Here is a 72,089-nt window from a genome sequence, read left to right as displayed (position 1 = left end):
CACACACACACTCACACACACACACTCACACACACACACACACACACACACACACACACACACACACACACACACACACACGCACGCACACACACACAATACAAAGACCAACCTCTGGAGATGTGGTTTCACCATGGCAATCCCCACAACAAAGTACATGAGGATGGAGAAGGTCATCATGGTGAAGCCCAGAAGGACAGCTTTTTCGTCCCCCACGCTGGACATCAGGGCCTGGGGCTTGGTCCTCTCACTGCAGCGCCCACTGCTGGCATGGCTCCTGTGGCCCTCCTGAATCGGGCTATGATACAACGCAGCACTGCATGACGCAGAGACAGTTAACAGTTATACAGAAACATTGCATCAGGTTGTAAGATACAATTTGAATGGTAAGTTTGTTTGTGTGTAATGTAACAGGGATATTGAAGTGCACATGGTAGGCTTTTGCCCTCCCACAAATTATTGTGATTGTGCACAGTTGAATACACACGCAACTGACAATGACTAAAATGTGAGAAAAATCCAATACTCAATCATCTTAGTCACCGCAGTCTGGCTGGTGAAACGAATGAGACACCATCCCAAAACGCTCATGTTTACAACCAGGAACCTCAAAAAGAGATAAAACCTAAAAACCTTCACCTTTCATGTTGACCAGTCACCAAGATGAAGAGCTTTCACATATCCCAATTTTGAGCTCCTCTGCTTAACACTTTCAGAGAGAGCATTTCTTTTTTTCGTTCTGCCAACACATATTCCACTAATGGATACATAAATGGGGACAGGCTGACACCAAAGAGAGAACAATTAGCATTCCATTCTTACCGCGTCTGGCGTCTCCGAGCCTGCAAGTTGATGTTAACAGGTACGTTGAACGAGCCCCTCTGGGAGGGAGGGGTCACAAACATCCCTACACTGACCCCTAAAAGCAGTAGGATGGGGAGTGCTGGAAGACTCCAGATCTCTGGACCCTCAGGCAAATAGTCAAGTGCCTCGGCATACTATGAAGCTCAGCATTTGACTCTGATATGGTGGACGTGTTTGTGGCATCACTGAGAATACTTGTGGGGATTGCCTGTATGCCCTGGCTGGAAAATTCTGTATAAACAATCTGCCTCACTTGAGTTTCTATAGAAACCCCTGAACACAGCAAGGCAAGTTCATAATTACATCCCACTGGACTATGTGCATAGCCTGCCATTGAAGTCATTGTGCATCAGTGCATTGCGTTCTGTGACATGACAGTCAACCTGTTTCTTAAATACTGATGAGGGCTTCTAGATGTTTGAGAAAAAAAACTGTGGGCAGAAATTCTATAGGCTAAGTTTGTTAAATAAACAATTTAACACTTCGCATAACGGTTTGTATGGTGGGTAGCTTTGTGAAAAGAAATTAAACACATTACATCATGGATTAACCAGATGTATAACATCTATTTTCATGCTATTTTCATGAATGTTATTTCTAATCATAATGAATTACTCATTACACACTGAACATAGAGGTACCTTACCTTAACAAATGTGTTCCCCTGTGTCTCCCACCCATTTTGGCCCGATTAAACTGCCCATGTGTTTTCATCATGTATGGGAGAAAATCAACACACCTTTGGGTTATAACTGCCCAGTCCTTTCATAATTAATAGGTTGCACATCATTATGACATTTATTATTAATGAAATGTTACTGGTAAAGAATAACATGATTAAAACAGTCTGTATTTGGCATCTGCCGAGTTTTGTTCACTGCAATCACCTGCAATAGCCTATATCAGTGTATATGAGCCCTGTGGAGAGTAAAATATCAAACAATTTAAGAAAAACTCAAGGCAATATTAGTTATTGCTCTAGCCTAGTGACATTTTTAAAGTTGTTCAACTTTTATTTATGTACTGTGTGTGCGTGTTTCTACGATGCTATCAATGAATCACAGTCCAAGACTTAAGGGACAGAATATTGTTTGAAAGGACTGTCTTGAAGTGAAGGCTAAACAGTGTGGTTGGTGTTCATTAAAGATCCATGCAAAATTAGGTAGTGTAGACATGGCATAGGCTACCTCTGCTAGCCTTTTACAGCACCATGAGCTTAGATCTGTTTCTGTCAATACCAAGGTTGCTGATCCCAAGCAACATTTCCCAACATCACACCCTTCAACAGTAATTACATTTTAACAGCATTGGTATTGACAAGAACCCTCTGTCTCCTATTTGCAACTGGGAGTGACTCAGAGTAGGCCTTGATCGTCATTCTCCTGAAACCATCAGTGAGATGAAATCCAGTCTTACCTGCATCATGAATAATTCACACATGTTACTCGAGATTTTAGACTCATGTATTTAGAATAGCCTTCACTTGTGAAAACTTCAGGCACTGAGGCTGTGCCTGTTTCGAGCGGTTTGCTTAACAACGTGAACGGTGGAGCTGTCATTTTCCAGATAATTCAGGAAAAACAATGGGCATGACATTCAACCTAAAAAAAGATCTAGCTGAACGAAATGGATTTGGCCTACACAAATAAGAGTAATCAATTTATGTAACAGCCCATCGCCGGCTCAACTAGTTAATTTGTACATTATCAACTTCGGGGAAGTAGTTTTTTAATATACATAACCGCCAATGCGCGAGTGCATGAAAATCGAATACATTTTCCGGTATAAAAAAAAGCTGGACAAAAAGCGGAGCTTGTAATTAGGAACGTTGTGTCTTCCATTCAACCAATTTGATCCTGAGATGTGGTGACCACAATGTAGTGGCAAATGTTAATGCGTCAATAAGGAAAACGTCCTAACAAACGGATGGATAACCAACAAAATAAAAAACTCTCATTTTTTACTATTGGACTGATATTTCTGATGAGTGGGATTGAATATGGTAAGTAACGTTATTCTATTGTGCTTTCAGTTATATAATCAGGCTATTTATAATAGCCTAACGTAGGCTATATATTATTTAGATTGTAACGTATATTCCTTGACTGCTTTGGTAGGCCTACTTAGGATATGTGTTTGGAGGACATTATAAGCCTGCTGTTATCTTAGTTTTGTAATAGGCTAGGCTAAAAACCTAATTAAAGCAAACCAAATAGCCTTATAAATAGCTAACTAGGGTCAGCGTTAGGTTTAAACCTGGTTGTTTACTATTAATCTAAATCCCTGTCTAGCTGTCATCCTCCCAACAATATGGAAGTATCTTCAGATACTTGACGCGCCGTCATACTTCCTGGGTTTGGGTCTCTCAGCTTTTAGTTTAAGTGGATTGTTGACAGGGCCATTATTTGGCCACTGGTCCGACCGGACTCATGCTACAAAGACCATCATCCTCCTCTCCAACGTCTTTGAGATAGCAGGTTGGTAAAATTGCACTTCACGGAAGTTAGGTTTGTGTCCCGATCACATAAGCATTCACACTGGATACCATTGTTTTACGTTTGTTGGCCTGAGGAGACGACTGAATGGTTTTGCCCATCTTAACGTAATGAAGGAATGGAATTAGGCTATGTGGGGTAGCAGAAGATATCGTCAACAGATGGATAGCCTATATAGTAAAATACTAACAATTGCTTTATTTCCAATAGGTAATTTCATGTATTTTATTGGTTATTCGAAGTGGCTGTTGTTGTCAAGCCGTCTTGTTGCAGGTGATGATTGAGTTTTTTTATAATCAGATTATTTGTTTATGAAGCCTCATTAAGTAGGCCAGACCTATCGTAAAATAATATTTCACAATGTCATTGTACTTTCCAAGTAAGCATCACCTTATCGTGCCACACTTAAAGCACAGATGCCAACACATATTTTGAACACTAACAGTAGCTACTAATGTTTGTATAGTTGGTCAGGCATACGCATGTGCTTTAGACTGCAATTTGCCTACATGTTTCCTTATAGGTATTGGTGCAGGGGCTGGTTCCTCCATCTTTGGGTACCTGACACGCAACACTGCCTCAGAAGACCGCGCTCGGGTCTTTGCTGCTATTATGGCATGCCGTCAGGCTGGGCTCCTTATTGGTCAGTTCTTTTTGTCTCACGCTGTTATGTGTTCAAGTTCAGGATGTGAAATGCGTGAGGATCATGACGTTGGGCTCTCTCCCCTGCAGTTGCATTCTGTCATACTACGACGTTTCACAGACTTTCTGACTTATATTTGATCAGTTAATAAGTAAATATTTACATTTTTTGTATTGCGGAAGTGACTGATAGTGCTCCTAGCCAATTAAACTAAACAGGCACTGCTTTTTTGTTTGGTACCAGTCAGAAGCAAACAATATGTTAAATGTGATTTGGTTTCTCCACGTCACATCTAGTCAGAATACCCATTTTCTCTTGAAGGATACTGTGAATTAATTAATTAAATGTATGAATTAGAAAGGACAAACTAAAGTTTTCTTCACTGTCCACTAAGTATCTAATGCTTTTCCACTCTTTCCCACTTAGGTCCAGCTTTCAACATCTTTCTGAGGCTATGTGATTTCAAAATTGGGCCCTTTGTAGTGAACAAGTACACATCCCCTGGGGTAACGACAAAATCAGATAAAGCCTCCCTTCCACTGTTAAGTTTTGATTGTGCTTTGTCGTGATTTGTGTCAACCTGAAACTGCTGATATGCAGCTCTTTAGTATAGAGTGAAGGACATCTATTCAAACTTTAACAATGGCAACGTTCACCTGGACTTCTCTTGGGCTTATTGTCCAAAAGAAATTAAGTGTTGGCTCTACTGTAATTTGCTGCGGTATGTGGTAGCACTGATAGGTAGTCTTTAAAGTTATTTACATGTGTAAAAAAATCAATTTATAGTCTGCATCTTGTTTTTGCACTCAGAGCGCATCACTCCTAAACCCTCAGGCTTTTCTCAAGACATGTATGATAGTTATATTTCTCAATGACTGAACTAATATTGTAAACTAGCTTGAAAGACTGTAGGTAAATCTTTATTTTTTTAAGCATTCCTGAAGATTCCTACTTCTTCTACTACTACTTTTAACTTTTAACAGAAAATAAAAGGGGAAAAAATATAATTTTGGAAATGACTACGGTTAAAAAACCCATTAAACCCCTTCCTGCATGGGCCAACTCATATGTGAACAATGTCCAGACATCCAATGTGCTGTCCAGGCAGTTTCAGCATGACAATAGACCGTTATAACTCTCATGTGTGTGTTTGTGGCCTTCTGTCGCCATTAGCTCTTCATGTGTGCGATGTGGCTGCTGCTGCAGCTGGTGGTGGCCCTTCTGTACTGGGACCTGCCCCCTGCGGAGAGCAGTGAGCTCCAGACAGTGGTCCGGCAGAAGCAGCGGGATGATGAGGAGGAAGAGGAGCCGCTCATGGGTGCCGATGAGCTGGAGGACACCTATGGGGCTGTCATCGTTGATCCCCAGCAGTTGGAGACGCAGCTCTCCTCCGAGCGCCTCTCCGCTTCCCCGCCCCCGCCTGCTTCCCCACCGGCTGAGATGCTGCACCCCACACCCGATCCCTTTGAAGACTTCAGCGCCAAGAAAGGTAAGCTTGAGGGAAGTTCCTCCTGTTTTTTTTCTCAGGAAATGAAAGAGTACTCTTTTATCTGTTCCATTGTTGGTTTTGAGAGATGTGAGTTGTCAGGAGTGTGAGTTTGATCGCTTTTCTTCCCTTGTCCTGCTGCCTCTTCAACTATTTTCTCTCTTTCTTTCTCTCTCTCTCTCTCTCGCTACCTCCCTCCCTCTCTCTCTTTCTTTCTCTCTCTCTCTCTCTCTCTCTCTCGCTCCCTCCCTCTCTCTCTCTCTCTCTCTCTCTCTCTGTCTCCAGAGTTCCTGAGAGAAGAGGTAATAGTGCTCCTCACAGCACAATTTATAACACTCTTCAACCAGACTGCATTGGAGGTGAGTACTATCAACTGGAAAATTGGTGGGGATCCCCCACTCAGTCAGTAAATGCTTCATCTTTGTCACACTTGCACAGGTTGCAGAAGTCATCTTGAAGCATCTCCCTTCTCTGTCTTCTCCGATAAATCTTCCTGTCTTGCTTTCTGTTCCTCTGTCTGTCTCTCTGTCTATCTTTCTCCCCCTTGGTCCTGGGCCCATGTAGTAGTCTTTCACCGTGAAGAATACAAAATGTACAGACCTCATTATCCACTGGCTTGTAATCTCTGCTTCTTCATTGTGCTCCAGACGATGGTGACCCCAATGACCCAGCGCTACTTTGGCTTTGGGGAGCTTGGCAACAGTGTGATGTACAGCCTGTGTGGGGTGGAGGTGATCCTGGGCTTCTTCTTTGTGCGTTGGCTGAGCCGTCGGGTGGCCGACCGCGTGGTACTGGCCGTGGGGCTGGTCATCTGTGCCGTGGCCTGCGTCTGGTGCCTCCTTTTCCTGGCCAAACCACGAGGTAGGTCCTCCATGGCCACCTCCTCCATTGGCATGCTGTAATTGAGAGCCACCCTCCCAGTGTCAAAACTGTGGGCTTGAGCCTGCAGGAACACCAGCCACCCACATTACTCTGATTATGCAGTCTTGGTCTAGTGTGGGGTTGTGGGGAGGGGAGAGACAAGTGTCACAAAGGCTACTGAGAATTGTGTGTGCCAGAGGATTTTTGGGTCCTGTTCTGTAATTAATCATAGTCAATTGCACTCAAAACAATCCCACACACACAGCCTAATTTTAAAGATGTTAATAGTGAACATGCTCTTGTGAAATATCAGAATCTTTTTTTTTACAAATAAATATACCACTGCCTATACCAAGACACGAATCTACCCACAACAAAAATCTACCCACAACTATACTGGGAAGACTGTAGACTTGGCAGCACTCGCCATGCTCTCCTCCTCCCTCCACTTGGCGCACACTCAAGCTGGTTGGCAAACACCTGCACCCTGGCACAGACACAACCCTCCTGAACTGCCTGGGGAGTGGCAGACGGGTATACCCCTCCTTTCATCTAATGAAGATATAACAGCTTTAATGAGTAAGAAAAAGAAAAAACAGCAGTTGTTGTGGTTTTAGCAGTTATTACTTGCGTCTGAATGTGCTGGCGTGGCTCTATAAGTGATGGCAGCAGTTTCCTGCGCAGGTAGGTTTTTTTTACATGGTGAAGGGATGGCAACTTCCTATCGTTGTGACCTTTTGAACCATTTCCCAGCGGCCTTTGGGGTTGCAACACGGAATGAGGGGGAAATGGATGAGTTGTCTCTGCCGATAATGATCTGTTAAATGTTCCATGGGGGATTATAGCAAGGAGAACTGTGTCTGATTGAGACTAATGGATGGTTCTGAATGCAGGAGGATATTCAGTGGAGATGGCCGAGTTCACTATCGGAGTGTTTCTGCAGCTGCTCGGCCTCCCATTTGTCGCTGTGTCCCAGGTGTCCCTCTTCTCTAAAGTCACGGCGGAGAAGACACAAGGTGAGAGACATATATTCATGCAGGAGTAAGCACTCCACTTCAAAGACACATGCAGATCCTCACACCGTTTACTTGATGCACACAATGAAATACACACACAGATCCACACATGTAGTCATTACCAAACACGTACACAAATACCAACTCACATTCATCCAGGAGCTTTTCTGTGTCTTTCTGCCTGTCTGCCTGTCTGCCTGTCTGTCTGAAGGCTTCAGTCAGGGTGTGAGGCGCTCCATAGGTGGTGTGGCCACCATCCTAGGCCCTTTGTGGGCTGGAGGGCTCACAGGGAACCTGTACCTGATGCTGGGGATGATGATGGCCCTCCTCCTGCTCATCCTGGTAAGTCTATGACATCTGAGTCTCAGTACAACAGACACTTAATGCACTATGCATAGGCACATGTTAGAGTTGGAAATTGTGTCAGTGTTGTACAGTACACCACAACATGTACCAAAAATATCAAAGGAATTATTTCTGTGATGAAGGTACACAAACATTAAACATGACACAGCTGAAAGTGTATCACTGTAGTGTTAAAATCAGTCATCGTCCTAACAATATCAGCACATTTCAAACATCAGTAAATACAAGTACAGTTTATGTCATATCAGATGAATGTTGCTGTATTTTGTTTCAACTACCACAACACAGTGTACTCTGTAATAAACTGATGAACTGTGTTCCCCTGGCTGTGAGGGTAACATTATCTGTCCTTGCTCAGGTGATGGTGGTGCTCTCCTACGAGCGCCTGGTGGCGCCCCCTGTGGTTCAGCATGCCTCAGACAGCAGTGAGAGTGAAGGCTAGAGCGCCAGGCTCATAGCAAGGCAGAGGGGAAGGTAAAGGAAACGCAGTCCTGCTGCACTCAAGCGGGCCAGGAGTGTCAAATTCACTCAGTTCTTCTTACTGCTCTTCCTGTCAGTTACAGTTCACTGCCAGACTAGCCGTCATGTTTGACCTGCCTTATTTAGAGAATAAAAACTTCAGTATTTCTAGACTAAACTCAGAAGTACTAGTAGAGATAACAAATACTAGTAGAGATTACAACAGCTCATTTAGCCTGCCTTAGACCTTAGCCATAAGACGTGAAGCACGATCATGGCTGAATGATGCCCATTTGTCTCTTCACAGTGCGCTGTCTGTGCATTCTGTCCCCACCCTGCTGGGGGGCTTCATGTGTCTGTGGCGGGCTGGAGGGTCTGGAGGGGCGCAGATGCCGGAACAGTGGGAGGTGAGCGTTGACACTAGAGGTACCCCGACTCTCAGGGTTACCCCAGCGCCCAGCGCAGCCCAGGCTGTGGTGAAGGTCCCCACAGCCACACACTCACAGCACTTTACTGATACTGGCATTTTATCGATTTATTTATTCTTTCCAGAGCAATTTATATTGATCATTTTATTATTTCATATTTCATAGTATCTGGTTTGTGATTAAATAGCCTTAGGTAAACCTGTTAAACTGTTGTGTTTAAATTTACATGTATAGATTTTAATTGTGTAGAGTGTATATGCATGTCTTCTATATTCTATGGGCAGGTAGCATTCTTCATTCTTCAACACAAAAAACTCCTTACTGGTGGCGGTAGCTGGATTATTTACCATGGACTACCACATGAGGGCGAACTTGCTTTGGGTTTTCACATCAGACTTTTCTGTATGTGAAATGTGTGTATGAGTATTTGTGGGTGTGGGTTTGTCTGTCTGTCTGTCTGTCTGTCTGTCTGTCTGTCTGTCTGTCTGTCTGTCTGTCTATATGTATGTATGTTTGTGTGTGAGAGTGAGATAGAGAAAAAGGAAGATAATAGCAGTCAGTGTTTCTATATTACACAATTTACATACATCCGATTGATATTGTGTGATGTGTACCACATACGTTGCACATTATATACGTAGACCAGAACTGATATTGTCATCCTTGTTATTGAAATTTAATAGATGCTTGATGTATTTGATGTATTTTCAAATGTGAATAGTATTTATGACCACACACTTACAATTGTACCTACAAAAGAATAATTTTGTGCGAAGCACCTCCAGTGTGAATAAATCTTTGCCTCATCAGACTCTTGTTGCTTTTAATCAGCGTTTGTTCCACTCACATGAGTGCCAGTAGCTGCCTAACCAAAGTCTTCATCTGCATCCGCTGTCAAAATGAAAATGGGATGACGGAGCTTGTCACGAATGTTGTTAGGACAGCAGCCCAGAAATTAGCCGTTAACCTCCTAACCTCACAATCCAGATTATCTGTTGGTCCTGACCCTCGTGCAACCCCACTGAAATGGAGTGAGATTATCTGTGTTTTATCCGACAGAGATATTTGTTCAGATTAAAATACTGTATGTTGTAGGTCAATCTGTGAGTTGAACATAATTTGATATACTGTGGTGTATAATGGTATGGAATGAGTGTACTAATGTGTCCATTATCACGAAATATTGTTTGATATTCATGTTGTTCATAATTTTACAGAATAATTTAAGACTTTTTGAGAGCCATTTTTAGATTTTTAATTGAAAAATAGGCGTTCACCAATACATTTGCACTACTTCATGTGCTCCATATACTTCAACCTTAGTAATGACTTGCTGGTAGGGGGTGTTTTATTGTTGCTTTTTCGCTAGGTGGGCATGAAGCTCCTCTGCGATGTGGCGGAACTCAATTGAGGATGTAATATGAAATCAGCAGGACCTGACTCTGCTTGCAATGGGGGTAGTAAACAACACAAATCTCCTTTTAGAGGAAAAAAACCTCCCAGACATCATAAGCTTTCAGGGAGGATTAAAGGCGTTGGCCAAGCAAATATAATGTCAAAAGTGCTGGCAGCTAGAGGGCAAATCAATTGACTCGAGTCCAGTGACATCAGAGAAAATGGGGCTGGCTAGCCCAGAAGGTTTAGCTAGGCTAGTCTCCCATATTCATGTTATCATTGAACCATGCTGATAAATATGTAATGGGCGTAAGACATTGTAGTGGAGGGGTGACTTTAACCAGGTACTTTGCATGTGTTGCATAAGACACGTGGCTCCTTGAAGACCTTGGCACCTCAAGGTTTACTTTCCGCCTTTGAAGTCAAAGGGGTGTCCCTACTGGCCAAAGAGCCCACTCCGGGGGTTTGGAAGGGCCTTCTTTTGTTGTGAGACGCTTACCTGATGAAAACTGAGTTAGAGTGATAGAAATAGAAAGGCGTCTTTGAAAGCAGCAGACGTTCAAAATTGAATTAAGGCTCAATTTATAACTCTGGGCAGATACAAAATCCCTACATTTTCAGATCAATTTACCTGTTTTTGCGTTTGATTTCATTGCTTTAAAAAAAAAAAAATTCAGAAAAAGCCTACACAGGGGTAGTCTCTGTGAAGTTCCATTCACCAGGAACGTCATTAACAGGGGGTGCATGGAAGTTATTGTAAAATGATAGGTGCTTTCTGTGGGGTAAAAAAAGGAGATTCATGGGTAATTCTGTTAAAGTTTCAGTGCAAAGGGCATGGTTCCACATGGCCAAAGAAAACAAACAAGCCTGTCTCTCAACCAAATGGCACCCTTAAAGCAGCATTAAGGACTTTTGGCCTTAAACTGGTGAGCTTACAACCTTAAAAAAAACTGCCAACTGGTGTCCTTTGGCGATGTCATGCTGTGAAAGCTTTTCTTCCATTATCTTAGGTTGGTATCGTACAACAGAACCAATTAGTATGTAGTATGTAGTGAGACAACAGTTGTGTTTATCTGTCGTTCACATGACTGTATACCATACAAATGGATTTGATGCAAAAATAGTTGCCTATGAAAACAAACCTCAAAAAGAGGTACATTCTGCATACTAGGAAAAACAACTTTTGTGAAGGTGAAAAAAGGTCAGAGTGTGTACACAGAGGCACAAGGAACTCGTGGCTACACACATACACATAACAACCCCCCCCCCCCCCCCCCCCCCCTCCATGTCTGGTAGTGGGCATGAGTAGTAAAAAAAAAAGTAGCCTTGAGGTGATTTAGCTCCATCCGTCTGTCTTCATTCAGTTTGACAGATAATCTATTAGTTTTTGAAGCTGCCAAACTGTGGCCTTGGATGTCTATTGTACAGATTTTCAACCTTAACAATAGTCACACCCAGTCAGCTACGAGCAGCTCAGACTCCACCCGGGGTGGACACATCCACATACACAGCTGATGACCAAGACTGGTGTGTCCAAGACTAGTGTGTCCAAGACTGGTGTGTCCAAGACTGGTGTGTCCATGACTGGTGTGTCTAAGACTGGTGTGTTCATGACTGGTGTGTCCATGACTGGTGTGTCCATGACTGGTGTGTCCATGACTGGTGTGTCCATGACTGGTGTGTTCATGACTGGTGTGTCCATGACTGGTGTGTCCATGACTGGTGTGTCCAAGACTGGGACTGTGACTGGAACTCATGCATCATGCAAATCTGGCTTGCCATCAAGCATTCTATCTGATTCGTCTGATACAGAGCTGCTTCTCATCAGACTTGCAAAGAAATAGCTTCATTTGAAACTCCAGATTTATGGTGTATTTATGAAGGAATGAATCAAAGGCTGTTACACTCTCCCTTCTCTCTCCACATAGCCTCAGAGCCACGGTATAGAACTTCAGCCTGCCCCTTAATTGAAAGTTAAATTACTCACCCAGGACACGGTATGAAAAGGGAGTATTACATTTTTATTCCATTAATTATCAGTTGGACTGTGGCCCAGATCTTTCCCATTCTGTGTTACAATTGCTGTACGGAAAGTAGTGTAATTAATTTCCATTTTAAAGGCACTACAACTACCGCTTCCAGTCATGTCCTCACCTTGTATGTGGCAGCTCGTGTTTTTTTTTAACAAGACATTTCTGTTTCTTTATTCTAGGCAACATTTTCTGTAAATGGCAATAGATTTTCTCCTCCCTTGCACTTGCATTCTGCTTGTATGTTCTTGCAATACATGTGGAGTGGATATCTTACTTAAGACCCTGGCGCTTCAGCTGGAGCTGTAGCTGTAGCGAGCCGCATAGGCTCTTTTGTCTGTAGGAGACAGACACAGATATGTTTGTCCAGGCTCTTCGCATGGCCCAGTTCGCCGCCTCGCCAGTGTTTCAGGGGGAGCGTATCATCCTCTGGCTGGGGGATAGAGATGGTTGATATACATATCACTTTGTGGGATTAGAGGATTAAGCGCCCTCCCGCTGATACGGAGAGGGTCCACGGCTCTGGCCCCATAGCCCCCACAATCCTCAGTGCTCCGCGACTCCCCCACCCTCCGTGGCCACAAAGCATCATACCATGAGCTTCTCTGACATGCAAAGGGGAAGACACACAAAACACACTTAGAAACTCATGCTTGGCGATGAAAAACGTATTCAACAAGGCATTCCTGCGTGTTTGTGTATGTGTGTTTGTAGAGGGGCTTTTATCGGCCTCTCCGCACATGGCCACGCAGTGCTGTGCCTGTCCCTGTGCTCACTCTTCACATCGCTGTGAGTCTCTCAGGATGTTTAATGTGGACGCTGGTAGACTCAGGGGCTCCGGCTTCCCAGAGCAAGACTCCAGTGTGTGTAATCCGGTCTAACATGCATGCAAATCCTATCGCCAACCCTGCACAATGCAAAGTCTGTATGAAGCCCCCCCACTGACCCGTCTCCACCATCGCAAGACAGTAGCAAACCAGCCGGCAGAGAGCACTTCTGTCAGGGAGGGTCCCCATAAAATGAATTTAGTGCTCTCCGTACCCCCACTAAAATCACACTAATCCACTGTGAGATTGCCTTTGTTCTCTTTCGAGTCATGCTGCACCAATGCATATCGGTAAAGGTAATCTAATGTCTCTTCATCTGCAAGGCTAGAGCGAATGGATGTGACTATGCATTGATGGATTGCATTACAGTCGAAATTGGCCCATCTGTGCTTTGATAAAATGTCCTCCATCTCTTTCAGACGTGTAGGGGAAGAGAGGAGACGCTTGTTTGAGCTCCAATATCAAATATACAGAATTGTCTGCTATTTTATATTTGCAGCTACATCATTCTGAGCCTCTTTCATATTTATTAGTGTTTGTGTGTGTGTGTGTGTGGATGTGTATGTGACCTTTTCTCAGGCACCTCTCACATTTTGATCGCTGTCGGGGACACAAAAGCTCAGCAGGGGGTCTTCAGTCCAATTTGCCATTGTGTATCACTGTTTCTCTCCCTTCAACAAACATGGCCGCCCTCCAGCTGTCCTCTTGGCAGTACAGTCAAGCGTGAGCGTCAGGGTTAGCCGTTTAAGCTACACGACGAGAACAAACTAGCACAACAATCTCTTTCAGTCTGTGTCGCGCCTGGGGTTTAGAAGACTCAGGCCCTCTCACCTCACTATCCACAAGTGACCCTCCAAACCCCCACCCCCTGCTCACCATTCCCTAATGGGTATGAATCACTGGTTGAACATGTCTTAGGTTTTAACATTTGTGAATTTATGAGCTCAATTTTGGCCCGGATGAAAACCTTGCACAGCACAAAGGAATCTCAAACACATCGTGTGATACCCTGCCATTTGCATACCACTGCAAGATTTACAGCCACGGCAAAAATAGTGAACATTTGACGCAAGCCCCCTCCGGTGAATGCCGCAATACCAAGCTTCAGCACCGCTCTCTCAGATTACTAATGCCAATTTAGCACTAAATGATCCACAAGAACACCGAGCTGGCAAAAAGCAAAGATTTCTCCAGATCACCTTCGACAATATAAAACTTCCATTAGTCTCCACTCTACTAGTCCCGAGGTTGTCTTGTCGGAGAAGGCTGGTTGGTAAGCAAATGAATAACTCTAACCACGTTGCCCCGTGAGATCAGCCAGACCCTCGCTCAGAAGCCCCACACAGGCCAAACGCAGGTCACCCTTGCTCAGATCCTGGATGTAATTCAATCTGCTGTTCCCTTAATTCTAACTTCATTTCCAAGGCCTCGTGTGATCCTCCACATGAATGCCTGACTTTGTGTGTGCGCAGCCACAGCACATAGGATCGGGACACATGGAGCGGTTGAAAAATAAGCATTCAATTGAGACTTCCTGAATTGGATTATAGGCGTACTTGACCAATACAGTCTTCATCAGCTGCTCAGTGTTTTAATGGAAAACATACTGTTCCTGTTTTGAACCGGCAAACGAAGTCTATTGGACAGAGGAAGACACAGTTTAGAGGTCACGGCCAGCATCACCCTGTTATTCCCACTCATAAGCTGTTTTCTTTGGATGACAGGCTGCAGGTTGGGAAAAACCTTTCAAAAGCTTCAAGCACTCGCCTGTAAACTGTAATGGATCAGCAATCACCTATATACTGTATGTCTTTCACTCTATACTTTTCTATCCTGGAGGGTTTGAGTTATGCCTTGGGATATACTGATTCAGCAGTGAGTGACACTGATGGCCCAGACATAACAGGACACACACTCAAACACACAAACACACACACACACACACACACACACACACACACACACACACACACACACATGCACGCGCACACACACACACACACACACACACACACACAGACACACACACACACACACAGACACACACACTCACACACACACACACACACACACACACACACACACATACACACACACATACACACACACACACACACACACACACACACACACACACACACACACACACACACACACACACACACACACACACACACACACACACACACTCCTACCTTGACATTATGTCATTTCTCTGTAAAAAAGGATTTCATTGTGATGTGTACTTCAATAATAATTCCTAATAATATTCAGTAATTGGCCTCTACAAGTAACTGTGCCCCCATCCTTCTCCTTCTCAATTTTACTCTCTTTCTCACCCACTCCCACTCCCACTCCCTATGTCCATTTCTAAATCCTCCTTCCCCTTTCAAGGTTTTCTTTTGTTGACACCAACTGTGTATCAATGGACTCTTTGTGTGTGAGAGGGTTTTCTCTCCACAAAATCTGATTAAAGGCAGACTTAAGTTCTGTATGGAGGCCAGACCTTTGATGACAGCCTCGCAGGAGAGGCAAAGGGAATTTTGCCTTCCTCAGTGTTTGAGCAAATCTTATAATCAATCCAATTATAATCTGTTGAATTGTCACTTTAAAGATCAGTTTTCCTACACAGGCGTGGAGGAGAACCCACTTCTTTCTTTTTGTTTTATTGGCAAGTGGTGTGTTTGTTGAGTTAAACTGGCATTTACAATCTAAATTTTGTTTCAACATGTTAAGGGTGTATTTGATTATACCAAATGCATTAGTTTGCAGATGTATAGGAGCTTGCCACATTTGAAACACCATTTGTTTCCATGAATTTTATAACTTCGTAGTCTCATTTGTCTCCACAGAGATGGATTTTTATAGCGCAATTGTACATGGCTGCAGCTACATTCAGGGTCACTGGTCTTTCACAATGCAATATTTCCATGTTGTTTTATTACAGTAAGCTGGCATTTCAAACAGACATACATTTCCCCATAAGGTTCCCTGCTGCCTGTAGCAGTTACAGCTATAGATCTGGCAGATTTCTCCTAAGATGAAGTGAAAACACCCATGACCTTGAGATGATTGACCACTTAGTTTTGTTGTTTTGCTATAGATGCTAAACCAAGCTGAACCAGCGCAATATGGGCTAACAGAGTATTCAACCAAGCCGCTTGCTTCAGACAGGCAAAGCTAACACAGCTGCTGTTTAGTTATCTTCGTCTAACAGTAGCTAATATTGATAAAACAGCTGACAAGATAAACATCTGATGAGTGCAATAGTAATTTTGCCATGAGAAATTTACTATTCTGTTTCAAGACAATAACAGATAAAGAAATAAATATGTACCAAATATGACAATAAATTTGATTAAAATTATTGAGTTGGAGGAATTTTATTCTGTAAAAAGTGTTGTGGAAGCTCTATTAAATAACTAAATAATTTTTAGGGGGGGAAAAAACAGCAAAAAATCTAGGATGCGTATGGCCATTAGGGAACCGAATGTGACAGTCCCAGTTTATTTTGTATCTGCAGAGGCCAACATGCCCTGCATTCCAATGCCACCAGCCCAGCATTTTACAAGTCTTTTAAAAACACATTCTACTGTGCTGCAGGGTGTACTACTCCTTGTGATGCTATCGGAAAATCAAAAGGCACAAAAACCTGGCGCTGTTAAGGTGTCTGCTGTTTGGACTCTTCCCCCCCAGGAAAGTGCAAGGAGACATCTTTAAATACCAGCCCGTGCTTCTAGAACACGTTGGGTCATTTGCGCACTGACTGCAGTGACTTCCCCATAGGGAGGTGTAAGGCACGGAGTCACGTTTGCTATGGAATCATAAGCAGTAATTATGATGCTAATTAGCCGAGAGTTTCACAGTGTTTAGACTCATGATCGACATCCTAATGAGACTCAATTCCTTCTCAGTTATCATATCGTGATGAAATGTCACTTTGCATCAATTAGGCTACCTGGTGATATACATACAGCCTCTGAATACCTAAAGAAGCTATACTGAGAGCCTTTGAACCATACACACCAAAACTAAAAATTCCAATTGAATTGTTGCATCAGTTGACAAGATTACTAACTTATAAAAGAAACCTAAATATTTAAGAATACACAGTATGAATTGCTGGCTTAATTAAATTAGGTTTATCCTTGCCTTACATAATGTTGCAAAAAATGCAAAAAAATTCCATGACATGAAAAATGTCTACCAAAAAACAAGTCTTTTTCAAGAAAGTCTATGATTCAACAAGCCCTGGACTAAATCAGTGTCCGCTGTCATATGGCAGCAATCAAATTGCTCCCTCAGAGAGTTTTTTGGGTCTGAAAATGGACTCTGCCTCTGCCAGCAGCACACGGCCTTGGACAAGGCTGGTTGGAGAGAGACAGTCCACTCCAAAACTGATCTGTCATCCTTTTGCTCTCCTGCAGTCCACCTCCTTCTGCCGTTGCCTTGGCAACTGCTCAGGCAAGGACAGTGGTATTGTAAAAATTGTAGCTCTGTCTAAAGGAAACATTACCCGTCTACCCTCATCTCTCAAAAGCCATCCTGCCGCCGTTATCAAAACAAAATACCCCTGCGCTTGCTCATCTTCCTGGATACCCAGGCCAGTGCTGACATTAATTGGTTATAATTCAGGCTGGCAACAGAGATCGATCGGCAGAGAATCTCCCACCCTTTATTAAGTCGTGTTTAACCTCTTCATTTCACCTCCATTTAAAATCAGGCCTCTACAATTCCCAATCTATTAACTCCTTTGATGGTGCATTCATGTCGTGATCTCAGTCTTTTCTCTTTCACAAGCTTCAACAAATACTATTCCATTGTATATTAAAAAACAACATTCTAAATTCACTTCTTTGTTTTATGTCTACATCCACAAACAGGAGCGTTTGTCAGTTGCTTAAATTAGCTCTGCTCTCGGCAAGTGCGGTGGTTTTCGGATTTTTTGGGCGAGATCATTTGCCTGACCTCACCATAAGGTAATATCAAGCCCTTCTTGGCTTGCATGACTAAACGAGCATTAAGTGGCAGATGTCACTTGTGGAGCATAGATCAAAGTGACAAGAGTCACGTACTCGGGGAGCGGAGCCATGGGGGAGGGGATCAGGGATAAGACCCTGCTGGATGAGGTGCTAGATATTCCACACACATTTTTCCGACCCTTTCCTCCAGACCACCTCTGAGAGGCTCTGATAGCAGACACATGCATTGTGAATTAGCACCACATTTGCATGATTCACCCTCTTCTCCACCCCCAGAAGTCCGACAATCCCCCTACCGCCCCCCTCTTTGGAATTGGGGGTGGGGGTGGGAGAGGGAATTAGGCAGCTGTGTGGGATTGTATGTGGTTAAAGCCTCTCCCACCTGTACGTTGGTTCAAAGGCTAATGCATCTAGCTCTTGCTGGGTCTTTTTCTTCCTGTGCCTCCTTCACTCCTTCCTCTCTCTGCCTTCCTGACTTGTAATGCAGCAGGAAGGCAAGTGGGGGGCCCCCACCCGACTCCTCAGTCCCATAAGCAAACAAGAGTGGGCTCATAGGCACCTAATCTGTTTTTTGTTTCCTCTCTTATTCTAATTGGCTTTGGGGTCAACTTCTGCAGCCAGCACACTTAAATCCGCCTCAAGACCCCACAGTTTGACGGGCAGAAAGAGAGCTTAAACAAGATAGCACGATTCAAATGCACACCTTTTCATTTTTTAAAGTGCAAAATGGCCTTAAATACAATACTGTGCCCACACACTGAGAAAGGAGAAAAGGTCAAAAAGATACTAACGGAGTAGTGCTTCGCATGGTAAAAAAAAAAGGTGTTTAAATTGAAGATCCACACAGACATAAAATCACAAGTGTTAAATGTGCTTTTAAATCTGGCCCAGAGGTCGCCTCATTTGAATCACGGAGTGGTTGAGTAGCACAGCACTGGCAGAGTGGTTAAAGTAATGGGCTGGAAACACACCAGAAGCTGGCTCAGGCCAAAGGTAGGGCAGGCATCCTTGTGGCTCCTCCGAGACAGTTTAATATTTTAGAGTAACATTTAAAAAGGCATTCACATCCCTGGTAAGCATCTAACACTGGCTCATTGTTTTTTGTTTTTTTCCTCAAGCAGCTTAACCACAACCAGGAGTCTAAAAGCAAAAGCTCTGCGGCTGCCATTTTGTTTCAGATCACAATGTCCTTTTCTTCAGGAAAAGGGCATTCATGTGGTAATCGATTCAACGCCCCATCCCACAAGGGTCCTAAGCATTTAGTCATAGAAGGGAGGACATCTCTACAGACCATCAGTGACTGTTTAACAATGTAACCTTCTGAGCACCAAAGGCATGATGGTTAAATAACAAACACACTTGTGATGCAGCAGAGAAGAAGATTCTCTCCCATCAGCACAGACTGTCGATGGGGAGAAAGATGCTATTATTATAGTGGTGTGCAAGGCCCTGGCATCTCATACATTTGTATAGATCGAAGTGTCATCTTGACAGAACAGAAAGCTCACACATGGTACTATTGAGGGACTTCATGGGGTCTACTGAGGCTGAAATGATACAATATTAAAGCATAACCCTGTGCACGACATTAGGAAAGCATTCTTGATCGTGCCCTTTTCTGTAGTTAATTATTAAAACAGTGCTGACATTAATCAGTCAATTCTCCCATTAGAGAGAACGTGTCTGATCCCATCTATTTCGCTATCTAATGCATCAAGAAAACGAGGACACTTTTAACTTTAACAAAACTCCTTATAAATAATGCCCTATGCATGCTTAATAAATGTAAACGGGGTAAAAACGGATAGAAAGAAAAGACGTCTGTGTTTATACAAGCGCATATCAAGGTCTGTTCATCCTTCTTGTTCTAACTCAGTGCATGCCCCCCCCCCCCCCATCCAATGTACCTCTGCTCGTGTCTCTGTGCCTCTCCCAGGTGCCCAATGCGCTGCTGCTCAGAAGGCAGCTCCTCCGAGGAATTATCGTCAGGCCGGCTAAGCGGGGACATGAATGCTCCAACCGGCATCATGATGGCGCTGTGTGAGACTTCTCCCGGCGCGGGTGGGTGGAAATCAATAGAACAGAACAACCTTTCAGCGTGGGGCCAGAGGATGACGCAGCAGTGTGGACACTGAAGCGAGAGACACGCGGGTCGTTTCATGCATATTTATGAGCATTAAGGGGGACGAGGGTGGAGGGGCAGAGGGGTTGTCTGTATTTACCTGCCGCTTTCAGAAACACGGTGAAACCTCAAGGATGCGTTTAAGGATGGGTGCCTTTCGTAGCTTGGTTTAAAAGACTCACCTTGTAGTGTTCATGTGCCATGGATAGATGTATCCAAGTAAGATTAAAAATTGCAGGTATATAGAAAGAGGGGGGATGAGAGAGAGAGAGAGAGAGAGAGAGAGAGAGAGAGAGAGAGAGAGAGAGAGAGAGAGAGAGATACAGTTACACAGTGGGAATGATCCCCGAAAGGTCTTTAATTTACATCTTAAGTGTCCGCATGGAAACATACTTTGATTGACATTCTTATCCTTTTGGTTGGGGGGGGGGGGGGGGACTTTTCAGGGGTAGCCCTCCTTTTCCCATGCTGATGGTAGCAGCGAGAGAGACAGCTCAACAACTTCTTAGTGAATCTCATGCAGCAGTAAAGAAGGACCCTGATGTGCAAGCTGCTCCTCCTGATTTGCTGGCTTGTGCAAGACCGATGTAATTGGAGGGATCAAACCTGCTTTTGTACAGCATTATGAACGAATGCTTTGAGCTTAGGGGCGAGCCAACTGGGGAAATCAGAGAGGAGAGGGGCGGTACACACAGGAGGGCCGACCGCCTGGCTCTGGCTGCGGTGGTAATTCTCCGGCAGTTCCACGTGCTAAAAAAATGAATTACCACCACGATTTTGGAGGGATTAGGTTCATAGCATCGCAACATCTTTTAAACATGTTGGACACCTATCTGACAGAAGTCATTCAAACAAGCCTGCTGGTGATTTGCAGTATTAGCAGCAATCCCTTTACCATTCACTCTTTCATGCAGTTAAAGAGAATATTTTTTGTTTATTTTCCAGAGGCCTTTTTATTGTTTTAATTATTTACTTTTACGAATGATGCATATTTTAATAGAATAAAATAAAATACTGAAATGTAATTTCATATTAAACAACAGCTATCAAAGCATTAACACGCTTCACAGATGGGATTCGATCACAAAACCTCCAGCCTGGCATGCATATGAACCTGTATCGCATACCCACAGAAATGCTCACTCACTCCACACATGCCCATACAAACACACAAAGACACAAACACACCCCCCCCCCCCCCCCCCCCCCCCACACACACACCCACACAAGCGCGCACATACACTCACCCACCCACCCACACACGCACACACACACACACAAACAATTCTAATTACACTTATTATCAGACCTTAGGATCATTTAGTCATAGGTCACAGTCCAATGCCATCCATGAAGAATAATCTCCAAGTAACATGGAAGACAAAGCAGAACACTAGCCGACAAAACAAAAAAGATTATCAGCAATTACGGCAGTCACTTCCAATCAGCTCTTCCTGTTAAAGGGTCCACCAGTTTAATTTACATGTTGCTAGAGCACATCTTTGAAGCTTCATTGATTCCAACTCTCAATTGCTTTTTATCTGTCTCTTCTTCAATATGAAGACCAGATTGAGAGGGGAAAAATCGTAATGTTGCAGGTTCTGGCTGCAACTCTCCGAATACCTCTATGTGATTGATCTTGTAAAATGTGTCAATTTTTCTTCCTTCTTCCTTCTTATTCATGTTTTCATTTATATGTTTTTCACAAAGTCTCTGGTCACCTCTCACTTCAGAGTTCCAGTCCGAGAGGAAGGCAGAGTCAGGGAAGAAGAGTGAAAGTCACATGAGCAAGTTAGTGGATGTTTTAGCCACGAGGGCAAATTAGAAAACCTTCATGCAGGCATGCAAACAGAACCTGAGAAAAATTTGAATTTTTTTTTTTTTTTTTTTTTTTTTTTTACATCTGCATCATGACAATTCAGTGCAAAAAGAGGATAAGGAGTGAAAAAGTAATGGTCTCTGGCCACTGCAAGACTGAAAGGAAAAACTGTCTGCCTTCCATAGGCTTTCCTTACAGTGTTACCGAAACGTCCAGCTCTCCACTGACTACAGATCCACTGTACACTTCTCCATGGAGAGTCAATCATGTCTTTCTGTACACTGCATTAGTTCTGTCTCTTTGTGTTTTTTTCTTCCTTTTCAAAAGGAAAGTCTCTCACAGGTGGTCTGGTAGATGGTCCTTCATGTGTTGGGTCTCCATGCCTGTTCCACGCGTGCTGCTCTGATCCAGCACTCCAAGGTGTGACACTCATCCAAAGAGTCCCAAAAAAGGGGATCTGAGGGAGGGTTGGGATGAGGGGTGGAGGTTGTGGTGGTGGTTGGGGAATCAATCCGGGGGATTCTGCTGGCAGGTAAGTGGTTCTCTCCTTTGACTTGGTTGCGTTTTTTTTTCTTTTCTGGGGGCACAACTGGAGGTATCCTCTCATCTGTGTATCAATAATCTCTCTCTATCTCTCTCTCTCTCTCTCGCTATGTCTCTTCTTCAGACGCGGATGGGAAGCGTTTGGCTCATCTGCTGCCTCAAGTCTTGTGTGTCGGCTAATGTTAGGCTCTTCCTCTGATGGCCAGGCAGTGTCCCACCCACCTGCAGGAGATCCCTGGGGACAGACAGACAGACACACACACACACACACACACACACACACAGACACACACACCGGAGATAGGTTCAGCATGGGGCATGATATATGCTTTTGCCATTTAAAGACCTGTAACAACAGCAAGCCAGCTAACAGGAAATGAGCAGAAATAGTGAAAGGTTTTCTAATCTTGTAGCACTTGCACATATAGACAAATATATGCACACACACACACACACCCTGCAAGAGAAGCAGCTGCCTCCTCATGAAGATTATCATGGCACGTCAACATTGGGTAGGACTGCTGTCGTCACTGGCGCATGCAGATGAAAACATAAATGAATCATATGCATGCTGAGCGCGTGTGACCACACACATGGAGCGTGACATGAATATACTATCCCTTTGCCCCGTTTTGCAGGGGCAGCAGTGACAAGCGCACACGTACACCGAATTCCCACTTCCAGCGTGTTTCTGCCGCCACATTAAAAACCTCATTAGCCAGCTAATTAAAGCCATTCCTCTCTTTTAGCTTCTCCTCCATCTCCCTCATTACGCGCTTCCCCCGTCACCTGAGCCACTGCAGCAGCACGGCACAGCTTAGCGCAGCGGCAGACGCTCACGCCCTATCACCTCCGTCCAGTGGGCAGCCAGGAGGAAAAGGCCATTCTGCTAGTTGCTTTTGTGTTAGTCAGCCATTAAAAAGCTCCCGCGGCAGTGTGACCCCCCCCCCCCCCCCCCCCACACACACACACCCACTCACACACACACATACCCACGCACACACACATACCCACACACGCACACCTGACTCAAGCTCAAACAGGGTCTTTTTGAGCAAACTCAGTAAAAACAGTAAGCAAGAGTAGGCTACTTCCCTCTGCATACTATGAAACTGAACAATGTAATGAAAAGCTGCACTGTATTCCTCCAGCGTAAAAGATTAATACTGTTAAAAGTATAACTGAGGAGAAAAAAAAGAAGGAAAAAATAGAATGCTTTCATGTGTTCACTGTAGTGACAAAGCACCAATGATGAGTTCTGAGCACTTGTCACATGCTACCACACACTGGGAGTTACAGAGATGTGGAATATATTATACAGGGGATTATGAAGACCTCAAATGGATCTTTCAAACACTGATGAATGTAGCGCTATGCCTCCTGTGCATTGTAAAAGGATTTGGATAAAAAAGCCTTCTAAATGAGTAAGTGAACAAGTAAATGGGCATTACACTTGGTGCAGGTCTTTCATTTGCACTCTCGTGCCACAATAGATAGAGAAATGCTCAACGTGTAATAGACAAACCTCACACAAAGAGTTAAAAAGACATGCATTATGCAGATTTAAGTCTGAATGCTGACAGTCCTACTTAAGCTGCAAGCAAAGTCACTCGCATTAAGATTTTGCTCCTTGTAGTTTGCCGCTTGTCTAAATGTGTATCTCTGTGGTTTGCGTGTCGTCTCTTCGCTCGCTCATAAGTTTGCTTTGAGTGTGTGCTATCTGTCTTTCTCATGCTATCTGGCCATACATCTGCTAGCTCTCTCTCCCTTCCGTCTGCATGCTATACATGTGTCTGTCACCTCACACTGCCTATTTCTCCCCCCACAGCTTTCCGTGCTGTCCCTCTGTCTAACAGCTTGAAGTCCATTTGCCTGACTGCTCACGGCTGGTGTGGCCCGAGTCTCTCTGCTTACCCTGAGTGCGAGTTGGTGACCACTTTGAGGCTGGCGGCGTTGCGGAGCAGCTTGTCCAGGGTGCTGACGATCTGGGCAAACTTGGGCCTCTGGTTCCTCTCCTTGAGCCAGCACTCCAGCATGAGCTGGTGGAGCACCGTGGGGCAGTCCATGGGCGGGGGCAGGCGGTAGTCCTGCTCCACTGCGTTCATCACCTGCGTGCCACAAGCCAAGAGGGAGCAGAGAGTTAAATATGGTAAATATATAAATGTATTATATATGAGTCCCTTTAATGTGCAGTAGTTGAGTAAATAGAAGGAAGGTTTAAAGTTTAGAGGCTGAAATTATGAGGATTTATACTCATGAAAAATTATCAAAGGTTGTAAATAGAAAAACACATAAGCATATTTTCATGAAATGCGGCAGTAGACGAAACTGCACCATGCACAATAGGCTAATGTTATAGAATTGAATGCAATCATAATATAATACCATAATATATTATTAATTGTTGCATCATGCAGCAAAAATTGTTGCAATACATAAATATATATATTTGATGTTAATTGATTGTGTCACCAAAGGCTGAGAATATGACTCACATCTTGGTTGCTCATGTCCCAGTAAGGCCTCTCTCCAAATGACATCACCTCCCACATCACTATGCCATAGCTCCACACATCACTGGCTGAGGTGAACTTCCGGAAAGCTATGGCCTCTGGGGCAGTCCAGCGTATCGGGATCTTTCCCCCCTAGAGGAGAGCGGAGAAGAGTAGGTCAGTTCAGATCATTAACAGACACAGAGCCAGTGCCAGGACACACAGAGCCAGGAGATTTTCCCAGGCAGGTCTGAAAGAGCTACATCATATCTGCAGTATGCTGGTCTGTGCATTGGAGGCCATAGAGCAGCAAATAGGGGCAAAGTAGGGCACCTCCTTACGGTAAGTGCCAGATATGTTTGTCCATTAATAATGCAAACGCAGTGTTCCAACCATATGAAGTAGAACAAGCCACAGCACCTTGGTGCATGCAACACATACCAGTGAGCTGGTGTAGGTGGGGTCGGCGGAGTTGTCGTCCAGGAAGCGGGACAGGCCAAAGTCGGACACCTTGCAGACCAGGTTGCTGTTGACCAGGACGTTGCGAGCAGCCAAGTCCCGGTGGACGTAGTTCATCTCGGAGAGGTACTTCATCCCCGAGGCGATGCCACGCAGCATCCCCACCAGCTGAGTCACGGTGAACCTCCCATCATTCATCTGGAACCAAGTGGGAGGGAAGCAGAAAGTCAATTCCGCAGGCGTTGTCATGACATAACACCAGCCGTAAATAACTGTTTACTGTAAGATGAGCACTACCACAATGACTGTGCACAGCTTCCTGTAAAGTCCTTTCAACAGACATCTCAGATCTCACTGGATTTTCCCATTTAATCTCAAAATGTTTTGTGTCTTTCTGAGAAAATAAAGTGAACTACGCTGGCATAAACACAACAATAACAACACCAGCTGTAACACTGTCTTTACTGGTTTCCATGGCTGTACCAGATGCCTTTGCAGGGTTTATAGTGGATTAAAATTTTAACTCAATCAGTATAAAGAAAAGCTTTTCTTATTGAGCATCCCCCTAGCTGTAATCTGTACTATGCGTGTAGAACAAGAAACCTATGTAAAGAAAGCATTTGTGCCAGCAGATGGATGCCTGTAGCTCTGCATCAGTTTACGTTATGAAATCAAGAGTCAAGTAAATTCAAAATGCTTATGGATTCTGTCCCCCCCTCCCCCCCCTCAACACCACATGATTCATGCTAAACCTCTCTGCAGCATCACAGGTAATCTGAGTCCATCTTTAGATCTCTTCAGCTCCTCATGGCTCTTCAGCGGTGTCCCTGGATAGCCTGTGAACGCAGGCTTGAGAAGACAGGCCCCTGCCTGCTCTGGGGGAAGATGTCGGAGGGAGTGAGAGCTTAAGTCTTGAGTCACTGCCCCGATGGCTCAGAGTCTCTGGGTTTCTCGCTCGCTGCCCCGAGTGTGAGGATAGCCGAGCGGATTGTTTATGGGGCGTGTCGATGACAGCACATGAGCTGTGTCCCTGCATGAGTCGGTGCGATCTGAATAGGAAAATTCCTCCCCCAAAAAAGCCATTTTGAACCTAGGCTGACTCAGATTTTATGCTCAATAAATCCGCATAAAATCTGATGAGAGTTCTTCCCTGAGAGGCAGTCATGTGATGTGTTGTTGGCCAACAGTACTCTGATGTAGGAAAATAGGTCACGGTAGGCTATCGCCTGCAAGTGTATCTCCTACATTCGTCGTAAACCACTTTGACTAATATCAGCATGTGTTTTGCTACAAAAGCTCTCTGAAAAGCTTCTGCTAGAAACTGCTGGTTAGCCTTAAGCATGTTTACATTGAAATATCTTTCAAGCATTTACATTTACATGCATGCATACCTTAATATTAGTGTTTGCTAACAAAAGGAATTTAACCAATTTTATTGGTTATGCTAGTCAGGAGTTTGTATTTAGTGCACAGTGCAATGGTTTGTGGTAGTACTCAATGAAATATAATGTCATAGTGACCTAAGACGACAAGTATACTATGCAGCATTGTACAGGTTTTTATGTATAGTCTGCAGAGTAAAATCACAAGGCTATAATTCGAAGTATTAAATTCCATAAACTCCTTAAGAGTTTATTGAATTCCTTTAAGTGTGAAATGACCACTAGTATAAGTGCTGATCTTTAGAGAACAATCCTCTTTGATCTTAAGAACGTAACAAGAGGTTGAAGCGACGCCTCTAGAAGAAATGGCCAATCTCTTAAAGAGTTCCATGACTTTATGGAATGGGACTATGTTTGCTCAAGATCTGTGCTAAGATCAACTCATAGAGAGTTGTCTGTTAACATTGTTGTTATTGAATGTGTAGAGTCTGGTGCAGAACCACCCATGCCCACCCTGAGGAAGGAGTCCAGCGCTCCGTTCTCCATGAACTCCGTGACGATGAGCACCGGGCAGCTGCGGGTCAGCACACCCTCCAGGTGGATGACGTTGGGGTGGTCGAACTGTCCCATGATGCTCGCCTCGCCCAGGAAGTCCCTCCGCTGGCGTTCGGTGTAGCCGGCCTTCAGAGTCTTGATGGCCACGGCTGCCTCCTTCCGGCCTGGCTGTTTCAGGCGGCCCCGGCACACCTCACCAAACTCCCCTGAAGCACAGTGGGGGAAAACGGGACTGGTGAAGGGAGGGAGCGTGAGGGAGGTCAAGGGGGGAGCACTGGTCTGAGTCCACTGGGGAGGTGGGGATGGGGGAGTGAGTGTGTACAAACAAGAGTTTTTGGCCCAGAACAGTTGGGGGTAGGGGGTGGGGTAAGGATGGAAAGAAATGATGACTGTAGCCTATTATGGTGGAACAACAGAAAGGGGAGAAGAAGGGAAATGAGGAGAGGGGACAGGAGTGGAGAGGCAGTAGATGCTAGTGGTCCAGGAAGCAGGGAACAGATGGAGAGAGGGGGTTGGCGTGGCGTTTGGGCGTGGTGGTAGTGGAGAGAGAGGGGCGACACAGAAGCTTAGGGACAGTAAGAGACTGACACCTTGGACCTGAAGAAGAGGGATGGACGGAGAGGAGGAGGAGGTGGAGGAGGCAGGGGTGGGAGAGTTTGAGGAGGAGTGAGTGAGGGAGGATGGAAGCTTGTTAAAGGTGGAAGAGGAAAGCAGCATGCTCATGGATATAGCAACATTAATGTTTTATGACTGGGAATTTTTTATTACGACGTTAATACTGAGTTGTGGCTGCAAGAAGGTTTCTATTTACTGCCGCACAAAGAAAGCGTCCTTCTCTTAAATGTCACAGTGAGTGCAGGTTTGTAGAGCACTAGACATGTTGTTGCACAAACATTAGTGGAGAATGAATGGGTTGATTAGCTTGCACAGCTGTGCTTGGTGGCGAGTTGTTGTTGTGTTAGCCGTGCTTATTTACCTGCCCCAATCACTTCCTCTATCTTCACGCAGGAGATGTCGATCTCTCTGGCAAACTCGTGGACTGCCTCATTAGGGTCCTCGTATGTGAAAGGGTCGATGTAGACTTTCACACCAGGGGTGACTGCAATGGAAGAAAACAAGTCGGCTCTTATTTGGGATTCATTATTTTTCGGCAAAATAAATTGAGTCTAACCCTAAACAGTAACAAGTGGATTTAGACTGTCTCCCTCCCAGTTCTTTCTGCACTCTTGGAACACTGATTTGATGCAGTTGTGACTGCAGGTGGCCGTACCGTACTGCTGCAGCTTCTCAGTGTACTCCAGTTCAGAGCCTGTGCGCTGTTTCCTAAAAAAACAAAACACACAAAACAGAAACCCATCTCTCAAAGTCAGTCACAAGATTTGGAAAATGAAAGACACAAACAAGTGTGTGTAATTGTCATTGACACAGAGAAGTTAACTTAATAGTATTCCAAAGCACTCCATGTTTGTAGACCAGGAGAGAGCTGCTACGAGACGTGCAAAATCAAGGGTCAGACATGAGCCACATTCTCAAGGGCATGGGTCAAACCCCCCAAATCATGGGTCACATTCCGCAAACCAGGTCCCATTCCTGACCGCTGATGACACAGCAGGTGTCCATCTCCAGAAAAAAAACAAAAGGCCGTCTCGAGGACCCTTTCTGCTTCCTCAGATGCTAACTTGCAGATGCTTGACAGCCATATGATTTTGTCAAACAGATTAGCGGCGTGAAAAAGTCCCTCTCCTCTCATTAATGTGCCATTGTTTTCCCTCCTCTGTCTAAGTGTTGGCACAGCGTGACAGAGCCCTGCAGAAGGCACCCTATTGGAATTCAGCGTCCGTGGGATTCCTTTTGTTTCCCCACAACCTGTGATAACAATGTTGCCAGCAGCTAATTAGCATCTCATCTCCAATTGAAATGCCGGCTTTAGGCGAGTGACGCCTCACACACACACACACGGGACACTGGGACAGAATGCATGAGTGAGAAAGAAGAAAGGCACAGGGGCAGGGGAGGGGTTAGTTGGGCATGACAAGGCTAAGCCTGTCAAGGGGGAACGGGGAAACATGGACACTGTGTCAGTCTGGGGACCCGGTCCTGTCCCTGTCCCTCTGTCCCTTTGGGGGGAGGGGGGGCATATGGGGGTTCATCTGTGACAAAGAAATGACAAAAATATCCTGCGAGCATCTCTCCAGACATTTGAACACATTTGAACACGGCTTCTTTCTGGAGCTCGAGAATCTCAATGCGGTGGAACGTGTGCATGTCATAGGGAAATAGAGAGCTTATTTAAAATCCAATAGACAGGTTTGGAATGGGAGGCGGCCGTGTGTGGGATTTTTTTTTACCTGAGGCAGACGACGGAGATGACAACCAGGGCGATAATGACAACAAACCCTGCTGTGGCAGAACCCACGATGAGTGGCAGCTGATCCTGCACAGACCTTTCTGGGTCGCCTAGCAAAACCAGTGACAAGCAATTAGTATAACACCCCCCATTAGAATGACAAAAAAACGAAATGACAGCTGTTAAAAATCCACCACAAACGTCAGCATTCTTCCACTGCATAGTGTGCAGTAGATTTCAGTAAAAACATGACACGGAGCATTAACATAACAAGGTCAAAAATACAACCGAGATGGTTGAAGAAGAGAGAGACAGAGAAAAAAAACGATGTTCTTACTGTGTTCGTTGGTACTGAACTCCGCCGGGAAGCTGTAGCGCCCATACCCGGCCACGGTGCGCGCCCGAACCTGCACCGTGTAAGCGGTGCCGGCCTTCAGGCCTTCCACCCTGGCAGAGCTGTGTTGGGCAGTCACCGTGTGGGAAAAGGCCTCGCCCTGTGGCAAACAGTTGGCACCCGTGAGAAATGCACTGATTTTGTCGAAATAAAGGGTTGGCAAATGTACCTCAAGAATATGTAAATAACATTAAGTATCATTTTCATTATGTATTTAGTATAATTAAAAATATAATATACTATAATATATACACACATACACACACACAAAGACATCGTTTTAAGCAACAACGCTCATGTGGAGCTTGGAGATTAAAGTTGTCTGTTATTAATGAAATGAATGATCTAAATTCACAGGCTGTAAATGTTGTATGTTTTCTGATTTTCTAATTAAGACCCATACCAAAAAAATCTGGGACATGCAGCATTTCATTGCAGACACAAACCTGTCCATCCCTACTTCAGAAATACATATCTGTCAGCTCTAAAGCTTCATGCTTCTGAGAAATGAAGGGTTTTTGAGGGGGGATACTGCTTCTAGGTATCTACAAATCGTTAGGCTCTGGAAAAAAATCAAATAATAAATACAAATTATAATAATTAAATAGTGTAGTGTTATATATCACGAAATATCAAAACGGAGCTAAGCAAATAGGGCTCGACAGTGGCAGGTCTCCAGTAACTCCCCTGGGGAGTGTGGTTATGTGAAAGAAATGAGCGTCCATGTACTGTGTATTTTCACATGTGTTGGAGCTCTGGGGAAAGCATGCCACCACAGGGTGAGTAATTCTACCCATTGACTGAACCGGGAAAGCTGATGCTAGCTGTCCTCAAATCCTCATGTAATAGTCATATAATTACTCTGAAGGACTCTGGATGCACACAGGCCATTTAGCTGAAGTGTTACCCATTTAACAGCCTCGGCGGTGGACATTTTAGTTAATATGTGCATGGACTGCCCCACACGCAAAGTGCTGTAAGCCTCTACATGCTGTGTAGGGGTAATATCTACCAGCAGGCTCTCATTCAGGGCTTTTGGCCAACACTTCTTTTCCCCGCTTGTGATGTGAAGAGATTCGCACCTTCTCGTGGTATTTAATCTCATAATCCAGGATGACTCCGTTGGGTTGTTCGGGCGGCAGCCAGGAAAGACTCATGGTTCCGGCCGTGGCTCTCATCAGAAGCACCGTGGGGACCGCTGAGGGAGCTGCACAAGAACAGAGAGACGGGGGCAGGGGGGTGGTCAGTCACATCCACATGACTAACCTCATCTGGCACCATGTCAGGGGGACTGAACCCATCAAACTGGACTGACATCACGGCGTGCAGAGATGATTTGAACAGCGCACTGGCCGACTAGTGCTTCTGCAGATCACTTGGCAGAGCACCGGCGTGAGCGATGCCAAGGTCAAGGGTCAAATTCCCCAAGAAGCACACATGCAGAGTAAATGGTGTAAGGAAGAAAAACGCTGAATTTTTAGTTCATTCAGGTTACAGATACAGCACTGGTAGAATAAGTGATACGTTGTTTGGAACTTTCCTCAGAGTGTTGCCCTGCTTCTTTGAGGAAATGAATAAATGTTAAATACCAGGATGTAGTGTAAGGATATAAATCTACTGATGTAGTCCTCACCTACTTCAGTGGCAGATTAAGCGCAGTGGAAAGTGGCCTAAACTGTCCTATTCTGCATACTCCCATGCAGCTGCAGTAATGAGGTGCTCACCTGCTTGGTTGGTGGTGATGTTGACGGTGGCATAGTTCGGTGTAGCCAGGCTCTTGGCCGAGACACCGTTGACGGCCTGGATCTCAAAGCTGTAGCGCGTGTGCGCCTGCAGGTTCCTCAGTGCCGTCCAGCGCTCAGCCAGACCCAGTCGCCGTGGAGACACGTCCACGTTGCTGTCGCAGCGCGAGCAGGCGCCACCGCTGTGCAGGCACTTCTTGCAGACGACGTTGTAGACCACGTCACGCCGCCCGCCTAGTTCCTTTGGCTCCGCCCACTCCAGGGACACGGACGTCTCATTCACGCTGGAGATGACATTTCGCGGGGCGGACGGCACAGCTACAGTGACACACACGCGCACACGCACGCACACACACACACACACACACACACACGCACACACACACACGCACACAACAATGGAAAGCAGGAAAGAGATCAGACCAAGACACATGTTTCTGAAGCATCATGAAAAATCTCAATATTACTTCACAGGCAGCCCACGTGTACATGGTTGTGTGTCAAACCTGATCCTAATCTGTCTTGAGAGTCTCACTGGTTTATGCAGTGATTATTCTACATTAATCAATGGACAATTCCTTCCACTTGTGGGTGTAGGGCATATTTTGTTTAAATGGTGCCTGAGGGTATAGACACACATTGATGAGGTCAAAGCACTACTGTCCTGGTTCATGTTTCTTTCATGAAGCAGATCCAATTTGAATCTTGTAGGTGCATAAACCAAGTCTCTGGTGGAACAGATCTGAATTGAAAGTGTGTGTCGAGTGGAGTGTAACTACTTGAATTTCAAATATTCAGATTTACTCCAGAAAGCTCGCTGGCACCCTGCTGGTACGGTGATGAGCTTCGGCAGAAAGGTGAGCCCCTGAGCCATTTTCATGCCTTTCAGGAATCCTCTTTGGTGTTCCTACTGAGCGTTTATGGTGGTCTGTCGACAGCAGACACATCATGTCGTTAATTGAAAGTATGAAGTATAAAATAATCTGTGTGCCACATTCAGATGTCTAATTAAGGGCCGATTACAGCTGCACAAATGGCGTAAACAAGTACAGAAATGAGCCCCAAAAGGATTACTGGACTCCACACTGTGAGGAAGGATCTTCACCTTTCTTCGCTTGAGATGTGAGAGGCGATGAAACAAAACAAACAGTAGATGCAATGCAGTCAATTTTGCTGAAATAGGCTGCTAATGTTGCCAGCTGTAAATCAGTGCAGTAACCAATCACACCCTTGCAAAATCCTCACAGAGCTTGGCTTTCTTCCTGCTTGTTTCCACAGACAGATTCAATTAGTTAGTCACACACAGAAACACATCAACACACACACACACAAACACACACACACACACACACACACACACACACACACACACACACACACACACACACACACACACACACACAAATTCACAAAGGAGCACACACATGCATACACATCACCTTAATCCACATAAATTCATGCACACACACACATACTCAAACACACACACACACACACACACACACACACACACACACACACACACACACACACACACACACACACACACACACACACACACACACACACACACACACAACACATATATACAGACACACAACCCCAGTACCCCATCCACACACGCACATAAATTTGTTCTCAAGCAGAGTTCTAAATGAGTAACAGATCACAGCATACCAGACATCCTCACGTCAGTTTGGATTTGAATCCGCTGAATCCACATAAGCATATTACGGTACCAACAAATTCAAACCAGAGACACGAACCAACTCGCGCCAAAATGGATGCCTTTGAACTTCTGACTGTCAATCATTGCTCAATCACTTACTGGTGCAAGCAGAGTCCGGGGAATCTGAGTCGGCCCGGTAGTAGCCATTTTGACACGGGCAGAGGTTGGAGGCCCTGGCACTGGTCCGGCTGTTGGGCGGACAGGGCGAGCAAAAGCCCTGACCCTGCTCCGACTTGAAGGTGCCAGGAGGACATGCTGTGAAAGCAAAGAGCAGGAAGAGACGGTTACATCTACTCTATGCAAATGTACAGATTGTGTCAGTAAGCGTTATTATAACGCTTTCCGTAGTGGAAAAAAAAAGGTCAGGTTTTTTTCTAACACGAGAAACCATCACTGCATTTTGCAGAGAGCCCCTGAGGAGAAAGCAGTTAGAGTAATGCTTTATTTTGCTAATGCAACATATGGTAAATAACCAGGGGAACTAATTATTTGTGTTAATGTAATATGCATTTCAGCGCTATTCAAAGGTAACTGCTCATCAGTATCAAGGAAAGTAGCAAGGAAAGAGCTTTTCGATTTATGTTCCATGCATATGATCAACCCTAACCCTTAAAAGTACAAAATCTTCCCACATTACTTTTCAAACCCCTTTGCAGCCTAAAGTCTATCACAGCCTAAAGATTATTTTATGACTTAAGGGGGAAGCATGAGGAGGTGGAAAATTCCATCTTCTCTCTCTCTCTCTCTCTCTCTCTCTCTCTCTCTCTCTCTCTCTTTCTCTCTCTCTGCCTTTGCCTCTGTCTCACTTCATGGTGTTCTGCATTCTCAAAGTGAAAACAATTAAGACTTGGTTGGTGATAAAATGCCAGCCCTGTCTCCCTTATAAATGTTAATAGAACCCCAGGTAGGTGTGTGTGTGTGTGTGTGTGTGTGTGTGCATGCGTTTGTGTGTGTGTGATTGTATGCAGGCATGAGTGTCCTTGAGTCTGTTTACCGTGAATACCTATGTGAGTCGTTGTCTGCATGATGTCTGTGTGTTTGTATGTGCATTCTTTATGTTTGTTTGCAAGTTTGTGTGTGTCTATGTGTTTATGTGTGTGTGTGTGTGTGTGTGTGTGTGTGTGTGTGTGTGTGTGTGTGTGTGTGTGTGTGTGTGTGTGTGTGTGTGTGTGTGTTTGTGTGTGTGTGTCTGTGTGTGTGTGTGTGTGTGTTTGTGTGTGTGTGTGTGTGTGGATGCATGAGTGTGCCAGTGAGTCCGTCAGCGAGCGGATTACAGGCAGAAAGGTGATAAAGGGAAATTATACTTTCTCCCATTGCTGTGCAGCTTTCTGGCGCCCTGGCGGTGCGGCAGCCCAAGAGAATCGTTTATCAGGCCTTAAAGGCAGGCTCTTAACCTTGAACAAGCAAGATGGAAACAAATGAGCTCCTCAGCGCACTCGCAGAGGAACTTATTTACCCCTTCTCCGCACCTTGGCGCAAGCAAGGGACACTTCAGCTCCTCGCTTAGCAGGGGGAGTCGTTTCCATTTCTTACAGTCCATTTGAGCTTATTTCTCTCTCTCTCTCTCTCTAGCCCCCCTCCTTTGCTCTGTCTCCTGTTTGCTGCCTAAACCCTCTTTTCTCCTCCCTCTCTTCTTCCTCCTTTACCCCTCTCTCTCCTCGGTGCTGTCGACTCTGCTGCCCCTCGTTTTCTATGCCTGCCCCATCTTCCTCCCTCCTCCTCCTTTCCCTCTCTCTCCCCCTCTCTGTGCTGCTCAGTCTTCTCCTGCACGTTTCCCCCTTTCCCTTTATCACTCACTCTCTCTCTCCTCTCTGCTTTCCTCTATGTATAGACTCCCTATCTATCTTTCCCTGTCTGCTCACCCTATTCCATCTCTCTCTCTCTCTCTCTCTCTCTCTCTCTATCTCTCTCTCTCTGTCTCTCTCACACACTCTCCGCAGCGTCATCCATCTTGGGCATATCGCTCTGTTATGGCCCCTATCAGATCTGTCAGGGAAGCAGCTCAGGCTGGCGCTGTTGGCCAGCTTTGTTCTCTGACACCACTGCAGTCCTGCTCCCCATTACCAACACCCCACTGTCACCGAGGCGAGAGGAAGCGCCAGGGGGGTGGGGGAATCACCTCTGGGTCATCACCGGCGACGGGCTGCACTTGGCCAAAAGGAGTTTGCATCAAAAACACCCTCTTCTCCCCTATATTTACACTACACAGACCAGGAAGTGAGTACACCCCTGAGCAATAGCACTTAAATGTCAAAATATTCAAAATTGTGCCATCTCTCAATTACTGCATTGTTTCTAAGTTGACAAGTAGAGTATTTCCTCTCATGAACATTCAAAACAATTACTTTAGAAAGACTATATTAAAAAAGACAGGCCTCAAAGTAGAAACTCAATGCAAAAAAAGTGAACACACCTGTGGTCACCTGTGAAAAAAAACCTGTAATCATTGAAACAAAACTGAGTACAACTGTGGTTTCCAATTAGCCTGCAGGAACACAATGGCCTGTGAACACCAGAACTTTCTCAATCTTGGACCCATGGGCTGTGACTGTGTCAAAATCGAGTTGCAGCAGTAATCAGGATGTGTGGAACAAGCAACAGTAACTCTTATCAGAACCGCAGTGGTTGTCCTCCTAAAATGATGCCACAGACAGTGCAGTACTTGCACAATCTAACTTTGAAAAACAGATGGGCTAGTGCTTCAGACTTGACACAATGGTTATCAATGAAAGTTTGAGTTTCTCTGGCACAAAACTTAAAGAATAAACTTTGCCAAAGAACATGAAAAGAAGCCTGTTGAATATAGGAAGCGCATTCTTTGGTCAGATAAGACCAAGAAACATTTGTTCGGCTCAGATGGGTCCAGCATGTTTGTTGTAAACCTGGCCAGGACTACCAAAATGAATGCGTAGTCCTAACAGTGAGGTGGGAGTGTGACGATATTGGGCTGCATGAGTGCAAGAAGTGTTGGGAAGATGATATTTATAGATGGCATCATGTATGCCTGTGGATATACCTAAATACTGGCTGACAAGATGACTCCCAATCTCCAGACGTTTGGTTGCAGAGGCATATTCCATAACAATATAATAACAATTCAAAGCACATTGCCCAAATCACAAGACTATGACCTGGAAAAGAGACTATGACCAAGTATGTCCCCTGACTTGAATTTCACAGAACACCTTCGGGGTATTCAAAGAGAAAAGGTTGAGAACACAACCCTTCCAGCTAAAAATGAAATTGTGCAACACTAGTGTCCTCCATGCAGAAGAAGACCAAGTCTGATGCTGTGTGCCTGTATTTTTCATATAGAAACTCAAACCTGTTAGTTTTCCATTTGACATAAGTATTTGCTACCCCAATGTTCAAATTTGAAGTAATGCAATTACTGTATGGTAATACGATTTTTAACCATTTGACATTTAAATGATATTGCATAGGGGTATACTCACTTCTCTACAAATTCATATATTATATATATATATATATATATATACACACTCACTTCTCTACATATTCAAACATGTACAGTATATATATACCCCTGTGCAATATCACTTTAAATGATTAAAATAAATCAACCATTGTTGAACGATTCACGTGCCGTGTCCATATGGCTCACCCCAGCTCTCGTGACATGCCTTTTGAACATGCTGACGTGCTCTTTGCCCTCCGCGTGGTGGTGTGGTGTTTGTAACTGGTTCACGGCTGAACATATGGCGCTCTCTGTTCTTTAGTTCGCTCTGATCACTGGAGCATTCTCTGAGCCAGCAAATCTGTGCTTTTGATTTTGTGACCCGAGCGTAACTCACAACACTTTCAGCAGCAAAGCCTTCATAACTCACGCCGCTGCGTCTACCAAACACATGAGGAGGGAGGGAGGGAGGGTGGGTGGGGTGGTGTTTTTGTTTATGTGTTTTGAGTAGAAAAAGATTTGGGTGGATTAGCCGCCACTTACCTTGGCACTGTGTGTCTTTCATGGCTGGTTCGAACCCCGCCATGCAGGTGCACGAGCCCACCGGAACCATCCACTCGCCGTCCCCATTGCAGTAGAGCTTCAGGGGGACGGACACCTCCGCAGCGTTGGGCACACATGCGCCCGAGGCGATGACCAGGGAGGTGGCCTCTGCACCTGTAGCCGTCTCGGGGAAGACGGCGAAGCTGGCGATGGTGGTGGAGCACTTCTTGAAGAAGACCCTGGCCGAGATGAGAGACATGCACGCGCCCAGGTCCTGAAAGGCCAGGTAGAAGCCCTCCTTGGAGAGCGGGCCGAAGCTGCGCACCTTGGTGTTGACCCGGCCCGACACGAGCAAGGAAAAGCTCTCGTCTGGCGCTATGGTGTCCACTTTCACGTAGGGGTTTTCCCTCCAGGGCGGACTGGACACTGTGGCGGTGTCCTTCTCCGCCTCGTAGTAGAACAGGTTGAATGTCTCCTTGCACGAGCCTGGGATGTTGGGGATGCTGGCGCAGTCGCGCACGGAGAACTTGAGCTCCACGTAGACACGGAGCACGCCTTTGCGCGGGATGAAGTCAGAGCGCAGCCAGTTGTTCTGGTTGGGCTCCTTCACATTGCAGACCTGGTACGTCCTGATGGGGTTCATGTTGTCGTCGTAGCCACTCACCTCCTCCCACTGTTCACAAAACAAAGCCAGAGAGTTTTAATCCACCCTTTAGCCTGTTTAGCCACTTACAGCGGGGCATGCCGCCCAGAAATGGTGCCATTCTTATCACCCTGCCAATTGTGAGCTGACCCAAGTGTTAGTAGAAAGAGAACATTAAGACTAAATGCAGCACTATGGAGCTCTTTAAAAACACCTTAAATGACCTGGCTCCCGGGGGGAATCAATCAAACACTGCAAGCCTGAGAATGGCGATATTTTCACAGTGCCACAGAACAAAGACTGAGCTGTCAACTAGGACAAGTGACACTCCCCACAACTCAGTAAACTGACTAAACAAACAGCGAATAACAAAAAGTCCTTTAATTAAAACACTCCCACACAACACTTTATGCAAATCCCACATACACATACAAACACACCATCACAAACACACACGCACACACACACACAATTTGTATTTATATGTGAACAGTAAAATCTCCTGCGATCGAACTTTAAGGCAGTAAGTCAAATCGTATTCTGAATGTCGTTAAGCTACCAAATCCCTTCAGCAACGAATGCCTCTTTTTTTTGTTTATACACCTAGCCCTAACCGCAACAAATCTGGCCACCGCCTTTCCTGGATTGTGGCTTTTATCAGGTGTGGAGGCACAACATTAATATTTTACGCTGGTGTCTAGTGTAAGCACATTTCAAATCACAGCCAACCTTTCTGACTTCTCACAACACAATTAGAAATCATCACCAAGAGGCGAAGCATGTGTTTATCTCGCAGCGTGCGAGACCACATTACTTATGATGATGTACGGCTTTTGAAATGCAAGACATTGAGCGGGAGCCCAGAGAAGCAGGCTCGAACTGCTTAAGATTGTTTCCATGGCAACCCATCGTTTTCCATTGACTGACTTTGCACGCTCATTCCCCACAAAGACAAATTGCTCCAGCCCCGGTAGTGGGGGAGGTCTGTCAAGCTTAAGGTCAAAATCACGGTGGTTAATTTTTTACTCTTCTTATGAGGGAAATCAACTGCCAGCTGCTGTTTGGAAAAGTCACTGTGCAAATGGAGTGGCCTCCAGGTAATTTTTTCTCATTTGTCATGGGGGGCATGTGTTCTGTCTCATTTGTTTCTCCTCTACGCCCGCACAAAAACACAGTGGCACACACACAGTACTGTGTACAGCACACGGGCAAACAGAGGAGTATGAGAGCTGGCAACTTCATACAAACACTCACAAACCCAAACATTATAGGGCATGCACACACACAAACGGCCCCCGACACACACACACATATACATATGCATGCATGCATACACAAGGTCATATCACACTGAATCACATCATACACATATCTATTCACACATACACATGTCCTCACACAAACAAAAAAACACACACACACAAAGCCACAGTAAACACTTGCTTACCCCGCTTTCTGGATAGGTGGTCCAGGCCAGCTCTGTGGTAGCCCATTTGCTGTCCATGAGAGTTTCTGTGTGCCCAAGAATATGAGACAGAAATCAGTCAGGGGCCTTTTCTCACTGATAGCAACTTACTTCCTCCTCCTTGATTACCACTGAATGTGGATCAGCATAATCACTAATAGACATCCCCCCTCCCCTGCATGTGGCATTTTTGGAGAACTGAACCTTAACGAACGATATCTTCAGCCTTTTTCGCCTAATTAATGGGAGGATCTCTTCTTCCCACAATGTCATATTCCCAATTCTGCATTTAACAAGTGGCTGTGTAACAGTCTGCCTCTCGCACAGGGCCTGCAGCTGAAGTAAGCTTAACACTAGTTAAAACGCTGCACTGATGGCCAAATCCTAACAAGGCAGCAGTGCTCAAAGGATCCTCTTGCCATCCTTGGGGATGTTGTCCACATCATATTTGCACCCGAGGCATTTATTGTTCTGGATCGGCTTTGATCAGTGAGGCAAAAAAACTGAAGGAAATTCCACAGCAGCTGGAGAATCTGCACGTATGCTAATGTTTTATTCACTTTGTAAGTTGGTATTTTGCGAGGGGCAGCACTCTCTTCAAATTAATGTGACACACACATCTGTAAGCTAACACATGAAATATTTAGAGCATAACATCAACTCAGCTGATTAGAGCACAAGCAAATACGTCTGTACAGTTTGCTCTCTCTCTTATCTCTCTTTCACTCCCTCTTTCCCTATCTCTCTTTTTCTCTTAAGCATATTCTTACAAAGCAGAGAGATAATTTCTCTCACACACACAAAATAATTTGCATGCACACACACACACACACACACACACACACACACACACAACACTGATACACTTTCTTGCTTTAACAAGGAGTCAAACATACACACACCACAGAAAATTCTCTTTCACATTCTCTCTCTCTCTCCCGCTTCCTCACTCACACACACACACAACACTGATACACTTCCTTGCTTGCACAAGGAATCACAAAACACACTCACACACACACAAACTCTCTGAAGCACACCAAACTCTCTATTACAGATTTACATACATGTTGGTTTTCTAACACACACACACACACACACACACACACACACAGACTCACACACACACATCAGCCATCTCAATTTGGCCATCCTTTAAATGTCACAGGCTGACATGAGGTCTGGGGTTTATCATGGCTAGGAGAAGCAGAGCATCCAGCTCCACAAAAACATGCATGCAATTAGGCAAAGAACTGTGATGTGCCGCAGAATGTAAGGCATACTGCTTTGATCAACTCGTAATGACCTCATTTGGTCTTTCCTTCAGGCTGTCGGCATCTGAACACTCGGCTGAGCCGAAATCTAGAGTGTCATAACTTCTCATTCTCCAGGAGAAAGTAATTCAGAAATGCTCCTCTCTTATTCATAGCCTGAGATGTTTCGTGAGCCACAGTAAGCAAAACATTTAGGTGATCTTAGTCATGCAAAAAAGCTTGTTATCCTGCCAAGGGCTTACAGTTACTTTCACTGAATTTGACCTTACCCAAACTAATTTGACTCTTGCTTTGATATAAAACACACAAAAACACACACACAAGGTAAACATTACAAAAGATGACACAGTAAACAATCAAGTGAAGACCGATTTATGATTTATAGACACTCCCATGACAGTTGTCTGAGAGGACAACATCTTTGAGTCCAAACGTCTAAAACATTATCTCATATATCGCACATACCTGACACTTCTAACCACCAACATACACTTGGAAAGGGGGAGGTGGGATATGAGAATGCTCCAACGACATGCCAGCAGACACCGTCTAGAACACACTCACCTCTGCCATCATAATAAGGAGGCAGGGCTGCAGACTGTGGCTTGTGACTTGATCCAAACAGTTGCACAGGCCACCTGTCTGCTGTTAATGTTGGGTTTTGACAGTCTCGCTTGGCGACTGAGTTTACCAATTCTCGGTCACATATGCATAGATGTATACTATGTCGCCCTACTTGTGTTTTTTTGTCTGGGCAGTATCTGTTCTCTTGCATGTCTTGTACAGTTCTGCTTATGATATAAACTCTCAAAACCTCATAAAAGATAGAAAGGGAAAAAATGACCATTTATTGCATGGCATCACTATAATATAGAAGAATAGTGATAGCATAAGTAGTAGTGCCTACTCCAGTTCAAAAGCACCCTACATGTGCTCTAAGTGTGGTGAGCTAGTCGTCCCCAGGAATTCTGATGCTGACCTGTTAGGTGGGAAACAGTTAACTGCTCTGTGCTAGGTGTGAGCTCACTGTGGCCTTGCCAGTGAGGCTGGAGTTGCATTGATTTACCTCTTGACACTGAAATTGATGCGAAATTGAGCTGGCTGTGTCACGGTAAGGTTGCATACGGCCTTGGTCTAACTGTGGTTTATTTGAATGCAATCATGTGGGCCGTTATTGCCGGCTATGGAAGTACTTTTTCGAGACACATTAGTCTTATAAACTTTAAAATCACTGTTGTGTGCTATGACTGCACCAAGTATTGACTATTCTCCCTCTCACAATTTCATTATTAGTCTACCATAAATTACCTAAACTAAAGGCAGACATCTGCACAACGAGGCTCTCATGGCCTGAAATAGGCTACCCAATGTTGTGAGACCAACATGATGTTGTAGTACTCACGTAAGTGTGTTTTTAAACACCATAAAGTCACCTGATGACCGTTCAGGTTTAATGTTCATTTGTCCGATTCTTCAAATATTCAGCCTCATACCCAGCCTTATCGTATTTTTTTGGACCAGGTTCTTCATTTAACGCGCTGTCTGCCATGCAGAGAACAGGGATGTAGCTGCCTCTCTCACATGCACTCATGTGTGGTGCCTGACGTGCTTAATTTGCGAGACTGCCAAACAAAAAGACAGCGACTGAGGCATCCTACGGAGTGTAACATGGAATATCTGTTGCCAAGCCGTTTGTGTAAGCTCTATGGTGAGAAAAGACCCACCCTGAATGTCATTTGAATAAGGAAAAAACATCAGTTTGCTCTCTTTTAATTTGCAGTGTGGCCAGTGTGAGGAATGCTTGCTGACATGCTCTCACTGCATTAAGTGCCAACCAGGCTCAGATACGACCAGCACAAATCAATACCAGAGCTGAACAAAAATGTTAGACAAGATTAACATGTATTACAATTACAGTGAAACAGATACATCCGTCCATCCATCTATACACACACAAACAAACAAATCAACCCCACAAAGAATTTGTCTTCAAGTCACAGTGAAATGCATGTAATTAATTGCATCCAATTAAAACAGAATTTCTAATTTTCAGACCTATGTAGTAACTAAGTCTTTGAAAATTCAACCCGATACATGAATGCTGCTCAAATGTCTTTACACACAAAACATCCTGACACGACTGACACATAAACCACAGTCAATTCAACAGACCCTCAGCAGATACGGGTGATCGCGTTCAAGGAAGCTTTGGGTATTGTGGCAGAAAACGCAAATGCCAAGTTAAAACGGTGCACTCAGTAAGTGTGACGTTGAAGATCCTTTCAAAAGTATTGTCTCCTACTGATATCTTATCCTTTTCTATGCAAGGATTTGTAGAATTCTGGACAACAAAGGGGTTCGAGAAATGTAGTTCACCCACAGGTAACAAAGACTCAGAAGACATTCTTTGCATTAAATATCAGGTTTATCAAGAGTAGTTTGGGCTACTCACCTTCAACGCCAAACACCACCGGGAGCAATAAGCTGCATATAGACAGCAAGCAATCCATTGTCATAAACCAAATTCTTGCAACATGAATGGGCTATAGGCTGCTTGACCGTCGGGATGAAACCTCGAAACAATGTGGACTCGCGGAGAAGCAATGCCCAAACCTCAATCGAAGACAACGATTGAAAACTCGTCTGTTTCCAATCTCTGTCGGTTTGAGCGACCCGTTCAATTCTCTTCAGATCCTAATCAGCAGCTCAGTGCTGTTTGTTATTTCATCCACAGAATCTAACAGAGAAAAAAGAAAATCCATCGGGAGTCTGTTTTGCCATATTTGTCGCAAATGCTGCCCAATCACACATTTAACAGTGTAGCCTACTTGAGAACTAAGAACTGAGTTAAGCGCACTCCGATTGATTCCACATACTCCGGATAGCTGTTGCTTCTCTGCGACTATGCGTAGGAGTGACAAATGAGGGAGAATGGGCGAGAAATGCGAGAGGGATGGAAGCGGGGAGTGGAGGGCGGGGGTAGATACCCCCCACCACCACCCCCCGGTGCTAGTATTCAGTGGCACACCCCTGCGGGAAAAAGTGTGAGGTGCTGGCCTCAAATCGCCGTGGAAAGTGGTATATGTTATTCTGCATTCTTGCCCGAAGGAATAAGGTTCTGGGTGAAAGGGTTAGGTTTGGTTTAATTTAATTTGATTAACTGTTTGATATTTAGCACACCCCGTATTAACTTTTGAAAATGTAGGTTTCTGTTACTTCTGTGGTAACATTTCAGTGTAATGGAGGCACAGCGCCCCTCGGTGTTTAGTTATTATGGAATAAGGCGGCTGTCGTGGAGGCAAAGCCTCAGGCGTTAACAGCCTGTCTGAGTGATAGCTGACTTCTTAATCAAATTATCTTCATGTGTTGGTCTGAGTCCAAGGAAAGCTGCTCTGTGTTACAAATGGACAGCTCCCTCAACTTCACCTGAGACAGTCAGATAAATTAGTGTACCCTCCTCTCCCTCCTCCTCATCACCATCACCACCACGAAGATGAAGAGAGCCATCATCTTCTTGATATTGTTTTCATCATTGCTGCTGTCAATGTTAATGTCAGTGAATTCGGTCCCATCTTCAACTGCATGACTGTGAGGAATATGCAATAGATTTTGAGAGTGAGTGAGAATGAGTCAGTTTATGAGTAGTGTGCGTTTGTGTGTATGTGTGTAGGGGGGGGCAACAGTTAAGGGATGGCTATGTATACAATAATTGTAATGCATGTAATAATAAATCCTTTATAATACATTTATAGCTAAACCAGTAACGGTCCACACAATACATCCTGAAGGACAAGTAAATCTCAGCAAAATGGAAACAATCAGATTAATCATAACCATGCCCTCTTCCATTATTGCCATTGCTATATTATTGAACTGCTCTTTGTGTCTGTGCCAAACGTTTTAAAACCCTTTGGCTCAAGCTCAGCATCTCGGGTGCATTGTCTCTACCAGGGCCATTCTGTCATCAGAATTAATTGGTTGTCTTCAAAGGTGGATGATGATAACCATGTTTAAACTGCCAGAACACAGAGAATATAATGTAGCCTACATATGAGTCGGAGAGCTTCAGCCCTCTCTCTGCAGTCCGGGTTGCACTCAGTTTACAGAGCCGACAGACACACTGCTGCCTGGGGCTGGCCAGGGAATAGAGAGCAGGAAGAGAGGGGTTGTGGGAAAGCAGTGAGCTAGTGCCCGAGGGGTAGGTGCTGTGTCAATACGCTGCGCTGACAGAGGCGCATGAAGTATTCTCTCTCTCAGCACTGCGTGCTTCCAAGACACCTTTGAATTATGAACTGATTCAGACTGTCAGTGCAGTATATATAGCAGAAGCAGCAGCATTAGTTCAATACTGAGGCCACATGCTAGGAAGGGGGGGGGGGGGGGGGTACTGTATTTCATGCTCTGATCTCACAAGAGGATTAACTTTATATTGGGCGACCGAGTCATACAGAGGGCATTGCCTGTAGGTTTTTTGTTCACATTGGCAGCTGATGTAAACCTGAAGGAGAGCCCATGGTTGGCTTGGTTTGCTAGCCATTTGTTAACTTAAATTGCTCTTTTGAGAGTTAAAAAGAAACAAGAGTCAGTAGACCATGCTGCTTGCTATCCTCTTGTTGCCAAACTCCCCTCAGTGTGGGCTTTCTATGATCCTCCCTCACAGAAACACATATAGCAGTCTAGATCTAGGTCAAGCACAACCAACAAATCTGCACTTAGAGCCACAGGCTGCCCATAGAGGTCCCTAACAGGAAGTTGGGCTATAGCTATGACAATGGACTAAACTGATTGATCACCAATGGCCAACATTTCCCAGAAATGCTTGTATGGGCAAAGTGTGGGAATGTGAGGTCACTTTGAGGATCCATGGAAACTCTGGAAAATTCCTCATGTTCTGTACAGTGTGCATTGATTTTGTCTTCACATAAATTGGAAGGATTACTGCACCCACAATCCAACCCAACATAAATTTAAATCTTGGCAGCTGTGTTACATTTCGGCTTCTGTTATCCAAAGACTAATTTACTGCATTATTATGATGTTACCATACATGGATGACTAAAAGCATACCTTACATTGCCATTTTGAAGAGAAAGCTCTGTCACAAAATCCAACTACCCAATTTTCTGCCTCACAAAACTTATTCTAGCTAATGAAAGAAAAACTGGAGGATAATTAGGAAACATTTCCAATATTATTTCATCTACAGTTTTTCTTCCAAGACCTTCCCAAAAATGGGATTATTGATGATTCTCCATTCTCCATTTGTTTCTGTGCTATTTTTCTGCCATGCTGTTCAGCCATTATTCATCTCCTTACTTTTTAATCTCCAGTGGGCTGACTCAGAATTCACTTTCCATTTGGAAAGCGTTCCCCTTCTTTGCACATGTCTATAGCATTGATTAAGTGTGCCCTGGTGGGAAGGAAATTATGTTTGGATTGTGTTTTAATGGTATTATAGAGTAGTTTTCATCAAAGCACCTTGTAGTGAATTCAGATAAGCATCTGAGTGGCTTTCACTAGACTGTGCCTCCTCGACTGTGTTGTAAAGCTAGTGTCCCTGCAACTGTGTATAGCCCAGGATTGTCCTTTGTTTCCTGTGTGATCAAAAAATGACATTAATGGAAACAGAAATAAACATGTTATTTAAAACTAAAAACAAACAAAACATGTACAGTAAGTCAATGTACTACCATGAGAGCAGGATATGCATACTGCTTGTCTTTGCCACTCAAGATCATCTAAAGCTTGAGTCCTCTGTTGCATTAAGCAGCCATCTGTATAGCATCAGCGCATGTTTGCACTTTTTTCCTCTTTTCCTTTTTTTCCAGATGTTCCCACTTTGGTCTTCCAGCTCGATCTACACAAACAGCGTCATGGTATTTCAACACATACCTCTCCACCATAGGTTTTCAACAACTTTGGTCTCTTACAATACTGTGCTGGCCTTTTTGTGTGTGTGTGTGCGCCTGGAGCAACGAAGGTGGGTAAAACTGTAAATCTAAACACTATGGAGCATCTGGCATTACTTGGTCGTCTGTGTGTATGTGTGTGTGTGTAGAGGGTGTATAAAAAAAGTGGTTGCATATGTGTGTATGTATGAAAAACATGGTTGCATGTATTTGTGTGAAGAACTGTAAGCATGTATGTTTGTTAGAGAGCCTGTATGTGCATGTGGATATTACAAGTAGAAAACAAAACGAGCTCAGAAAAGGGAGAAGAACCCAAACGTGACTGGTAATGCTGTGCTCTGGTACTTGTGTGCTTCAGACGAGGCCTTCGAGAATGTCATGGGAAATAAAACGGGTCTCACCATAACACAGACTCATGGAGACAAAAACTGACATGTGATATTTGAACATTCCCGCACAAAAACAAACCATGTAATTGCCTTCATGACTTCCATGTGCACACGTGAAATACTAAACTTTATAAAGAGGGGCATCTATTACTATAATTTGCCCCATGATTGTTTATGTGGACTATGTTTGGGATATTTCAGGGCCACTCTCTTTGTTCTTTTACTGTAGCAGACGCCTGTCTCCGTTTGGCCCGACTCCCAAATTCATCCCAAAATAAAACATGAAAAGAAGAGAAGGGATGGCTCCGTAATTTCTGCTCAGATCAGAGGTTGTCTGTGTGATCCTTTCCACATTGAAGTCCAACAGCAGCCTCTCGAAAGGTTTAATCCTTCTGTGCATTTACAGTGACTTATATGTACCATTAAACTGCAGGGACAACTCCCTTGAGATCAGTACAAAGTATGTGCTTCAGTAAAATATGTGCATAGGACTTGGCTGTGTAACACTATTCTAACACTAATACTAATGGTGATAGTGGCAGCCACCCAAAACGCAAACCTCAGTGTCCCTGTCAAGGGTGGCAGAAGGTTCCCCCATTAAAAAGTGCTGGTCACTTTATTTAAAAAAAAAAAAAAAAACTTACCCAGCCATTACTTCTTGAAGCATCCTATGCAAATTCAAGGACTATGATGAGATTGTCATAAAGCTCAATGTTGAGAGTGGCTTTCACAAACAGGGTAGGGGAGATTACACAAAGCTGTGTGCTTCTGAAGCTGGAATGAACAAGTCTCTTGATTAAATGTGGAGATCTCACTCGTCTGTGTTTGGCACATGTCCATATAGCAGGGATTGTGTTTACTAGACTTTACTTTAATAGCCCCTTAAATCCCATCTATTGGGAATTCAGTAAACAATAAACATACAGCCTGGCTTTTGAGAGGATCAAGCTATTCCCAGTGAACTTGCAAACGATTGGGGCCAATTAATTTGTTTTTGCCTCTTCTATCACAAAACAAAAACAAGGCAAAAAGTTACTTAAGAATGAACATCTGATCTACAATACTCTTGGTTTGTTTTCAATTGAGTGTGTGAGTGAATATGTATGTGTTTGAAAGTGTGTGTTTGTATCTTCCCACCACTACAACAGACTGGTCCTGCTGCCGCTACCCACCATGCCATCTGCTCGCTGAGGCTTTTCTTGCCATCCTATGCATAGGCTACATGTCACTAAGTCTAACTCTAAAAGGCTGCGCTTACTGATACCACCAGTTGTGTATAGTGAGAGTTAATTCTAACAACAAACAGCTAACGACAAGTTATATTTTGACACTTATTTGTATCTTTTACATCATAGGCCAAAAGTGAGTCATTATCAGCTGCAAACATAGGGCAATGTACAGTGCTCCAAAGTACCAGTCAGGATCGCAATAGTAAAACAGAACAGAACTGTCATGGCAAAGGAAGCCCGCGGACCAGTTATGCAAGATGTCATGCAGCGGTTGGTTTCTTTGTTCTATTTTGCTCTAGTCTACATGTCAAGATGAGATGACAATGTCAGGCCTAGGTCAAAATGTCAAGTGTGTCAATACGTGTCAAATGATCATAAAGGCTTTATGCCAGCATTTACAGAGAATGAATTAACTGTTGGAAAAGGTAGACATCTAGTGGACATAAAGTGAACAGTGAGGTCAGTATCCATGAGGAAGAATTATTATGACAGAAATCGAATCTGTTAAACCTTTACAATATGCTTCATATGGTCTAACGCCTTTGTTACCTTGAATTTATAATGAACCATCTTGTATACATTTTAGCAAAGATTATAATTTCAATCATGTCAATTGGGGATCTCAACTGGGAGTGAGATAAGGAGTGGTCCTAGATAAAGAGTGGCTCCTATTCCTACTATACCCAAATAGGAAAAGAAAGAAGAAAGGTTATTCACCCCAAAGAGCCGAAGAGGAGTTAACAGTAAATACCCAGCAATGTGTTTCCTTTTGCTTAATGATTTAATTTTAACATCAATGGTGCCTGAAATGTTATTTATCAAGAAGGTGAGGTGAAAAGAGCCTGAATGGGATTACAACTGCCTCTCAAGCATAATGATGCCACATGCTTAGGGTAACTGCTTCAGAAAACAGTCTACATATGGGCCTTTCCGGTCCGTGGAACAAACCCCACATTCATGTGAGTATGTGTGCTACCAGAGAAAATCCCTGGAGGACCTACCACACTCCCGTGGAGGCGGCGCAACAAACTGCACCGTACTGAATGTGACATTTATTTAAAACTGCAGACTACAATGAGGACTATCATTCTGAACTTCTTCGTAACGCTTTTCTTCACCACGATTCTGACGCAATCTCACCGGAGGTAAAATTATGCTCATGAGCCATGAGCTATCATAAACTTGCTCGCTTCACGATAAGAGTTGCGTTTCTGTGTAGTAGCCTATAGATAGTGTCGAGAATTAAATGCGTGTGCTGTATTTTCGTGACACGTGGTAAGATTCGACAAATATTATAAGAAGCTATTCGAGTTGCTGCTAAATGTGTATAACGTCCTTCAGGAGCTTGGATTACATACAGAGAGACATATGTTGCAATGTCAGCATGCTATTGCTTATGAATGTCAGTAGGCTACTAATGTCTAATAAATTGCCCATTTCTGTAGGCCTAAACCGGTTTTTACCTGTGGTGGAAATTGTACTGGGGACTCAGGCATCATTGGTAGTCAGGGGTACCCAGGTGTCTATCCACCAAATACCAAATGTGTGTGGAGAATAACGGTGAGACTACAACACCCGGCTGTATTAAGGATACGAGATAAATAGAGATTTGAACATGGATGGATTATCTTGAAAAAATGTCGTCAAGTTGTCCATGAAACCACTTAAGTCCCACTATTTCAAAACCGTAGGTGCCTCGCGGCAAGGTGGTGTCACTCTCTTTCCGCGTGCTTGACCTGGAAAGTGACCTGTGCAGGTATGACTTTGTGGACGTGTACGACGGGCACATCAACGGCCAGCGGCTGGGGCGCTTCTGTGGGACTTCCAGACCAGGTGCCCTCGTCACCAATGGCAACAAGATGCAGGTGACAATGGTGTCCGACGCCAACACTGCTGGTAGTGGATTTCTGGCGGTTTTCGCCGCTGTGCGGCCCAACGAGAAAGGTGAAAACACTCCACACTGCCAGCTTACACCTCAAATAAAAATTGACAGGTGCTGTTCGGAAATTATTTTGTATGAGTGGACTTTGCCGAATTTATTTTTAAACGTTGTTTTTTTTTTGTCATATAATAGTTTACCATCTATGATCAGAAGATTGTATTCTTAAAATATCTTCTTAAAACATTTGTGCACTGACCTTAAAATAGAAGTCACGGTTTGTTCTTTTAACCTCCCTAAATGTTCCCGACAGAAACGGCCTCTGTCTCTACTATGCATTTTTTTTGTGCCACAGATTTTAGAGGCTCTTCCTTTCCTTTCAATCAGCAGTAGTTTATGCCACAAAATATTTTACAGAATGTTTGAACGAGGCATTTGTGATAAATAGTTGGTTGCAGCACAAATCAAACATCTGACTTTCCTCTGAGTTCAAGAACAAAAGGAATTCTAAGTTCTAAGGCAGTCAGTTTGTCTAACAGTGTCTGACACTGCATCTAATAATAACTCTCACCTACCCAGGCAGTTAAATAGTTTTGTTTTACAACTCTGTGTTTGCTCAGTTGCCTAGGAGCTGCAATGGTATAAAGCAGTTTTCTGTGCTCTCTATTTGAGGTATGTCTATTCTATAGCAAGGGCTCTAATTGAAAAGACAAAGCACCAGCCAGGGCAGGCCGTCTGGACCTGAGAAGGCTCTAAAAATGACCGCACCCAGCTGAGCCATCCATCTCTTGTCAAAATACTCCTGGTAGGAGATCGATACTGCGGAGGCCTTCTGGACAGATCGTCAGGCTCCTTGAAGACTCCTAACTGGCCTGAGAAGGATTACCCTGCGGGTGTCACCTGCACCTGGCACATTGTAGCCCCCCGAAACCAGGTGAGATAATTTTATCAGGTGAGATATTTAAAGGTGCAGCCCACAATTCTAATCCAATACACTTTTTACAGAATTCAGTGAGCTGCACCTCACAGTCCTTCAGCAGCCCTTTCTGTATGTGCGATAAAAAAAACTTGTTTTTTTTCGTGTACAGTTCTGGCTCTGTAAATGGGAAACAAACTATTTGGCTCAGGCCAAGCTTCAGGAGCATGAAAGGGTGGGGTTAAATTTGATGGGCTGTTGAGCTCAACTGTCAACAATATTTCCCCAGAAATGTGGACTGCACCTTTAAGTGCCTTATGATTTTCCCCAGAAACTCTTTAGAACTCATCACCGGGCCATTCTTTCATCAGATCATCGAGCTGAGGTTCGAGAAGTTTGATGTCGAGAGGGATAACTACTGCCGCTATGACCACGTGGCCATCTTTAATGGGGAGGAGGCGAGTGAGGCCAGGAGAATCGGGAGGTTCTGCGGCGACAGCCCCCCTGCGTAAGACACACATATGTGCTGTAGTGTTACTATGGTCGGTTCCAGCCCTGCACATCCAACCCATGTTCCATATCATATGACATTGTTTCTCACAGAGCCCCACATTTGCATTGATGTACTTCAGTCTCTGATCTTAATGTAGTAAGGGCACATGTGATTCTGCTACTGCAAGATGTCTGTCTTTTCAATGAGCTCCATCTGTGTGCTTGGACAGGGAGAGGCCTTGCCATGCCATGTCCAGGTAGCCAGGTGTGAGATTGAGGAACAGATGCCAGATGTTGCACTCCATCTTTGCTCTCTTTGAAGATATTTATTTCGTGGCCATGCTGTGTGCCCTTAAACAAAAGATTAAGGCGCTTCACTCTTATCTTATGCCCTTGTAGCCCAATTTACTCTGATGGCAACCATCTCCTCATTCAGTTTCTTTCTGATCTGAGTCTAACCGCGGACGGTTTCATCGGCCACTACCAGTTCCGGCCGAAGAGCTCCGTCAGCACAAGGGTCCCACCCACCTTCACCACCCCCACTACACCTGCCATGACCACAGGGCCAGTGGGTAGGTTCATTGTGCTCTTCGTTATGCCTCATGCATCTCAGTCACACTGAAACACTGCTCAATTTGGCCATGTTGAGAGGAGGTCGGAGATTTACTGTGGTACTGATGATGAAATATTTGAGTCTGAAATGTGTGTGTGTGTGTTTGTGTGGCTCCTGAAAATGGAATGTCTAAAACCACTATAATATACTTTTTCATATGTTCGCTAAATTTATGTGGCTAGTCCAGCTTGGCAGCCATACTGAATTACTGTACCGTTGAGCAACGGATGCTAAGTGCTGTGAAAATGTGGTTAGTCAGCATGCTGCGAAATAAATATTTGATTGCTTCCATCTTCTCTTGCCTGTTGTCGGGGCCTGAAACAAATAGGTGGTACATTTAAATTTATGACATTTACTCAATTCAATCTTATTTAAATAAATCTTGTGGTAATTGTGCCCCTTTGAATTCCCACTTTCCCTCTCTCTATCCCTCCATCTAGCATTAACATATTCAGAGGCTCTGTGCCGGCAGAAATGCAGGAGGACCGGGGTGATTGACAGCCACTACTGCTCAAGCAACTTCGGTGAGATCTCTGCGTATGAATGAGTTTATTCACAGGCTGGCTTCTGCCGTCATTAATCTCGACAGTGCCCACCGAATCTCAAACGCCGCTCAGTGACAAATGGTGTGTGCAGTTGATATGGAGTCTGTTTCCGTAGAAACCAGCGAGCATGCCAGGCGTGAGCAGGTTTGCAGTAGGCTGCCGCTCCCATTTGTCACTCTAGCTTCTCCAGCTCGGATGGTAGAGCATTAAGATGCTGCGGTGGGTCCCGTGGGACAGAAATATACATGTGGTGCTTGAAAAGTAAAAAACAATCAGGGGGGTGAGACCTCCATAATAATCAAGCTGGAGTCTCAGCCAGAGTTTCTGTATTTGTGGAAATGTATTTGGGCTGCCTGCCCAAGCAACACCTGTGTATCTCATAAGCTGTTGCCACACACGGTTATGTATTTAAAGCCAAGCAAGCACAAGTGCCGTTGGAAACACACACATATTATGGATACATGGGGTTTTGGAGAGAAGCATCTGCTTATCAACTGTTCTTAAAATGCTTTGATGAAGCGATCATTTGATGTGGGTGTTCCCCTCCCTACCCTAGTGATCACGGGCACGCTGGTGTCTGCGGCTGTGCGCGAGGAGAGTGTGCACGCCGTCTTCGCCATCATCGGCGTCTACAAGCAGGGCAGCCTGGCCATCCAGCAGGCAGGGAAGAGCCTCAGTGCCCGGGTGGTGCTCCTCTGCCGAAAATGCCCCCTGGTCAGGAGAGGTGAGTTACAGAGATTCAACCAAAGCCTTGCTTTAAAACACTTTGAATTAGAGTATAAAGAGTTAGATGCACGTATGCTGTTGGCAGACCACATTATTAGTAGTTAGATGGAAAGCTGAGTTGAGAGCTGAGAAGGAAATTATAAAGATGCCATAACTTAAATGTCCTGTATCCTGGTAAAAGGTTTGATATTTGAGCTCAGCAGCCAATCAAAAACACCCTTCCCTTCTGTGCTTCTGGAGCAACATTGTTGATTGGCTGTAATATTGTATGGCTCGCTATGATCCACTGTGTTTTTTTTAAGTACACATGCTGGACAGACAGCTAGAGGAATGTGAGAAACATTTAGCTGAATTTAATAAAAAGTTGAATGGATTATAATTAAGGACTGCATCTTTCAGAGACAGGCATTCCATTTCCATTTAGTCAGACCCCCTTTAAATGTCCCCCTTAATTATCATTCAAGTTCACTGTGAAGCAGTTCATAATCAGCATGTACCCATTATATTCCATGCAGTGAATAACATTCTCTGCGGGAGGGTCCCATTAGAAAGAAAACAACAACAAACAAAACACATTAAGAACCAACTCAACCTTTCTCTTATTGTGTTTTTTACACACAGAAAGATTCTATACACTGCTGTTCAGATTTGAGGTTGCATATACGTTCTCTCCAGGGTGGACTGTATGGACTTCTGCACCATAAACATCTGCTGACTGCCACAAGCAGGAAAGATATCCCATAATATGCATATGCATTGTAGGACCATATCAGATTGGCATGGCATTTTCTCCATCCTTGGTGCTTTCTCAGATTTGGATTTCTTTGGTCTGCACTGCATCGTCAGACAGCCAAAATAACCCTTGTCTAAAACCACAGGGTCTGGTGTGTGTTGTACTTGCAGTATCATACCGCACATGCAATCATGGCTCAGTTAGCTCTGAAAAGTAGCCCTGCTCGTCCAATGGAAATTTTGACACTTGAGTGAAACTATTTTGTTTTGAGCCAACCGGTGGCTGTGCTAAAGGCTGCCCTGGAGGTTTCAGTCAAGACACGCGGGTGCAGACCACCAGGACTCACTCACAGCTGCACTGCAGCCAGAAGTCTTGTTGGTCTTTGGCAGAGGAGAATAGGAGAGCTATTTCTTCTAGCACTAAGCCATCAGAAGAGTGACAGAAATGACAGCTTCTGTTTCAGATTTTTTTCTGACTTTTTCATTCTCTTTCTACCTCTCTCTCTTTCTCTCTCTCTGTCTGACACACACACACACACACACACACACACACACACACACACACACACACACACACACACACACACACACAAATATCTTTTTTTTTGTATTTCTCTTTGATTTGACTGATGAGTTGTATTTTCTCTCTGTGCTTGCTCCTGCAGGCCTGAACTACATTGTTATGGGCCGTACGGATGAAGGAGGAAGGGGGGTGATCACACCCCACAACTTTGTGATGGCCTTCAAAGGCAAGAGGCACAGAGAGCTGAGTGTACTGAAGAATATTCACTGCTAAAACTCTTGCAGAGAGCGAGAGAGGGGGGGGGAGAGAGAGAGAGGGAGCAAGAGAGAGACATACACAAAGAGAGAGTAGTGCATCATCAGCTTCATCGAAACTTGAGTCGCCTAATTTCTTTGCAGCTCTTAACAGAGGAATGTTCCAAGGGTTGACAAGCTAATTTGCAGTGAGCTATGATTATATCTCACAAATGTTATGATAAAGCTTTTTGATGGTCGCAGTGTGAAGGAGAATACCAGGCAAATGTGAATCCCTAAATATGGGAGTGTTTATTGGGTATATATGCATGCAGGATGCCTCAGTTGTTGTCACATTGGGTCCCACATTTGTATATAGGCTAGCCACACTGAAATTAAACAACTACTGCATGTGAGCACAGGAAATGTCTGTATCCAGCTACAGATCTTTACTTTTAGGATATGTGATGAGTCTTTAGGACTGTGACAGTAGAAGGTACATGCCAGTAGAATGTCTCAAAATAACTTGTGGGGACAATCAGTAGTATTATTTATAACTTTTTTGTGGCCTTTTCTTTACAGTTTTCTGTATTCGTGTGCATGTCCAAGACTTTGACTTTGATGTATTAAACTATTTATTTATCACATCTCGGGATTGTGTTTTGTGGGTGTGTGTGGGTTTAGAGCCCTTAAAGTGTCTGACTGGTGTCAATGGTCAAATATATCTTTGGCTGGGTGGAACAGATTTCCTGTGAAAACACCACTATTATACTATAATATAACGACCTCTATTTTAGCTCTGGCGTTTGTTGCAGTTGCGAGATTTTAGGAAGGAACTCGATGGAATGCCGGTCTGATGGGTAGGGTGTCGGTTTATTCTCCGTAACAGACCTCGAGCACACACAACACGCTACGATGGAGAGAGTTTGTAGAGATTAGGACATATGGTCCATAGTGTAGTTCCTGTTATTTGTTGGCCTTGTCTTTAAAGGCTGCAATGTCTCCTCAATGCTCCTTGCTCCGTTCTCTCACTACACACACGGTTGGTGTCTCTACAATGTCCTGTCTTTAACACAACACACTCAGCATACAAGTAACATTTTAGTTATAGTCAATAGAATACACAACTTAGCATTATGTGTGTGTCTGTGGTCTGGTTCACGGTGTCGTGGGCATGCTGGGCATGGGATCTACCTATGAAAAGGTGTGAATGTCAGCAGGCAGAGAGGGTCTTGCTTACCATTTGTGTGTTAATGAAGGTGGCGAGAATGTGATACATTCTTGTGGGGGAGGAATATACAGTATATGAGTTGAAAGTATAAAAAAACAAATCTAACAATCAATTGGTTGGTCTGTGTTTCTCTTTGACTGTGCTCTGATCAGACCATAACACAATGAACATAAATGTCCAGATGGCCTCTACTCTCCGCTTGACCCCTCTTCCTCTTCCCATTCCACAACAGAGGGAAGCTTCTGTATGTGTCTGTTTATCTAATAAAGTTATGTGCATTTGATAATCATTGTTTTTCACACTGCATCATAGTGAAATATGATAAGGGGATTAACATACTGAATTTAGAGTAAAGAAAAAGGTTTATAAATCTATACATGTATCTGAAAGCAGTGTGTTGGCATACAAGAGAAAAGTAATCTTATACAAAGGAAAATCTACTCCACTGAAAGTTGTCTATTTAATGTCCAGGCATGGAGGAGCTGCTGGAAACTGGCACGCTCTCTGGAAAGTCTTGTCATGACCACGTTACTTGTTTTGTTTGGGAAAATCCCCCTACTTAATTGGATGAGTGGTTTCAAAACTATTAATGGAAAGACAGAGTAGCTACGGTGGTAGTGGTACATGAAACGGGGCCTCAAGGTGCAAGTGTTTGTATTTGAGGGAGCTGCGTCGTGTCCTCTAGATGGGGCTGGAGAGATCAAATGATCACACTGAAATTACCTCAGCAGTTGACATTTGAGCTTGCCTTAGGCCCAGACTGGCAGTTTGTGGAACAATTCAAAGTCAACTATATTTGTAATAAAAAAGCTATGAATGTCTGTGTAATTACAGTGGCATTTACATTCATTATGGTCTCTGGCCCCTCTGCCTGAGTTTCCTATAGCTCTGAATTCCTGAAATAAGAGGAATGCGTTATGTGTGTGTGTCTTGGACTGAAGCATATGGAGAGATGCCCTCATGTCACCCCCACCCTCTCCCCTCTGCTTTCACAAGGACTTACATACTCCTGGAATTTCACGATCACTTCCAGATTCCAAAGTTGGAGCAGCGAAAGATCTGCCTTTGAGGGCTTATGTTAAAGCCGGACACACAATACCCAGCAAATACTCATAGCTTAAGTCAATGTCAAGCCTTTTCTTATGTACTTTCAGGATTTTGTGCTTCTTATTCCATGAGGTCTATAGAGAAAGGGATTTAGCTTTCATCCAGAGTTATTTTCCAGCACGAGCTTCTCCAGGGGAGTCATGTTGTGGCTTTGTGAGCCATTAAAGGTGGATTGAAACCTGGGGGCTGTTCATTTCACAGCCTGCACCTGTGGTACCTGCACTGAGCATGCAGAGAATCCAATTCATCCTGACAATCATTGGCATGTATCAAATGACTTTACGGACCCCCCAAACCTCATACATCATCGTAGTCATGGCAGGCAAAAAACGTATAGCACTCTCTCCTTGGGAAAGAACAGGAGGAAAGACTGATGAACACTCTGTGTGGAATCAGATGGTTGCCTGCAGTAGACCTCTTTCTGGGGTTCTGTTTCCCCCTTCCTTCTGTTCTGGACCTTTCATTGTTGTGTGATTCTATCCTCCAGGCCCGGGCACAATGAAAACAAACTGCAGCGCGTGGCCGATGGCCCGTGCTTGATAAGATCCACGTCTCCCTCCGGCAGGACTAAATGCAGACCAGACGGCGGGCTGACTGCCCTGGCTGCTACTACACAGCCAGAACAACACAGGGAAATATGGATACGGTCAGGTGCACCCAGCATGGGAGCATTACATCAGCCCAATTATCCCAACAATAACAAGAGGAATTTCATGCACTGATCTGTTGTTTTCCAATTTAACTAAGTCATCAAGAAGTCCTCTCTTAGGGGGTTTTCATATTTTCTTCTGTGTGGTTCAAGGGTATGTTCAGATAGGTGAGGTAATTAAGTAACTAAAGGAAGTTGAGACTTTGATCTTAAAGTATCTACTGAGCTCTATGGCAATATCCATTTTAAGGGTGCATAATGTTAAGACAACTTGTGGTCCTATCCCTATTCCCTATAAGATCTTGGGAAAGTAGAATAAATGCTTGATTTACAAATTGTCCTCATTTGATAACTTTATTTAAAGTAGTCACTAGAAATAAAATAGACAGCATTTACAAACATTCACAAATTATAAGCTATGTGCAATTTTTTTAAACAACCTGTAAAAATGACATGCATTTTTTGTCTTTTAGATGCCTCCGGATCATCTTATTACCATGATCTTTAACAAATTACAGACAATAGAAGAAAGCAATGGATCCATTATAGTAATGCTTGCATGGACAGCTGGTGAGTAGGGGAACTTAAGGAGAGGATAGAGAAAGAGGGAAGCTGGGAAAGAGAGGAGGAGGAGTGTGACTGGAAGGAGTGTGAATAAAACAGTACTGGGGGTTTGTTGTGTGTGTGTGTGTGTGTGTGTGTGTGTGTGTGTGTGTGTGTGTGTGTTTGGGGGGGGGGTGTGTTCGTGGAGGGAGATGAAGTAGTATGGTGCAATGATGGTTTCAGCATCTGGAAGCGTCTCAGCTGTCGGCTTTCTTCATCCCTCTGCCCATCAGGCAGGCAAACACTGTCATCACCATTTTGGGTTTCACCTCCACCAAGTCGTCGGGCAAGGCGTAGACCTTGGCACCGATCTTTCTGGCAACGGAGATGGCGTACCTGGGTGAGGGAGAGGGGTGAAGTGAGCAGAATCAGTACAAGAGGCAGTGGAGACATGGTGTCCGATCTTTATCCTTGTGATTTATGAGAAAAGAGTGTTTGTTTTTTTTCTTACTTTGCATTGTTCAGCTTGTCCTCTGGGCTCAAGTCGCCTCTCTTCACCATTTCGTTTTTGGTGGCGTTGGGAGCGATGGTAGTGATCAGATCTATCACTGGAAGACTAGTGCTGATTGATTTGTCCTGGAAAACACGGATGACTCATTAGAAAGAGACAAATCTTTAGACACATCAAGTTCTCAGGATAAATGGCTCAGCATGATTCCTACTAATATACATGGAAGAAACACCACATCCATTAAACAAAGTAACCTTACTTATCAAAAAACTGCAAATGGGTCCCTCATGCTTGGAAAATACTTTAAAGAAGGATTAAAGGGATTCAATAGAGAACCGTTTAACACAGAATCAATGCAGAGCCTTCACAGATAGCTGGACAGCTAACTTAATGGTAATAAACATAATCCTAGATTTCTGTTTCCAGACAATCTAAAACTGGTAACAGAAGCTTCATAAAGGCCCTCACTGTGAGATGCGGTAACACTTCCCTCACCTTGAAGCTGTTGATGAAAGTGTCCATGCCACCTTCTTTTAATGTGGTGTTCACCCAGTTGATGATAACCTGGTCATTTATTACTGTCTCACCATCACCGAGGTCTGACAAAACCTTCACTGTGTACCTACAATGGAGAGACACGTTAATTTATTTTTTATAAAAAACAGAGTGTAAAAAAAAAATGATACGGTAGTAGAGTGTCTAAAAATATCTTATAATGCTAGTTTCTGTCAGGCCAGTCCTGAACTAAAATAAGCTTTGAGTCACGAGTCAGTTGGTGACTGAAAACAGGCTCAAGACAGATATCCTCTCTCTGACAGACAAACGTATCCGTATATATCTGTGAAATCAGCACCAGTACCTCCTCATCAGCTGCCACACTAAAGCCAAGGTGTGCATTGAACTGCCCTCATTGATGTTCTCCCCACCAACACCCACCAGAGAGAACTTGGCTTCCCTTTTGCCTAGTTCCACTGCATAATTACAGTTCTCCAGCTTCAAAACAAAGAAATAAACAATAGATATTATTTAGCATAATGTGCATAATTAAGCATAATCATCTGCATCAACAAAGAATCTGGATTTTGCTGTTGAAAACCCTTGAGCAGATTTGAATAGTACATGCATGATTATGTTGTGGCCTTGAGGAATGTATTATGTTTATTATGAAAGAGAATAGCATTTGATAAGGAAAACGATTAGAAAATTATACAACACAGGGTATATAATTGTCAATTTACAACAAAGCAATGCTAAACTTTTCAATTCCAGTTCCAGTATTCCAGTATGAATGTTTACTTGCATAAATATATGTCACTGTTATATTGGCATTACGTATGCTATTACATACAGGAAGAATGTGCTATAATAAATCCATAGATGTAGTCTATAAATACAAAACTTTGCCAAACCTTTTTCATATTTGCACCTAAAGCAGGATATGGGGGTCTGTTGACTTTCCTCCAGTCAACAGGGACCTGAATCCTTTCGTATAACTGGATAATGATCAAGGCATCCACAAGATCGCTGGGTTGAGAAGACAAAGATTAATGTTTCCTAATATCCAAAAAAACTGCTTTGAAAAGATGGCATTTGACCTTTTCTTACCTGTACAAGTGGTTGACGTATGGGGCCACTCCTAAGGAGTTCATCCAGTTCCGGAATGTGCGCTCTTCCCTGGATTCTCCTGTTGACACAAAAGGGAGCACTTTGAATTTCACAAAGAACAGATCATTTACTCATGCCTACTGTATATCTAATCACTGACCATTTGATAGGTGATACGTTTTTATTAACAATCTCTCTCTGTGTGGAATGGGGTATTATCTTTGGCAAGACAATGATATCACAGAGGCATTATCCTCAGGGATAAGAGCTAGTTGGCTCTTCTCAACAAAAGTGACTGTGGGAACTTGTCAGAGGTCAGCAGATTTCACGGCACACAGCAAGGTAACACATGCCAGTGAATGAAATAGAAGATCAATGCATACTGTTATTACATACCCATATGTGGCTATCATGCTTGGTTAACCAAAACCAAAAATCACACTTTGGAATTTACTCGTAATGACAGGGGACTGTGCACTGTGCCAGTAAGCTGTTTGCAAAGTTCCCTTGTGGTCTGTTGTGCAAGAATAGTGAAACCATGTATGGTAAATCACTTTTGAGCTGCTGGTTAAAAACCTCTTTCAACATTTACTGGGTATGCAATTCAGCCAGACAAGGTGAAAGGCAGCATTGTTAAGGACAGTCCAGTGAAAGAACCGATTCAGAAAGCAGGGGAGGAGAATAACATTAACCTGTAGAAATGCGTGTGTGTGTGTGTGTGTGTGTGTGTGTGTTTGTGTGTGTGTGTGTGTTTATGGATGGGCATAAAAGAGAGTGGGATGTGGGAAAGAGGAAATGGGTCAAGGAGCATGAGATAGCAGCACGCAATAGTGACCAAGCACAGTACAGTACCTACAATGGCAGGTGTCAAATCTGGGTGGGAGAATGGGGAGGAGGACTGAATCACTCCCGACATCTTCAAACTGGACTCTCACAGAAGGACTTGCACACAAAGCACTCTGCTACCACTAGTGGCCATAGGCGTGAAGTACACCCCATGTACTAACCAGACTACACAGCTCAGGGCCACACAGTTCCCTCTGCGTTAGTCATTAACCAACTAAACAAATGGCAGTACTGCAGGGCACTCATAACTCCTTTATGATATATCGATGTTCTCTGCCTGAATACTGTGAACGGTTCACATGCTTCTAAAGATTTTAATCAGAGACTTGGCAGCTGTATTAATGTCTCCGTTTTATAGTGTTTGCATTCCTGCCAAGTCCTTTGGGAGCAGACCTACCCTCGAGTAAGGTGAGGTCTATGCCATTGCTGGCAGGCTTGTTGAGAGCAGGGTAGAGGTTGTACAGGTTAGCCACGAAGGCCATGTTGAGCTTGTGGTTCCCAGCCACCACATCTTGAGGAGTGACAAACTGCCTGGCATCCATCCTGTCTGCCTGTTTCAGCATCAGTTCAGCCCGCTTCTCATCATCTCGCTCCTGGGAAAAAAAGAGACTGCCACATCCAGGACTGTCCAGTACAGCAATGGACAGATAACACCCCCTCCTGACAAACCACACCCCTCCTGTTTAGATTTACAATGCGAATCTACATTCCTTTCGGCCTTTTTTTCTTTCTTTCTTTCATTTCTATTTCTTTCTTTTGTTCTTTCTTTCTCTCCACATGATGTCTCTTTCCATCTCCTCATGCTCTATTTGCATTATTGTCTGCATGACAAGTGTAATCAGGAAACTGTCCACCTCTCCTACAACAACTGAGAGTTGTGCCTACAAATGACAAGGCTTTTGTGGTAGGGTGAGACAACTGCTTTAGTCAGGTCTGCTGGCATTAGAAACACAGAAGACTGTCAAAGACTACTAATAGTGTTAACACCAGTTCTACTGTTAATGTGTAATTCCAGGTACAGTACTGGGAGGCTATAAACACTAGACGTCTTGCCCTGTCAAGCAAAGGTCCTTGTCATTTGTCCAGGGGTTGCTGTTTTTTTTTTTGTAATTAGAGCAGTTCGATTGTCTTCGTTATAAATCTGAAAGTCAATGTGACAATGTGATCGTCACTACAGATGAGTATGTGCTCTGACGGGCCTGGCTCTTTGGTGTTGCGGTCAGAGTGCATGTTTGGCACCCTGTAGACCCAGGTTTGAGTCCGGTAGGGGTGACCATGCTCTCCCTTCGCTACAAATGGTGTCAGAAGTGGGAAGGCTCACTGTGAGGTCATCGGAGGCGTGCCCGTAAAAATGTGTGAGGGTCCCCTTGGTAGGTTGACCCCTGTGTGACGGACCTCATAGATGGGTGAAGCTCTTGTGTGTGGGGCGCTCTAGATGGGAGAAGTACAGTTGGTGGATGCGCGAGAAATGCATGTGTGCGTGAAGCACAAGGGTGCGCTTCTCGAAGGTGAGGGCAGTGAGACGATGTGATTGTCACTATAGATTAGTATGTGCCCTGATTGCCATAGCAACGAGTCTTGCTCTTTGGCGTTGCGGTCAGAGTGCATGTTTGGCACCTTGTAGACCTGGGTTCGAGTCCGGGTGGGGTGACCACGCTCTCCCTTTGCCACAGTTACCTCATTGGACCTTTTACTTTTTAATTGTGGACAGGATCCCTTTACAGCTGTTGATCAAAGTACACTGGCACACAGATTCGAGGGAAGGTGTGGGCACGTACATACATTTACACAGATTCAAATTCACATATAGGTCCCATACACCCCACGCACAAACTGACTGTCTCACATTGTATATTGTACAAATATAAACACAGTTGAACATATACACAGACACATGGATGTGCACCAGTGTGCACACACATGCACACAAACACACATGCACACATACACACATACACACACACATGCACACACACACACAAACACAAACACACATGCACACACACACACAAACACACATGCACAGACACACACACACACACACACACACACACACACACACACACACACACACACACACACACACATATTTCCCCACAGGACCCAATTTCAACACTCACATTTATTCCTGACATGTCAATGTCAATGCTCATCTCGTCTCTTTCTCCGTTTGGAGAAATCTGATTGAGCAGGTGGAAATAAGCTCTGGAGTCCTGAGACATAGGAAAGAGGTCATGTATTAAATATATCAGCTCAAAGATAGTCGCTTTGAATACATGATGAAGCAAATCTTCACAATTATAAATACACTATTAGAAAAATAACATATTCTTTCAAACACTTCCTGTATGATATTTTTTTAAACTTCACTTGTGGTAATTTAAAGTAAGGAATAACGTCTGAAGAGACAGAAATATTTTAATGATAACTGATTAGTTGCGTGTGCAATATAGGGAAGAATATGTTTTTAATTATTTTAGTTTGTGTTTTCCGACTGATGTTGTTTGGGTGGGGCAGCAGTACCTTGATGTCCTCATGGAAGTTGTGAATGGGTTGCCAGCCAGCAGCATTGAGGTGGTGGTTGACCCAGCGCAGAAGCAGCTCCTCTGGGGACATGGACAGAAGGTGGTCCAGCTCCTCTCCCTCCAGCAGTAGAGAAATGAGTGCTGCACACACACACATACACACACACACACACACACACACACACACACACACACACACACACACACACACACACACACACACACACACACACACACACACACACACACACACACACATACACACACACACACACACACACATACACATACACACACACACACACACACACACACACACACACACACATACACATACACACACACACACACACACACGTGTGCACACACACACACACACACACACACACACACACACACACACACATACACACACACACACACACACACACACACACACACAAACACACACACACACACACACACGCACACACATTCATGCCAACATGCAAATCCATCCATAACCGCACAGACATATGAAAAAAAAAAAAAAAAAACACACGAACAAGTAAACACACACACAAGGAGACAGATTGTAGTGAGAGATTAATATACATTCTTCCTTTAGATATTAGCTAAATATAACGCAAAACACACAATCTGGACAACCTTCATTTCTGGAAATCTCAATATCTGCGAAAAGCCCAATCTTGATGACTTGCCAGAGGAGGCCCAACACCAGATGGGGCTTCCCAGCCTTCAGGTCCAGAGGATCAATGTTGACTACAGTGCAGCCAATGGCCGAGGCAGAGTTCAGAGCTAGCATCAGGTTCTCCTGTTATGGGGGAGAGAGAGGCATTCACACAGACAAGTAAAAAAAGATTGGTAAAAAGAGAAACATAGAAGTGGAAGAGAGAAAAAGGTTCAAATTTGCAACTGGGAAAAACTGTGGAAAAGTCGCAATGACAGAAAAAGGAAAGAGTTTTCAAGAGCACATCAGACCAGCTGTACTCATGTTGTCACAATGTGACAAGGTGCTTACATTCATAGTAAAAGTCGTTAATTTCTTTGTGTTTATAACTCTCTCATCAATTGTGTCAGGCTGGGACAAATTAACCATTTTGCTGAAAAGACAAAAACCAAGATGATTACACCAGTGAACAGATGAATAATTTACTGACTCTTCCAACTGAACACATTGTCTAACCAACACCAGGCTAAATGCATGACACTATAATGATGCACCACAACAGCGAACAGTTGGACTAAATGCAGGACTGTCGGTCATGATACCATACCACAAGAGTATTCCATCCTTGACAGACTTAAACAGACTGTCAGTTTCTGGGTCCATGGGGACAAGATGCTTGCAGTCTGGATCTTTTGCCAAAGACTTATTAATCCAGTTCACAAAGGCCACTTTCTCCTCATCTGATGGGTCATCAAAGAAGACAAAACAGCTGCTTTAGATTCAAAGTTAGGCAACTTTCTTTTACACACTGAGCACAAGAGCTGTCAGTAGAAATCAAATACACCACTACACATTTTACTGACCTGGTTTGACATGTCAACTGAATGATTTATACAGAGGTTTTATGATCAAAATAACTTATAGAAATATTCAGCAACATTCCAATACACAACATAAAATGCAAATAAAAATGCAAACCACATTATTTTTCAGGGAATGAGCAACCTTTTTTGGCTGCTAAGTTTTTCCTTATTGATTAGGTATGTTGACTCTACCTCCCCCTCTTGTTCTCTTACCTGAGTATGAGTGTTGAGTTCCCTCACTGGAGATTCCTGATGTGCCCCCAAAAGAAAATATCCCATCTTTTCTAGTAACCATTTTGCGGAAGGTCTCCCTAACCTCCTTGCTTTTTAGTTCCTGGAAGATCTATTATATGTATGGAAAAAAGTAGGCGTGGTTGTTGCATTTACAGTGCAGCTCATTTTTGTTGTTGTTCACATCTAGACATTCAACTGTTGAAATCAAGATTACCATCAAATGAATGCATTTAAACTCATGGTCATACCCTTGTAGTGGCCTGTGCTACTAGCAGCGGAGACGACAGTGTCCAACAGTGTCCTAATGTCATTCACGAGCAACCAGCAATGAGCAAATGCCGTTGCAAATGTACTAAAGCTATTGAGTGGCTTGAGGGAGCATTGTGCTGACCCATGTTTTCATTTGGGATCTTGCTCATGGTATTAAATTAGCTTAATGATTTTGCTTAATTATTAAATTAGCTTTAGTTCATCTACTGTGGACACGCTGCTTTGCACATTTCCAGTAGACAGTCAATGAAATTAGGGTCCATAATGTTTACAATGACTTGGCCTCGACTCAAGACAAAATTAAATGCTATTGCCTTACCGCAACAAACTCATCAAAGCTTATCTTCTCATCTTTGTTGGTGTCTCCATGAACCATGAACTTCTCTACGATCTCCCGCACCTTAAACCCTGGCAAAGAAAACCTGGCTTCCCGAAAGAGGTCCTGCAGTTCAAAATCACTTACGAAGCCACTGTTATCAATATCTGTGTAAATAAAATCATCCATGCACGATATTTAATCTCTTGTCAATTTCACAGTTTTTACAATCAGTACACAGTATCATCAACTTGATTACTAATTGGCCACTATAAAGGGATTAACATGTGCAATTAAGACACCAAGGAATGTAATGTTATATCATCATGTCTCCTATAAAATCTGGTAATGTTTGACCACTTACAGCCATCATGTGATTTGTACATTCGCTTTCTAACTTTAATAGATTGACAGTTACACATATTCTGTCCTGCTCTCGTCCCATATGATCACATTAATACTAAACACTCATATTTATACATACATAGCCAATTCAGAGGCATTGTGTTATTTCAAAATTAACCAGTGTAGTAGATATACACTGATACATTGAAGAGGAAACATTTGGTTAATTTGATAATGTATAAGCATTTTTTTCTAAATAGGATATGCTTGCAGTGCAAGTTGCTTTAGGACTATCCTGACCGATCTTGTCGAAGGCTTCTCTGAGGTCCTCCAGGTCCTCACGTGAGATCTGAGTCACATTTTTCTCCATGTTGGATTATGCAGTGCTATACCTTTCGTCCAGTGACCCTGAGGTGAAGGATTAGAGAGCAGAGGCAACACAGCCTGAGACCTGATCCCATACAACTGACCGTAGTATGCTTGTGGCCATATCATGTCTATGCTTAATCTTATTGCTCTTTAGTCAAATGAGAAACAAAACAATAAACACTTCATTGCCTTGGCAACAATCATACTGTTGTTTTTCTTGAGTTAACTTTCAACAACAAGCCTCTCATATGGTAACAGGGAGCTTCCACAAAAATGTCACTGGCAGATAATACTCCGTATCAAAACAACTCTGCAAAATGCCACAATAAGCACCAAACAATAAAAATACAAATGAACAAACCAACATCTGGCTCTACCAAAACAGTAACAGCAGGCACTGTACCTTCAGATAAATGCCTCTGTGTTTGACAGCTGAAAGGGGCCTGATGTTTTTCCTCAGTGAAGCAGAAGGGAGGTCCCAGACAGGGTTCCCCTGACGTTCAGTTCAGACTCACCAGACGAGACTGGCCTGACACCGGGGCGGGAAGGTCCCTAGGGAGAGGTGAGAGCGATGAGACCTTTGGTCTGCTGATCCCGACTGTGGGTATGGGTGGTGCGGGAACAGAGGAGCAGCACAAGTTAAAGTTTAACATTTTGACTCGGTCTGCTGTGTCATCAGCCGTCTTCATGTATCTCTCACCTGACAGGTAAACACCCACTTACATGAGCTGGACCAGGTGAACACATTTTTAGAAATTAAGTGTTTCTATATCCCCTATGCTTCCCACATAAAAGTGTCATATTAGTACATGATTCAATGATGCCAGGAAAGTGGATATGTATCTGGGGTATGTGTCACTTTCTATCACCTAGTGCAATTGCTACGACTTGAAAATATAGTGTCATGGATAGCCCTTTTAAAATTAAGGTTCCTTTAACTAAGATTAATAGATAAGTTCATCTGAATTTCAATATTATTAATCATTTATTTCAACATGAAAAAACATTAATTAATATGTATTGTTGTAGTTAATGATTTATTCATTTTAATAAATGTTGGTAAATGAACCTTAAAGTAAACCATAAACAATTGCATTAGTCCAATTTCTGCTTTTTATAGTTAACACACAAAGAAAGAATAATTTAAAAGACAATAGATAAAGTAACTTATATTAGGTGACATTATGACTATATAAAATCTGATGAAATTACAAGCATGGCCAGTACACTTGAGAATAAACCTTACATGGTACATTACTGCGTGTATCATTATTAGATTTAGCTTGTTTGTGATCACACTACACTACTTTGTACAGGCCTGTAGAAAAGAGGAACTGGGTGCTGGAAAATCCTTTGGTGCAAGCAATTCAAAACATTTGCTATAAATGGAATGCTTTACTTATTGTAAATATTATTACAGTTATAAATGTACAGTTATACATTCAGTGCTCAATCATAAATACCCACTGAAGTACAAGCCTGCTTTGCAACTGCTTTGCATCTCATCACGATTCCAGAAATTATATACTGGTTACTATTGTATCCTTGCTCCAGTCCACCAACATCAGCCAGTGAATTATCAATGTAAATAAGGACTGTGTATTCAAATAGATCTGGTCAATTCTAGAGCTCCACCATGTTATCCAGCAATAATACAAACAAAGGGTATGCTGCATTAAATACAGGTGTTTAAGCCGCCATAATATTTATTATCCTTAAAATGTGTCAACTATTTCTATAAACAGTTATCTGTTAAATCGCCTGTGTGTAGATGGGCGTTGTAGGATCACACTAGTTAACATGATGTGTGATCAAATGTGAACTCTTATCTAGGGTAACATTTGCTCTTGTTCCCTTTTATCAGCAACTACATGTGGCTTTTGCTTATCTTTGGGATCCAGGAAAGCATTAGATGCGGATGGCGATTGAGGGAGTTGAGGTAGACTACTTCACCTGACACTTACTGCCCAGACCACACCTACACCTTATCATGACCAAGCAGGGACATCACAGCGAGCAGCTCGGTAGATAGGGGACCATCTCAATAAGAACAGAGAGTCAAATTAATTATTCTGCTTGACACATCGACAGCAGGGGCGTAACTATAGGGGGTGCACCTGGGCCCGTAGCGAGGCCCAAAGATGTATGCATGGCCCCTTACCTGCAAGTACAGCGACAGGCGTCGCTCGACAGGCCAACCTTTAGTCTCGAAACAGCGTCAAATTTTCCCGGATATGCTTATGTTTAAATTTGCACTGTTATTGATTAAAATCTCAGTCATGGTTGTAATAATTTTTTGGGGAAAGTAGCAATTTACAACAAAATCATATGCTTATCCTACATACACTATAGTTCAACTATCAAAAAACTATTCAATAAAATGAATACGTTCTTATTTTCTTTGGTATTTTTGTGATTAGCAATGATGATTGCTGGGTAATATGTATGTTGTTGTCCAATGTCAAGTCTCTATTTGATCATGTGACAATACAATATGCTATAGTTAAACCAATTTGAAGGTCTGGAACAGGTCTGGAAGGTCTTGCGCACAGCACAACAATGCCTTTTAAGCACAAGAGTGGAAGTAGAAAATGGCAAGAGAAAAAAGAACAGGAAGAGAAGGCGGCAAAGCTGCCTATATTAGATTATTTGGGCTTTTTAACAAGCCCGTCAATTAGTCTCTAGCCCACGGAGTCAGCAGTGCAGCAGTTCAACTGGGATAAGCATCGCTGCTTCTGCCCTCAGTGGTGTGTCAACAACAATCCGACAGGTATCCCTGACAGATATAGGCTACATGTCAAGACAAGTTATAGCCTACATACATTATAGTAGGGCAGGATTACTAGGCTACAAGTTGGGTAACACTATTTATATCGATAACAAACACCTTTGATTATGACGGGGGCCCGTCATAATGTCTTGCACCTGGGCCCGTCGTCATTAAGTTACGCCACTGATCGACAGCCACCAATAACACTACTGATCAGACTGCAAGATGTTGTATTGTAGGAACGGGAGATTACAACTCTCCTCACGACACACTTCAGTATCAGACATGAAAAGGTAATGAGCTCACTCACTGTTAAGGGTTATGAGTCTCTACTTCATGCGATTCTCATTTGGGTGGCACAGCTCGTACACCGCAGCCGCATCGATGGTCCTTTATGGTTCACCAGTAATATAAGCAGGCGGCAGTGATGAGGTGTCAAAGTGTCAAAGTCATGAAAGAACTGAGCCAGATGAAATACAAATGGTAGGCATGTGTCTACAGCAGTCAGTTACAAAAGAGTGATATGAAGATATTTTATATGTTGTGAGTCTAATGTTAATAGAACCCCTAAGTTATTACACAGGAAGGAACACTGCCTCTTTTATGGCAAAGTGTGAGTAATAAGCTTATCTAAAGAATTGAGCCTTTGAAAAAAAAAAAAAAAAAAACCTACAAAAAAAAATAAAACAAGTCTTACCAATCACTTCCAGTTAACAGTACTTCCTGTTTCCAAATGTAAACAACTGTGGCTGTGTTCTAAACCGGTTTGGAGAAATCCATAGTGCAGCCAAATTGACAGTCCAGCGCGTCTCTCCTTGTTGAAAACGAGTGGCTCCCTGGAGAGGAAATCCGCATGGATGAATGAGTGGAAGAGAGCCGAAGGATCACTTCCCCTGAAGCCCATGGCCAATTCGCTGACACCCAATCCAGCGCTGCTTCACTTCTTCAAGAGAAATTCATCGGGCCTTAGAGTCGTCACCAGTTACCCTGCATTATTGATTAGCCTGAAGACAGGATCGGTTACCTGCCTCTAAGCAGGAAGTGGGTCACAAAAGGCACACTGTTTCCCTAGTTTCTCCCCTTTTCAAAAACAGCCCTCGCCATGGCAACTCATTCAGCTGCCCACCTGTCTCGGGGATGGGGCTTTTTCATGGAAGTCATCCGTGTGGTGAGTCTACTCATTGAAGGGCAAGGAGGTTTGTTTTTTTCCTATTTTTTTCACAGTGGGGTTAAGAATGATTTCAGACCAATAGAAAGCAGGTGCTTAGGCATGTAAAGTAGTTAGGCTGAGCTCATGTAATAATAGTTTGGCAATACAAGTGTTTCTATTCTTCAGGAGCAAACAAAGGACAAAGGAGCATGGAAGGTTGTAGGTTCCTGACTGCACACTCCCATTCAGGGACATGGAAGGACAATTGCTCATTAATTTAGAAAACTTTCAGTCAGTGGTATCAAAAAGAACAATAGCCAAGCCATTGATTTAATAAACTGACTAATAAATGGGGAAAATAGATGTGGTCATATTCAGTGTTGTGGAAATCTTAATGTATAGGAAAGAGTTTTGAAGGTAATACTGAGAATTACACACATGGAGTGAATAGAAAGGTCAAGAGGGAAATCCGAGCTGTAAGCTTTTATACTGAAATGAGGATTACACACTACATCTAAGTGCCATTTCAAAATAAACCCTAAAGGACTGGCCAACTACACAGATACTATTTAAAAAGACCTATGTGTGCAATTAGGTAGGGATTCTAACTTTAGATGTCTTCCCAACAATGGTTCTTTATGTAAGGGTTTGCATGAAGACATGATTTTATATGTAAGGGGGTGTATGAAGACATGATTTTATATGTAAGGGTGTGTATGAAGACATGATTTTATATGTAAGGGGGTGTATGAAGACATGATTTTATATGTAAGGGGGTGTATGAAGACATGGTTTTATATGTAAGGGGGTGTATGAAGACATGATTTTATATAATAATAATAATACATTTTAATTTGATTGCACTTTACATCATACAGATCTCAAAGTGCTACATATACATATAAGACAACAACAATTAACAATGATTAGAAGAAAGCTTTTGAAAAAAGATAAGTTTTCAGGCCTTTTTTTAAAAACGTCAATAGACTGTGGGGCCCTGAGATGGTCAGGGAGGGCATTCCACAGCCTTGGGGCAGCAGAGGAGAAAGCCCGGTCACCCATGGTGCAGAGCTTAGTTCTGGTGGCTTGAAGGGTGTTTGCGGATGCAGAACGGAGGGAG

General features: G+C 43.7%; 5 protein-coding genes across 5 annotated transcripts in view; 2 read left to right on the top strand and 3 right to left on the bottom strand.

Moving 5' to 3' along the window:
• Positions 1–905, bottom strand: part of kcnmb3 (potassium calcium-activated channel subfamily M regulatory beta subunit 3) — a gene marked incomplete at both ends in the record, with an annotated part of 2,196 nt that extends 1,291 nt beyond the window's left edge. Inside the window, 2 exons of the mRNA XM_080836190.1 lie at positions 113–316; positions 823–905. Coding sequence (XP_080692316.1) covers positions 113–316; positions 823–905 — 287 coding nt within the window. The remainder of the gene's footprint in view (positions 1–112; positions 317–822) is intronic.
• A 1,885-nt stretch (positions 906–2,790) lies between these two features.
• Positions 2,791–8,173, top strand: mfsd8l2 (major facilitator superfamily domain containing 8-like 2; the record flags this gene model as incomplete). Its single annotated transcript, XM_080836189.1, has 11 exons — positions 2,791–2,866; positions 3,156–3,341; positions 3,570–3,632; positions 3,883–4,002; positions 4,429–4,508; positions 5,176–5,491; positions 5,774–5,847; positions 6,136–6,349; positions 7,243–7,365; positions 7,577–7,707; positions 8,090–8,173. The coding sequence occupies 11 exons, from the start codon at positions 2,791–2,793 to the stop codon at positions 8,171–8,173; spliced, it is 1,467 nt and encodes a 488-aa protein (XP_080692315.1).
• Positions 8,174–22,456: 14,283 nt separating this feature from the next.
• On the bottom strand, positions 22,457–43,295 carry ephb3a (eph receptor B3a; the record flags this gene model as incomplete). The annotated part of the gene is made up of 15 exons (XM_080836998.1): positions 22,457–22,571; positions 24,251–24,444; positions 24,832–24,981; positions 25,270–25,485; positions 27,183–27,430; positions 28,201–28,323; positions 28,495–28,547; positions 29,573–29,681; positions 29,909–30,065; positions 31,048–31,172; positions 31,690–32,025; positions 33,536–33,691; positions 37,398–38,070; positions 39,488–39,552; positions 43,232–43,295. 15 exons carry the CDS (start codon positions 43,293–43,295, stop codon positions 22,457–22,459), a joined length of 2,784 nt encoding a protein of 927 aa, XP_080693124.1.
• Positions 43,296–49,325: 6,030 nt separating this feature from the next.
• pcolce2a (procollagen C-endopeptidase enhancer 2a) lies at positions 49,326–55,005 on the top strand (the record flags this gene model as incomplete). The annotated part of the gene is made up of 9 exons (XM_080837504.1): positions 49,326–49,451; positions 49,752–49,866; positions 49,998–50,250; positions 50,995–51,119; positions 51,473–51,609; positions 51,993–52,165; positions 52,647–52,730; positions 53,308–53,475; positions 54,875–55,005. Exons 1-9 carry the CDS (start codon positions 49,381–49,383, stop codon positions 55,003–55,005), a joined length of 1,257 nt encoding a protein of 418 aa, XP_080693630.1. The 5' UTR covers positions 49,326–49,380.
• Positions 55,006–58,692: 3,687 nt separating this feature from the next.
• pls1 (plastin 1 (I isoform)) lies at positions 58,693–67,050 on the bottom strand (the record flags this gene model as incomplete). The annotated part of the gene is made up of 16 exons (XM_080836467.1): positions 58,693–58,891; positions 59,007–59,131; positions 59,502–59,628; positions 59,866–59,999; positions 60,416–60,530; positions 60,612–60,690; positions 61,464–61,484; positions 61,855–62,050; positions 63,578–63,670; positions 63,981–64,123; positions 64,631–64,796; positions 65,004–65,085; positions 65,260–65,392; positions 65,729–65,858; positions 66,339–66,502; positions 66,981–67,050. 16 exons carry the CDS (start codon positions 67,048–67,050, stop codon positions 58,753–58,755), a joined length of 1,917 nt encoding a protein of 638 aa, XP_080692593.1. The 3' UTR covers positions 58,693–58,752.
• Between the last annotated feature and the right edge of the window lie 5,039 nt (positions 67,051–72,089).

This window comes from Sprattus sprattus (assembly GCF_963457725.1).
Source record: "Sprattus sprattus genome assembly, chromosome: 4".
NCBI lineage: Eukaryota > Metazoa > Chordata > Actinopteri > Clupeiformes > Clupeidae > Sprattus > Sprattus sprattus.
The sequence above is the reverse complement of the archived record's forward strand: the minus strand, read 5'-3'. Positions and strand labels throughout refer to the sequence as shown.